Source organism: Salvelinus alpinus, chromosome 9 (assembly GCF_045679555.1).
Source record: "Salvelinus alpinus chromosome 9, SLU_Salpinus.1, whole genome shotgun sequence".
Classification (NCBI taxonomy): Eukaryota; Metazoa; Chordata; class Actinopteri; order Salmoniformes; family Salmonidae; genus Salvelinus; species Salvelinus alpinus.
Genome location: NC_092094.1, coordinates 64641902 through 64713990, shown reverse-complemented (window position 1 = coordinate 64713990; position 72089 = coordinate 64641902). Strand labels below are relative to the sequence as shown.

General features: G+C 41.2%; 1 protein-coding gene across 1 annotated transcript; it reads right to left on the bottom strand.

Moving 5' to 3' along the window:
• Nucleotides 1–30481: 30481 nt before the first annotated feature.
• Nucleotides 30482–54996, bottom strand: LOC139530478 (bromo adjacent homology domain-containing 1 protein-like). Its single transcript, XM_071326948.1, has 7 exons — nt 54677–54996; nt 42754–44406; nt 37292–37734; nt 35007–35166; nt 34500–34579; nt 33629–33720; nt 30482–33023 (listed from the first exon to the last, which is right to left on the bottom strand). Exons 2-7 carry the CDS (start codon nt 44384–44386, stop codon nt 32834–32836), a joined length of 2598 nt encoding a protein of 865 aa, XP_071183049.1. The 5' UTR covers nt 44387–44406; nt 54677–54996; the 3' UTR covers nt 30482–32833.
• Between the last annotated feature and the right edge of the window lie 17093 nt (nt 54997–72089).

Here is a 72089-nt window from a genome sequence, read left to right as displayed (position 1 = left end):
ACGCTCTGTTACACCAGTATAGTGGAAAGGAGGGTAGATACTGATAATCTATTGTTGTGAAAATAATAGTATTGGAGTCACCGTTTTTGTACCATGTCTCCTAGAGGTCTTAACCAAGAGTTTGATATCAGACCATTTCTTACATGAATATGTCACTTATGATTTATCTTGCCTTCCAGGTCACTTACTTGGTCATTTTGTAAGTAAATATTATTTTCTGTCAGTACTAGATGTGCCCATCTCATTGATATCAAATTATTAGAGATACACAAATTGTTTTTGCACCCACCATATGTCATGTATGGTGAAATGTGTATATTTTGGGATGTGATCACTCAGTTTGTTTGTTTGACCTGGCGAAGGTCCGTTTCGGATCGAAACGTCAATAAAGCGGTGAATTGGGAGCTTTAACAGCGTGAGGGCCTTCTGGTTCTTTATTTAATCTTCAGCATAACAATGGTTGCATGGAGTATACTGCATGGTTAAAGGTACACAGTGCAGTGCTGAAATAGACTGTCAACTTTTTAGCTGTGCACCTCTGACTATAATCAATATTATAGAACAATTGGATCTATCACTACTACCATATCATAACAATTATCAGATTGGAGCTTAAGCTTGCCTTATATCTATATATTACTCCTGAGGTGCTGACTTGCTGCACCCTCAACAACTACTGTGATTATTATTATTTGACCATGCTGGTCATTTATGAACATTTGAACATCTTGGCCATGTTCTGTTATAATCTCCACCCGGCACAGCCAGAAGAGGACTGGCCACCCGTCATAGCCTGGTTCCTCTCTAGGTTTCTTCCTAGGTTTTGGCCTTTCTAGGGAGTTTTTCCTAGCCACCGTGCTTCTACACCTGCATTGCTTGCTGTTTGGGGTTTTAGGCTGGGTTTCTGTACAGCACTTTGAGATATCAGCTGATGTAAGAAGGGCTTTATAAATACATTTGATTTGATTTGATGTCTATCAGATTCAGTTACAACACCCCTCAGACCCAACTCATCGGAATGCCTTCACCGCTTGACCCAACTAGCAATTCAGACCAGTCCGAATTCAGGTCCTAACTACACAAGGTCTCCCTGTCTAAATAAAGGTTAAATAACATTTGAATAAATCAGATTCTAGTCTAACCCCTATGTCAAAGAGGACTATGGAGATCTTACAGCAACACACCATACACATGTGCACACGCACTCCCTAATTTTTACATGACCACCTGCCAGGGGAGCTGGACCTGATTTCTCAAAGGGAAATTTCTGCAAACACACACTGCTCTCAATTACGACTTTTGATATGGACGTGAGCAATTTAACAAGTGCCCCATAAACATGTTATTTCTTTGCGAGGTTGTTTCTTATTCCATGTCTTAATTACTTGGATGGTAACGGTTTCCAACACATGCTACCCAGCTGCACCAAATCAGCATTGATTCTCAACAAAGTCTTCTAACCTGGTAGCCTACCTACACACTGTAATACATTGATTACCTTTTTTTTATATAGCTACATGCTAAAAGACATGTTGTAATATAATGAGTTCAAGGTACTCAGTAAATGTCATGAGAATGGATCACATCATTCAAATAAAGTATGGTATGATGATAAACATGATGTGTCTTTTATAGCAAATAAGGATGCATCTTATGTGTATGCTTTGAATGAACATGGTTGCTGATATAGGAAGATGGACTACAGATGGTGGTCTGCAGGTTCAACATCATTGCACAACAAAGTAGGTTGAGGGGGAGAGAAGGTTGACCTTCACCCCTCTTACCAGGGTTGTGTTCGAGAGAAAACATGTTGTGTTCCGTTTTCCTACAGTGACATATTACACACAGATGCTGGCACCAAATCATATGGTTCTAAGCTTTGGAGTATTTAGGAATCAGCCCTAGAGATATTATTGGTCATTTTAATCACAAGCGTTGCACTGCTTTTCAAAAGCATTTGATCAAGCCAACATATGGTATTTCTAGTAGGGATTAGCTGGAAAGAAAATACCCCAGCTCCGTATCAAATAGCTTTGCATATGTTTTCATTATATTCGTTATATTTAACGGCATGATTTTCAAATATCAATTTGATGGTTTCTGGTCCAAATGAGGTCCAAAAATTAGAGGAACAGTCAGCTTTATAAACATCGAGAATCATTTTGAATTTAACCTTGACGTACTCCAGGGAGTATCAATGCTTTGTGCAAAATACTGTTTATTATGATGGGGATGTGCAACTCTAGTGCTAAGGGCCTCTGCTATGGAACGCTCAGAGTGAATGAACAGCCTTGGACACCCAGGTCAGGGTCTGGGTCACACTCTGTCTGCTGTAGTTCTTGAAATAGTCCATGGGTCAGACCCCCACATTTGGGATATCAGGGTGACGATGTCTGAGTGATTTTCTTGAAGGTCTATGTCCCTAGAGATGGAAAATGTGTGATAGCAATGCAGCAATGGCAGCTTTCTCTGTTATCACCCTTTCTTTCATCCCAGTCATTTCCCCATAGGGATTTTACCCTATGACAAACAATGTCAGTATACAACAAGTGTACAACAAGTTGCTCACGTATACCTTTTAATCATATATCATTGGAAAGCTAAGATTCCCAGCTATCCATCAGACACATTTTCAGGAATGTTCAGGTCAACAGAACTTTGACCTCTAGGGTACATATCAGAAATGCCTGTATAAATTGCTTAAGGAAACCCTTATCTTATACATTTTGAACTTTGTTCGAAACGTGGTTCTGAAAGGACATGAAATTACCTTTTCAAATAATATATAATATAACCAACTTTGAAAGCACCACCCACAACTATTGTTTAAAAATAGCCCATATTGTGCAATTGACATTAGAATGTTGGAAGCTAAGCCATAGAAATCCATGTAGTGGGGCAGCTATGTTTTTGAATCAAATTACACAGACACCTAGAAAATAGTTTTAAAAATATTTGTAGATACAGGGCTAAGATGGCAGCATGTCAAGTTGTTTGTGTAAAGATCGCAGGTCTCCCTCAACTCGGAATTTCTTTTAGCGCTATTTTGACTTCCCTACTCGAAGTTTACCAAAGTAACCCGCTCTCTGGCTGGCCTGGGTTCTATCCTCTTTTCCGTCTACGGAGTCTCATCCAAGCTGCTCCTCTTCGCTCTCCACCTGGCTGTCAGTGGCAGCTCATCAATCCCCAAACCGTTCTCTCAATCAACCCCCACCCCCAATCTACTCACACAGACTCATACACACACACAGTCCCTCTCTCCCCTTACCTTTCCTTGGCCTCTATTTATTACATCTCTCAGAGAAAATTAAAATTTTCGTGGTATTGCTTTGCGCACTGACTTTCCTGAGAAAACTAACATTGTCGCTGGGTGAGTATATCTCCCCTTCATTAGACATTGTGTCTGTAGGAACTCGCTCTTTTTGCATTTGGGTCATGATGTGAACAGTACGAACTTGTGTCATTACTAAAGTCTAATGGTTTAAAGTTACTGTTTTGTATTGTCTGGAAACTCACTTGTAGAATTTGCTTGAAGTAGGTCTCTTAAAAAAGAGAAGCCGTCAAAAGTTGTTAAACAGAGGTGCCTAGTTATTCTTCTTTTGTTGATATCAGCCAACGTGCAACCTAACCCTGGCCCTGATATTCAATATCTCCAAACACTGTCTGATTTCAAATCCAGATCTGCTCTTGTTTTTCATTTAAATGTACGCAGCCAGTTGTTTAAAATTGACGGAGTTAGGATTGAACTGATTCCAGAGGCCGACCCAAAACACCGCCAACAGAGGAAAGGTACTCGGCATGGTCTTCTAGTCCGATTTAGGAGGCGCTCACACCACCCACCGCTTCCGAGTATATTACTCGCTAATGTTCAGTCTCTGGATAATGAAGTTGACGAGCTCAGGGAAAGGATTTCTTTCCAGCGAGACATCAGGGATTATAACATACTCTGTTTCACGAAAACATGGTTCTCTCAGGATATACTCTCTGAGTCCGTCCAGCCAGTTGGGTCCTCAGTTCATCGCGCAGGCAGGAATAAATATCTCTCCGGGAAGATGAAGGGCGGGGGTGTATATTTCATGATTAACAACTCATGGTGTGATTGTGATAACATACAGGAACTCAAGTCCTTTTGTTCATCCGACCTAGAATACCTCACAATCAAATGCCGACCGGATTATCTCCCAAGAGAATTCTCTTCTGTTATAGTCACAGCCCTGTATATCCCCCCTCAAGCCGATAACACGACGGACCTCGAAGAACTTCACTGGACTGTATGCAAACTGGAAACCACATATCATGAGGCCGCATTTATTGTAACTGGGGATTTTAACAAAGCAAATTTGAGGAAAAGGGTACCGAAGTAGCCAACATATTGACTGTAGTACTCGTGCTGCTAAAACACTCGACCACTGCTACCCCAACTTCCGGGATCCCTACAAGGCTATCCCCCGCCCCCCTTTAGGCAAATCTGATCACAATTTTGCTCCTCCCTTCCTATAGGCAAGATCTTGATCACGCCGACTGGGATATTATAGCCTCCGAGAATAATATTGACGTATGCACTGATACAGTGACTGAGTTTGTCAGGAAGTGTATAGGAGATGTTTTACCCACTGTAACTATTAAAACCTACCCTAACTAGAAACCGTGGATAGATGGCAGCATTCGCGCAAAACTGAAAGAGCGAACCATCGCATTTAACCATGGAAAGGTGACTGGGAATATGACAGAATACAGTGTAGTTATTCCCTCCGTAAGGCAATCAAAAAGGAAAAACGTCAGTATAGAGACAAAGTGGAGTCGCAATTCAACGGCTCAGACACGAGATGTATGTGGCAGGGTCTACAGACAATCAAAGGGAAAACCAGCCACGTCACAGACACCGACAACTTGCTTCCGGACAAGCTAAACACCTTCTTCATGGATTTGACACAGTGCCACAGTGACGTGAGTAAAACATTTAAGCGTGTTAACATCTCTAGGGTACGTGGGACGGTAGCGTCCCACCTCTTCAACAGCCAGTGAAACTGCAGGGCGCCAAATTCAAAACAACAGAAATCCCATAATTAAAATTCCTCAAACATACATGTATTTTACACCATTTTAAAGATACACTTGTTGTAAATCCAGCCACAGTGTCCGATTTCATAAAGGCTTTACGACGAAAGCAAACCAAACGATTATGTTAGGTGAGTGCCTATTCACAGAATAACACAGCCATTTTTCCAGCCAAAGAAAGGATTCACAAAAAGCAGAATTATAGATAAAATGAATCACTAACCTTTGATGATTTTCATCAGATGACACTCATAGGACTTCATGTTACACAATACATGTATGTTTTGTTCGGTAAAGTTCATATTTATATAAAACAATCTGAGTTTACATTGGCGCGTTACGTTCAGAAGTTCCAAAACATCCGGTGATTTTGCAGAGAGCCACATCAATTTACAGAAATACTCATTATAAATGTTGATGAAAATACAAGTGTTATGCATGGATTTTAGATGCACTTCTCCTTAATGCAACCGCTGTGTCAGATTTCAAAAAAGCTCAAACCATGCAGTAATCTGAGGTCGACGCTCAGAGCCCAATCAAGGCAAAAATATACCGCCATATTGTGCAGTCAACAGAAGTCAGAAATAACATTATAAACATTCACTTACCTTTGATGATCTTCATCAGAATGGACTCCCAGGAATCCCAGTTCCACAATAAATGTTTGTTTTGTTCGATAATGTCCATCATTTATGTCCAAATTCCTCCTTGTTGTTCTAGCGTTCAGTACACTTTCAAAACTCACGACGCGCGGGCAAGTCCAGCGGAAAGTACGGACGAAAAGTTAAAGTTATATTACAGTCCGTAAAAACATGACAAACGAAATATTGAATCAATCTTTGGGATGTTTTTAACATAATTCTTAAATAATGTTCCAACCGGAGAATTCCTTTGTCTTCAGAAGTGCGATGGAACAGAGCTCGCTCTCACATGAATGCGCATGGTCAGCGCATGTTCAGGTCATGGTAGACCTTACTCAATCCCCTCTCATTCGGCTCCACCTCACAGTAGAAGCATCAGACAAGGTTCTAAAGACTGTTGACATCTAGTGGAAGCCTTAGGAATTGCAACATTACCAATATCCCACTGTATCTTCAATAGGAGCTGAGTTGAAAATCGACCAGCCTCAGATTTCCCACTTCCTGGTTGGGTTTTTCTCAGGTTTTTGCCTGCCATATGAGTTCTGTTATACTCACAGACATCATTCAAACAGTTTTAGAAACTTCAGAGTGTTTTCTATCCAAATCTATTAATAATATGCATATTCTAGATATTTTTGGCTGAGTAGCAGGCCGTTTACTCTGGGCACGCTTATCATCCGGACGTGAAAATACTGCCCCCTACCCCAAAGAAGGTAACTTCTCTGGGATATGTGGGACGGTAACCTCCCACTTGGCCAAAAGCCAGTAAAAATGCAGAGCGCCAAATTCAAATAAATTACTATAAAAATCAAACTTTCATGAAATCACACAAGAAAGACACCAAATTAAAGCTACACTTGTTGTGAATCCAGCCAACATGTCTGATTTCAGCACACCTTGCGATTATGTTAGGTCAGTAAATAGCCGCAGAAAACACAGCCATTTTTCCAGCCAAAGAGAGGAGTAACAAAAAGCAGAAATAGAGATAAAATGAATCACTAACCTTGGATGATCCTCATCAGATGACACTCATAGGACTTCATGTTACACAATAGATATATGTTTTGTTCGATAAAGTTCATATTTATATCCAAAAACCTTAGTTTACATTGGCGCCATGTTCAGAAATGCCTCCAAAATATCCGGAGAAATTGCAGAGAGCCACGTCAAATAACATAAATAGTCATCATAAACTTTGATGAAAGATACATGTTTTACATAGAATTAAAGATACATACACTTGTTCTTAATGCAACCGCTGTGTCAGATTTCAAAAGCTTTACGGCAAAAGCACAATATTCAATAATCTGAGAACAGTGTTCAGCCACAAAAGGAAGCCATACTTTATATACCCGCCATCTATTAGCAACTGGGACTGAGGAGCAGGCAGTTTACTATGGGCACCTCTGTGCACTTTTCATCCAAGCTACTCAATACTGCCCCTGCAGCCATAAGAAGTTAATAAATCGATGTCTCTATTGTTCAGTGGCACTCTCGGGTCATTTTTTAAAGATTTGAGAATGGGATTCACTATATAGACTTATACCAAATGGATGGCATTATACTGTACTCAAAACAAATTTGTAGCAAATCATATAGGACCTCAAATTAATTTAGGGGATTTTAAAACCTCATTAGGCAGTTCATCAATGTCAAATGCTTTCCCATTTTTTGCAGTGTCAATCATCTTAACTTCTCATTTAAATATTGGTTACATATATAAGAGGGTTCAAACATTTGTATTTTCCATTTTAGCTCTCAGGGAGCACATGTCTTTATAAAATCCTTCCTCAAAATATGCCACATTTTTGTTACCTGAGAACAAACTACCCCTGTGTAATATCAGAGTTCAACCCCCCCTGCTCTTCCCTGACTTCCATTGGAATTTTCTTATGTCGTTTTGGTCCTAACTTGTTTATTTTGCTCCAAAACTGTAGAGGATGTCTTGTCTGTATCTCCTCAAGGTGTAATAACTGTCCTCTCTGATATCTCCATTTAAATAGGCGTGGGAGGCCCCGGTTCACAACTGAGCAAGAGGACAAGTACATTAGAGTGTCTAGTTTGAGAAACAGATGCCTCACAAGTACTCAACTGGCAGCTTCATTAAATAGTACCCGCAAAACACCAGTCTCAACGTCAACAGTGAAGAGGCGACTCCGGGATGCTGGCCTTCTACGCAGGCTGAAGAAGGCTGAAGAAATTTGGCTTATCACCAAAAACACTCCCAAACTTTTACAGATGCACAATCAAGAGCATCCTGTCGGGCTGTATCATCGCCTGGTACGGCAACTGGTCCGCCCAGAACCGCAAGGCTCTCCAGAGGGTAGTGAGTTCTGCACAACGGTGGCAAATTACCTGCCCTCCAGGACACCTACACCACCCAATGTCACAGGAAGGCCAAAAAGATCATCAAGGACAACAACCACCCGAGCCACTGCCTGCTATCATCCAGAAGTTGAGGTCAGTACAGGTGCATCAAAGCTGGGACCGAGAGACTGAAAAACAGCTTCTATCTCAAGGCCATCAGACTGTTAAACAACCATCACTAACATTGAGTGGCTGCTGCCAACATACTGACTCAAATCTCTAGCCACTTTAATAATAAAAACTTGGATGTAATAAATGTATCACTAGTCACTTTAAACAATGCCACTTTATATAATGTTTACATACCCTGCATTACTCATCTCATATGTATATACTGTACTCTATACCATCTACTGCCTCTTGCCTATGCCGTTCGGCCATCGCTCATCCATATTTATATGTACATATTCTTATTCATTCCTTTACTTGTTAGATATTACTGAATGGTCGGAACTAGAAGCACAAGCATTTCGCTACACTTGCATTAACATCTTCTAACCATGTGACCAATAACATTTGATTTGATTCTATCTAGTGAGAGTGCACAGAACATTTTAGCTTTAATTACCTGGTTGTCCCACTGAAATCAACATAAGTTTTTCATTGCCATGTCTCATTTTCGATTAATTGAAAATTGTACTTTTTTCAAAGTATCTGTCTTTTTCAAACAAGCATTGCAGAGCTGGCTACAATTTCAATTTCATCCCCCTGAAAAGATACAACAAATATTATGATGAACTCAAATGTGCTGGTTGATAAAATACCTGTATTTATGGGAAAGATGTTTGAAACGGGTATTTTGTTCTTAAAGAGTATTGTAAAATGTAATGGTAGAGTTATGTCCTTCATGGAGTTATCAGAATTGGACGGGAAGGTCTGCTCAATCCAAGAGTACAACCAATTGATTACAGCATTGCCCCAAAAATGGAGGAGGCGGGTGGCAGCGGGAGGAGGTAGGGAACTGGTCTGTCTGCCCAATATAAAGGATCAAAACTGGCGGGGGAATAAAAATAGCATAAAACGGAAAGTATACCAGTTTCATTTGAGGACCAGGATGTTGACAACTGTGCCATTCAGATTGCAAAATAGTTCGGAAGAGATTTTTGATGTACCGATTCCATGGTACAGGGTGTATGAGTTGATATATAAAACAACGCAAGATCCAAGACTTCGTGCTTTTCAGCTAAAATTATTACATAGAATTCTTGCCACCAACAAAATGTTGAGTGTTTGGGGGATAAAATCATCGAAGCTCTGCAGATTTTGTTGTGAGGATACAGAATCAATAGACCATTTATTTTGGTATTGCCCTCAGGTAGCCTGTCTCAGGTTCTGGAATTACTGAACATGCCTAGCATTGATCTAAAATTGACCCTAGAAATAGTACTGTTAGGAGATCTGGAGAGACCGGGTCAGTCAATTACTAATACTCTGAGTAAAATGATTTATCTTCAACACACAATCTGTAGATTCTATTCGATTAGATAGATTGAAATTGTACGTTAAACATCATAGCATAGTTGAAAGATATGTGTTGCGTAGAAACATGAAGTGGGTGGCCAGCAGAGATAGATGGGATGGGCTGAGGGAAGCTGAGGGTTGGTATGTGGAATTGGAGACAAGTGGGAGTGGAGTTGCTGTGTGAGAGAGAGAATGATGGTCAAAATAAAACATAATAAAAGTACATTTGAATGACACTAAGTGGCAGTGTTTTTACAACTAATGCCGGTTTGCCTGAGGCTGATGCCGTGCAGGTGTTTGTACACATGCATATACACACACTCTCGTTCAAATAAACACATACAAGAACACACACATACATGTAATAGTGCCAGACATGCACACAAACATATACAGTTGGCATTGCTGTTATGATTTCAGTTGTCTTTGATGTCCTTTGTTATAAATTTATAAAAATATATATTTTTAAATTGCATTTGTTGTTTGCTGTTTTCTTCTGTCTTTTCCTTTTTTCTCTTTAGTTCATTCTCTTGGTTGTTGGTGCATCTGGTGGGGAATGGAATTAATTGTTTTTTTGTTTTTTTTTCTGGAGGGGGCACTGTGGGAGGGGTCTCGAATGGTTGAGGGACAGCTATTGGGGAACTGTGGGGGGATCGGGTTTCACAAGATTGTGATCATGAAAAAGGAAACTATGACATATATTTTATATCACTATCATGCACACGCACCCTCACACATAAGGATGGCTCTGTTGCGGAAAGACTGATACATGTTTGATAGTGTCTTGATGCTGTATTGTTTGTCCTTCATGTTCTAATACTTTGTTACCCCTTCCTTGTGTAAAACCCCCCCCCCAAAAAACTACTTTTTCATGGGAGACCTGCTGGTATGGATAAAGGCTTGAGTTTTTTTCACTCTTTAAAGCAAGTGAATAGCTAAAGAAGTGACACCGCCACAGATGCATGAATTTGTGATATCTCCATTTGTTCATTTATCAATTTCTAAGTCCAACTAGATAGACAGACAGTGTTCCTGCTACATTGTTGTCATTCAGTAAAGGTGTAGCTAGCTACTGTAACTTTTACTGTACTAGCCTACTGTAGCCTACAACCAAGCTAAATAACGGTATAGTTAGTTAACACACTTCTGTACATCGCGCTGTAATGTAGAATTGACCTTATTTTAGCGCCCAAAAAATGTAATACTTCCAGGTCAACTGTAATATGAATACCATTGTAAAGCACAACTTCATGCTGCCCGTCTCTGCATGATTGAAGAAGGCAATGAGCTCTGTTGGGTCTTTTTTTAAATGGTGGGTGGGTGAAACCTGCTGCGTGATAGAGAAAGGGGGAGATAAGCCGTGTGGAGAAACTGCTTTTTTCACCCGATCTGTCCAACTTATCACCTCTGAAATGTAAATAAAACACTATAAAGAGTTTATATAATGTGTCATTACATACCTATTTGATGACTAGAAAGTTCTTAAAGCAAAAGTGACTTACCTGTCTTTTTGGCGAGTGCTGATCTGCTGGCAAACTGGATCTAGAGTCAGCTAAAGTTAGCTAACTAGCTAGTAAGTTAGCCATCTTGGACATAAAACAGAGAAAAGAATTGCAGTTGTGTTGTAAGAAGTCATTTCCAGATGGAGAAATGCCAGACCGGTATGTCATAACTAACTTTAAATAACAAAAATATATTTTTTAAATTGAACCTTTATTTAACTAGGCAAGCCAGTTGAGAACAAATTCTTATTTGCAATGACGGCCTAAGAACAGTGGGTTAACTGACTTTTTCAGGGGCAGAACGACAGATTTTTACCTTGTCAGCTCAGGGATTCGATCTTTCAGTTATTGGCCCAACGCTCTAACCACTAGGCTACCTGCCACGTCCTTCTTCCTCTTCTTTTTCGATTAGGTTTTGGCATCAAATATATGTTGCATTACTGCCACCTACTAGACTGGAGTATAACTCCATTATACTTTGCTTTAAACAATAAATTTAAAAAAAATACAACTAATACCCTACCATCTAACACTACACTCACAAAAATCCCAAAATAAAATTTAAATAAACATACTCCACTATTTGAATCTATTTAGTCCTACTTCAGGCCAACAGCCTGAAAGGATGGGACACCACCACTTATTACACCCTGTAACTCTTCTGATGTCAAGTCTCGCACACCCAAATACCTCTCTGCAGCTGCCACCACAACCTCTATTTTCTGTGACTTACGTTCCAACCCTGCAGTACAGTTGATAACCATTGCTATAAATGCCAAAAATCCAATCTTACTGAAACATATATCACTTGTTGGTTTATCCCTCTGTACTGGTACAGATCTACTACTCACTCCACTCCTCTCAGGATTCCTCCCCCTTGACCCATCTTCCTCTACTTTCTTCACTGCCTCAGCATATGACAACTTCTGCACTACTCTAACCCTGGAAACCTCAACCTGCCTCTCTCACACAGCACATTTCTGATCCCCAGCCCCATGGGCACCCCTACAATTAACACATACCATTACTTTCCCCAATGCTACACATTCCTTTGTCTCATGCCCTTCTGCGCACTTCTCACACCTAGGAACTTCCCTCCTACACACTGCTGGCACATGCCCATAAGCTTGACACCTGTAACGACGTAATGTATTTAGCACAAAAGCTCATACAGGATAGCTTATATATCCTAACATCTCTTTGCCGGTCAAAGACTCAACATCAAAACTCAAAATAACAGACAATGACTCTTCTGTATCTCCACATACGCCACCCTGTCTGTCACCTAAACAACAAGCATCACAAACACTGGAAATCTTCCCCTTCATTTGGTCAGCTTTCACATTTACCGCTACCTCAGTAAACACTCCTTTCAATGGCACCCTTTTCATGACAGCAAAACAAGTCACATCTCTTGACCCCATTCGATTAACACGGAGCGCCTGCTTCTTCTGACCAGCAGAAACACAAACAATTATCGCAAGACCACTTCTGGTTACCCTCACCGATTCCACAGCACCCAGCTATGTTTTCACCCACCCTGAAACCACAAATGGATCAGCCAAAAGGCAAGGGTCTACTTTTGCCAAAAACTTAACTCCTACTGTCACAGACTCCGCTCCTTGCTCCGTGAGTTACCTAATGTTTTAGTATAGACAGACTGAAAGTGTCCTTTCTACAGTGGCCTATGGGGTGTGGAACATTGTCACAAAACCAACCAGTGGCCAGAAATATATTACACCCATGGTGATAAGACACCTTAGAGAATGAATAGGAAAAATTGAGGAAAGTTAAGCTTTACTATATCACACACACAGACCAACCGTTCCAACATTATCCCCTTGCCACCTCTGTATCCCCTGTTACTTATAATCTGATTCAGCAGATTTAGTGCCGAGAAGGCAGTGTTTCCATTTTGAACCATTTCATGTGTCTGAAGGTAGCACTCCACCTACCCGGAAGGCCCAGAGAGCAAATCAAGTGCACCTATTGGCCTACCGCTGGCCAATCAGATAGCTCAGATCACAGTGTCTGCACAGTTTCCTCGAACCATAGACTGTAAAAAGAAACCTTGAACACACAGCAAAACTTTTAAAAATCATGGCTAGAGACTCAACGAATACAGCAAAGAGCTGCTGTTTTTATGAGTAAGTTCATGTTTGTTGTTATTCAGCACTTTCAACACTTTTTTATAAGCCATAAAATGCCCGTTCCTCCTACTTCCACTCACGCTACAACCAGTGAATGAGTATAGCAAAGTGTTCCAATAAGTTTGCGTTGTTTTGATTAGCGGCTTGTGTCTTTTTATATTGAGGAATATTTCACATTCTCTGTTCATAGGAGTAACAACATTCATTGGTGCATGAGGCAGAAAAAATGCAGTTTCGCCATCAGTTGGGAGACTGTGTCCCTTTTTCTTAGCGGAGGGAGGGAGATCAGAGGAACAGTGAGTAGGGTGAGAGACAGCCTCACTGGAGGTCATTTTGCAGGGCTCTGGCAGTGCTCCTCCTTGCACAAAGGCGGAGGTAGCGGTCCTGCTGCTGGGTTGTTGCCCTCTTACGGCCTCTTCCACGTCTCCTGATGTACTGGCCTGTCTCCTGGTAGCGCCTCCATGCTCTGGACACTACGCTGACAGACACAGCAAACCTTCTTGCCACAGCTCGCATTGATGTGCCATCCTGGATGAGCTGCACTACCTGAGCCACTTGTGTGGGTTGTAGACTCCGTCTCATGCTACCACTAGAGTGAAAGCACCGCCAGCATTCAAAAGTGACCAAAACATCAGCCAGGAAGCATAGGAACTGAGAAGTGGTCTGTGGTCACCACCTGCAGAACCACTCCTTTATTGGGGGTGTCTTGCTAATTGCCTATAATTTCCACCTTTTGTCTATTCCATTTGCACAACAGCATGTGAAATGTATTGTCAATCGGTGTTGCTTCCTAAGTGGACAGTTTGATTTCACAGAAGTGTGATTGACTTGGAGTTACATTGTGTTGTTTAAGTATTACCTTTATTTTTTTGAGCAGTGTAGTATGTACAGTGGCTTGCGAAAGTATTCAAACTCGTTTTTCAACCACTCCACACATTTCTTGTTAACAAACTATCGTTTTGGCAAGTCGATTAGGACATCTACTTTGTGCATGACACAAGTAATTTTGCCAACAATTGTTTATAGACAGATTATTTCACTTATAATTCCCTGTATCACAATTCCAGTGCGTCAGAAGTGTACTTACACTAAATTGACTGTGCCTTTAAACAGCTTGGAAAATTCCAGAAAATTATGTCAAGGTTTTAGAAGCTTCTGATAGGCTAATTGACATCATTTGAGTCAATTGGCGGTGTACCTGTGGATGTATGTCAAGGCTTACCTTCAAACTCAGTGCCTCTTTGCTTGATATCATGGGAAAATCAAAAGAAATCAGCCAAGACCTCAGAAAGAAAATTGTAGACCTCTACAAGTCTGGTTCATCCTTGGGAGCAATTTCCAAACGCCTGAAGGTACTACGTTCATCTGTACAAACAATAGTACACAAGTATAAACACCATGGGACCATGCAGCCATCATAACGCTCAGGAAAGAGATGCGTTCTGTCTCCTGGAGATGAATGTACTTTGGTGCGAAAAGTGCAAATCAATCCCAGAACAACAGCAAAGGACCTTTTGGCCTTTCTAGGGAGTTTTTCCTAGCCACCGTGCTTCTACACCTGCATTGCTTGCTGTTTGGGGTTTTAGGCTGGGTTTCTGTACAGCACTTTGAGATATCAGCGGATGTAAGAAGGGCTATATAAATACATTTGATTGAGATCTGAAAATAAATGTAGTCCTGTTTTGTGTAATTTCGCGAAGGCTCTGTGCTATAATGATCTCCCTATACGTTTTTGTGCATGTACATATGGTTATCCTTGTTCGATAAAGCTATTGGGTGGAGTTTTCCATTAAGATCATAGTTAAAACCTTACAATGTATCATAAGTAGTCTAAGTGTTTTCCCAAGCCTTCATTGGTAAAGTGGCTCTTTAAAAACCTTCACACATCTACGAATGATCCAGACCACTTGTAGAGCCGCCAAAGTGCATCGTAAGATGTTTTTTTTGCCCTTCCGTGTCACTTTATTTACAGAAGATCTCCGCTAAACATAGCCTAAACTACTTCATTCTATCTGTCTGACTGTGACTGCTGATAATGAAGTTGACTACAAATACAAAGTTGCCAAAGTATTTGCAAGTGTTACAAACAAGTGAAGGATACAATGATGCTTCAAATGAAAACTGAGATGACTTCATTAAAAAGTACATAGCCAATATAGGCCCATGTAGCCTATTTCAAAATATTGTAATCAAAATCATATTCAATTTAGTTATATTTTGTGACTAGGCTACTGTCTGTAGTTTTTGCCTCAATGTGTTTCATGATGTGTGGCAACGTGCGCAATGATGTGCCCAATGTGATTTAGTGCATTATTATTGGGTAAGCATAATAAGCTGCCTCAATATCCTATTTGCAGCCGTAGGTCGTAATATCTCTCTAGGAGCTGATCCGTCGTCTGTATTGTGGAATAATTATAATGTTAAGGTAAGATTTGAATGTAAAAGCTGATCCGAGAGCAGTGCTGCTTTTCTTTCAATCCTATCAGTATTGACACATGGTCTAACAACGAACTAAGAATTTTTTTTTGAGACAGCCTTTTTTGGGAAACAATTAAAAAGTCGGCCTGTAAATAAGAATGCATCTTGTACGATCATCGGAATGCTTAAGTTTGATCGCAACTGGTAAACGAGGCCCTGACTGGTCCTGTGTCCTACACTGTCCAGACTGCAGAAGATGTCATTTGGAAAAAGCTGGGTGACATCCTAACCCAGCAGTCGTCACCTGAGGCTCACAAGTCACGTTCTCAGGACACTGACTCAGTGTGTGACGAGACTGTGACACAGGCTACTCACATGCCTACTACGCCTGTGTCAACGCCACAGTCTAAAGACGTTGTTGTTGAGAGTCAGGTTGACCGCCGTTACCCTACGAGAGATAGGCAGGCACCAAGATGCTTGGACTTGTAGAACAAGCTCTCCCAACAGTTCATGTAGAAGGGGAAGATTCGTTGTGTATTGGGGTTGTGCTGCAGAGCACAGTCTCCTCCCAGGATTATTTTTGAAAGTTGAAGCTCATTTAAAGCATTTCTATTAATTAAAATAAACTTAAAATGCTATTTGGAGAAGAGAAAAAACTATAAAAATGACCACAGCCATTATTCACCTCAGTCGATCTGCAAACACATAGCCTATTAGCTATACAATTGTAATGTTATACCCCTGAAAGGCGGGAAATATGAAAAATGATTAATACTGACATGTAGCGTCAGCTCATCAACTGCCGTTCACATTTGTATTCCTAGGCATTAGTAATCAAGCTCCGCACAAACAGACATCATTGGAGCACACAGATGATCATATTATCACATTCACATAGGTAGAGGCTGCTGATGGGATGACGGTTCACAATAATGGCTGGAACAGAGCGAATGGAATGGCATCAAACACATGGAAACTATGTGTTTGTTGTTTTTGATACCATTCCACCAATTCCGCTCCAGCCATTGCCACCATCCCGTCCTCCCCAATTATGGTGCCACCAACCTCTTTCACATGAATTTTTAGAATATTACTTATGATTCTTTATTCGTATCAGTGATGTAGTGGTGAAAAGGGTGGGTAATGGCCAAACTATATCTCCAGTAGGCAATCGAGATAAGATCAACAACCACCGATATAGACGAAAACATATGACATTTTTAGAACAGTATTGTTTACATTTTGATTGCATTTTAATGTAGGCCTATAGGGAAGATAGGCCATATGGAGATGTTCATATTGAAACATATTGTCACGCCCTGATCTTAGAGATCCTTTTTATGTCTCTATTTGGTTTGGTCCGGGTGTGATTTGGGGTGGGTATTCTATGTTCTATTATTTGTATTTCTATGTTTTGGCCGGGTAGGGTTCTCAATCAGGGGCAGTTGTCTATCGTTGTCTCTGATTGAGAACCATACTTAGGTAGCCCTTTTTCCCATCTGTCTTTTTGGGAAGTTGTCTTTGTTTGTTGGCACTATAGCGTTTAGCTTCACGGTTGTTTTGGATTGTTTATTGTTGGCGTCATATAAATAAAGTAATATGTAAAGCTCACCACGCTGCACCTTGGTCCTCTTCATTCAACGGCCGTGACACATATCTTCATTTTTGAAAGTTAGATACGATAAGTATAGATTTTCTCAGAGACCCCACATGGGGCGCCCAACCCCAAGTTTGGGAACAACTATATTAACATCTCTCTCTGCTTGCGTCCTCTCTCTCGCTGTCTCCTCTGCTTCCTCCTGCACGCATTGCAACCTGTCTCAGCATCTCCACTGAGCGCCACATCACTGTCTGTCTCAGTAGCCTACTCTCTGTTAAGCAAAGTTATTATGATAACTTAGTATCATATTGTTTGATCCTGCCGGTGTAGGCTCCATTTAACTTCAGCATCTTACTTCATCCTTCTAGCTGGCTAAGTAATGCTAGCCAGAGCCCTTTAATGTTACTGCAGTAGCTGGGATAAATTTTTACTGTAGATTTTGACCGATAATTGATTTTCTGTATACAACATATATAAAAATGTATTATTCAATTTTTCAACAAAAAGAAATTGAGGTCCGGACCTCTGTGTCCTCATATGTAGTTATGGCCCTGCTGGCTGCCAGTGTCTGGGACTCCATTTTAGGGCTTTAGAATTACACATGAGAATGGAAATGCAGCCCTGTCGGTTGCCGTTGAGTGGCCATGACTAATACCTGATCCTTCTCTTTCCATGGAAGCAGGAGTCTGTTATAATGAGAGAACTAGTGAAAGCTGACTGGGGTAGAAGGGACTTGGACACAGAGCACATGGAAAATAAATCCATACCCATTTGTAATAGTCACACAAACACAGGAGGTTGGTGACACCTTCACTTGGGAGGATGGGCTCATGGTAATGGTTCGAGCGGAATGAGTGGAATGGTATCAAATACGTTAAATGCATGGTTTCCATGTGTTTGATGCCATTCCATTTGCACCGTTCCAGCCATTATTATGAGCCGTCCTCCCCTCAGCAGCCTCCTGTGTTACACAAAGAGCTCACAGGGAATACATTTTCAGTCATTCCATTTGAACTGTGTTGGACACACAGAGGCAATATACCTGACAGAATATGATGATATTGAGAGCTTTTGTCTGGCTTTCACAAGGGGGCACAAATCAAATAAAATTGTATTTGTCACACGCTTCGTAAACAACAGGTGTAGACTAACACGGGGGTACCAGAACGGAGTCGATGTGCAGGGGTACGAGGTAATTGAAGTAGATATGTACATATAACTAGGAATAAAGTGACTAGTAAACAGGAAAGAAAAATAAACAGTAGCAGCAGCGTATGTGATGAGTCAAAAAAGTTAGTGAAAAAAGGGGTTAATGCAGAAAGTTCAATAAGCTATTTAGTTAACTATTTAACTAACTATTTAGCAGTCTTGTGGCTCAGGAGGAGAAGCAGTACAGGGTTCTGTTGGTTCCAGACTTGGTGCATCAGGACCGCTTGCAGCGCAGTAGCAGAGAGAACAGTCTATGACTTGGGTGGCTGTAGTCTGACAATTTTTAGGGCATTCCTCTGACACCGCCTGGTATAGAGGTCCTGGATGGCAGGGAGCTCGGCCTCAGTGATATACTGGGCCGTATGCACTACCCTCTGTAACGTCTTGCGATCGGATGTCAAGCACTTTCCATACCAAGAAGCCAGTCAAGATGCTCTCAATGGTATAGCTGTAGAAGTTTTGAGGATCTGAGGGCCCATGCCAAATCTTTTCAGCCTCCTGACAGGATCAGGCGTTCGTTGTTGTGCCCTTTTCATGACTGTGTTGGTGTGTGTGGTCCCTGATAGATCCTTAGGGATGTAGACACCGAGGAACTTAAAGCTCTGGACCCGCTCCACTACAGCCGAATGGGGGTGTGCCCTATAGTCCATGATCAGCTCCTTTGTCTTGCTGATGTTGAGGAATATGTTGTTGTCCTGTCACCACAATGCCAGGTCTCTGACCTCCTCCTTATAGGCCATCTCACCGTCATCGGTGGTCATGCCTACCACAGTCCTGTCGTCAGCAAGCTAAATGATAGTGTTGGAGTCGTGCGCGGCCACGCAGTTGTGGGTGAACAGGGAGTACAGGAGGGGACTAAGTATGCATCCCTGAGGGGCCCCTGTGTTGAAGGTCAGTGTGGCGGATATGTTGTTGCCTGCCCATCAGGAAGTCCAGGATCCAGTTGCAGAGGGAGGTGTTCAGTCCCTTAGCTTAGTAATGAGCTTGGAGGGCACTATGGTGTTGAACGCTGAGCCGTAGTCAATGAACAACATTCTCACATAGGTGTTCCTCTTGTCCAGGTTGGAAAGGGCAATGTGGAGTTTAATAGAGATTGCATCATCTGTGAATCTATTGGGGCGGTATGTGAATTGGAGTGGGTCCATGGTGTCTGGGATGATGGTGTTGATGTGAGCCATGACCAGCCTTTCAAAGCATTTAATGGCAACCAATGTGACTGCTACGGGGCAATAGTCATCTAGACAGGTTACCTTGGCGTTCTTGAACACAGGGACTATGGTGTAGGTATTACAGACTGGCTCAGGAAGAAGTTGAAAATGTCAGTGAAGACACTTGCCAGCAGGTCAGCACATGCTCTGAGTATGGGTCCTGGTATTCCGTCTGTTGTTAACCTGTTTTAAAGGTCTTACTCACATTGGCTACGGAGAGCGTGATCACACAGTCGTCTAGAACAGCTGGTGCTCTCCTGTATGGTTCAGTGTTGCTTGCCTCGAAACGAGCATAGAAAGAATTTAGCTTGTCTGGTAGACTCGGTTCACTGGGCAGTTTGCGGCTGGGTTTCCTTTTGTAATCTGTGATAGTTTGCAAGCCCTGCAATATCCGATAAGCGTCAGAGCCGGTGGAGTAGGATTTGATCTTAATCCTGTATTGACGATTTGCCTATTTGATGGTTTGTCGGAGGTCGTAGCAGGATTTATTTTTTGTGTATTTTACCCCATTTTTTTCTCTCCCCACTTTTGTGATATCCAATTACGATCTTGTCTCATCGCTGCAACTCCCCAACAGGTTCGGGAGAAGCGAAGGTCGAGTCAAGCGTCCTCTGAAACATGACCCATTGCAGGATTTCTTATAAGGGTCCGGATTAATTTCCTGCTCCTTGAAACCAGCAGCTCTAGCCTTTAGCTCAGTGTGGATGTTGCCTGTAATCCATGGCTTCGGGTTGGGATATGTACGTACGGTCACTGTGAGGACGACGTCATCGATACACTTATTAATGAAGCTGGTGACTGTGGTAAACTCTACAATGCCATTGGATGAATCCTGGAACATATTCCAGTCTGTGCTAATGAAACAGTCCTGTACCTTAGCATCAGCTTCATCGAACCCCTTCCGTATTGAGTGCATCACTGGTACTTCCTGTTTGAGTTTTTGCTTATTAGGAGGATAGAGTTATGGTCAGATTTGCCAAATGGAGGGCGAGGGAGAGCTTTGTATGCATTTCTGTGTGTGGAGTAACGCTTCGACCACACCGATAGCGTCATTGCGCAAAATAGTATGCAGCATCATCTGGGATATGTATGCAACAGAAGTTCAACATTCAACTTCTGCTACCATTTCTGTCAAGCCATCTATGCATACAGTTTGACGCATATGTTCGATAAATTCAACGTATGCACCACACCGAACACACTGCAACTGCCTCTGCAACGTAATGCTGCAAGGCAAACGCAGCGTTTCATTGGAAATGAATGTAATTTGGGGGACCAAAATGCAATGACGCTGTCGGTGTGTTCGAAGCGTCAAGGTGATCTAGAGTTTTTTCTCCTCTAGTTGCACAGGTGACATGCTGGTAGAAATGACAAAAAATGGATTTCAGTTTTCATTCAATAAAATCACTGACCACTAGGCGTGCCACCTCTGGATGAGCGTTTTCTTGTTTGCTTATGGCCCTATACAGCTCATTGAGTGCGGTCCTAGTGCCAGTATCAGTTTGTGATGGTAAATAGACAGCTACGAAAAATATAAATGAAAACTCTCTTGATAAATATTATAGTCTACAGCTTATCATGAAGTATTCTAACTCAAGCGAGCAGAACCTCGAGACTTCCTTAATATTACAGATTGCGCACCAGCTGTTAAAACTTGTTAGGGCTAGGGTCCTTTATTTCAGAATTTCCGCCTGACTGTTACTCAGGCCCAGAAGCCAGGATATGCATATAATTGGTACCATTGGATAGAAAACACTTTGACGTTTGTAGAAATGTTAAAATAATGTATGAAACTAAAACACAATTGATATGGTAGGAGAGAATCCAAAGAAAAGCCAACCAGAAGTTTTTTTTGAGATCCCATGCTCTTACAATGGAAAGCTATGGGTCCTATGCAATTCCAGCCCCCAGATTGCAATTCCTATGGCTTCCACTAGATGTCAACAGTCTTTGTTCAAGGTTTCAGGCTTGTTTCAACCAAAATGAGGAAGAATTTTGAGTTTTGGTACAGGGAGTCAGTTGGAAAATTGTCTGTTGTTTAATATTTATTTATTTATTTGAATTGCGTGCCCTCCAATTTCACCGGAAATTGTCGACAGGTGTCCCGCTGACGGGACGCCTAGCCCTAAGACACACACTCCCCCTTTAGTGACAGGACAGTCTCGAACAGAGCTAGTCCAGTTTGTCTCCATTGATTCTATGTTTGCCAATAGTACGGTGGGTAAGGGCGGTTTTGTCAGGGTGCCCACACGTCATCCTCTCTTACTTCGCCTTTTTCTTTTCCGCGTTTTGGCAATTAGGGCATGGTCCAGGGTGAGCAGTATGTCCTGCACCTCCAACTCGTTGAAGTAGAAATCTTCATCCAAATCAAGGTTAGTGATCGCTGTTCTGATGTCCAGAACCTCTTTTTGGTCATAGGATACGATGGGGGAAACGTTATGTGCAAAAAAAGTTACGATCAGCGGAAGAAAAAGAATATGGAGAATTGGTCTTCGAGCCTGTAAAACAGCAGCTATCCATTGCAGCGCCATTCTTTTTTTTACAGTTGGTGGTTAATCTATTATCGGTAGAGGCTGAGAAGACAAATAACAAAGATGGAGCATTCTCAGGACCATATGAGAAAGTTATGGCATTATGGATTAAGGCAGTGTTTCTCAAACTCTGTCCTCGTTTTGAATGTTTGAAGAGAGACTCAATCTGAAATGGTATGTAATCCGTTACATGTAATGGAATTTAAAAAAACTGTAACTGTAATCCGTTACGTTACCAGCAAAAATATTTGTAACCGGATTACCAGAACTTTTGAAAAAGTTGCTAATTCTTCTAGGATTACTTTAAAATTTAGAAGGGATGTTGGCAGAAAAAATATGTCCATAAAACAATTGCCTGTTTTCTTAATTACCTTTCATAATAACATCAGTCATTAACCGAGTGCTACTTTGATCTTCCCGCCTGAGCATCATACATGGTCACAAAAGAAAAAGGTTTGGTGCGCCAACGCAGTGCATACTTTGGATAGCGTTTCAAATAACAAATTGTGTTCAAAGAAGAAAAGGGCAGGAATGCAAACTATGTTTGCACACGGTAAAGCTGCTTTCGACATACAGAGACTCGACTTCGAACCTGAAGAAACACTTGGAGATAAGGATGATGATTGGCAGATGTGGCATGCTAGCTTGCTTAGCTAGCTAGTCTCTAGAGACAGACAGGTTGTCTTTACAATGTTACCAATGTTCCAGCATACAGTACCAGTCAAAGGTTTGGACACACCTACTCATTCAATGGTTTTTCTTTATTTTTACTATTTTCTACATTGTAGAATAATAGTGAAGACATCAAAACTATGACACAACACATTTGGAATCATCTAGTAACCAAAAAAGTGTTCAACAAATCAAAATGTATTTTAGATTGTAGATTCTTCAAAGTAGCCAATTAGGCTCTGCATAAAGACAGTAGCATCCCAAATGGCACAATATTCCCTATGTAGTGCACTTCTTATTTACAGAGCCCATATGGGGAAAGGGTGCTATTTGGGACACACACATCTTTGCACACTCTTGGCATTCTCTTAACCAGCTTCTCCTGGAATGCTTTTCCAACAATCTTGAAGGAGTTCCCACATATGCTGAGCACTTGTTGGCTGCTTTTCCTTGACTCTGTGGTCTAACTCAACCATAACCATCTCAATTGGGTTTAGGTCGGGTGATTGTGGAGGCCAGGTCATCTGATGCAGCACTCCATCACTCTCCTTCTTGGTTAAATAGCCCTTACATAGCCTGGATGTGTGTTTTGGGTCATTGTCTTGTTGAAAAACAAATTATAGTCCCACTAAGAGCAAACCAGATGGGATGGCGAATCGCTGCAGAATGCTTTGGTAGCCATGCTGGTTAGGTGTGCCTTGAATTAAAAATCAATCACCAACAGCATCAACAGCAAAGCACCCTCACACCATCATACCTCCTCCTCCATGCTTCACGGTGGGAACCACACATGCAGAGATCATCCATTCACCTACTTTCACAAAGAAATGGCGGTTGGAACCAACAATCTCAAATTTGGACTCATCAGACCAAAGGACAGATTTCCATCGGTCCAATGTCCATTGCTAGTGTTTCTTGGCCCATGCAAGTCTCTTCTTCTTATTGGTGTCCTTTAGTAGTGGTTTCTTTGCAGCAATTCTACCATGAAGGCCTGACTCACACAGTCTCCTCTGAACAGTTGATGTTGAGATGTGGCTGTTACTTGAACTCTATGAAGCATTTATTTTAGCTACAATTCCTGAGGCTGGTAACTCTAATTAACGTATCCTCTGCGGCAGAGGTAACTCTGGGTCTTCCTTTCCTGTGGCGGTCCTCATGAGAGCCAGTTTCATCATAGAGCTTGATGGTTTTTGTGACTGCACTTGAAGAAACTTTCAAAGTTCTTGAAATATTCCACATTGACTGACCTTCATGTCTTAAAATTCTATACAAGGTGTCACTTCATTCGTGCTATTTGATGGGAACTAGCCCCCGTCCCCCTACAAACCTCAAGTTTGCTCCTTCAGGCCCGCAAATGCAACAAGAAAAATGTTGCTCTATTAATTGCTCCTCTGGGATTTGAACTCTCAAACCCTCCTTTGAAGATCAAACACCATAACCACTACTCTACCGGTCGGACAGAGTCAAAATGTTAAGGGGTACTAAAAATGCACACACCAAAGACACGATTTCAGAGGTTGGAGAAGGGTGTGGGTGCTTGTACTTCTTGGATCCATCAACCATTCCTCAATCTTCTTCTGATGACTACAAGCATAGATTATGAACCTTCAAAACCTACACTATAGGATGGATGTGTTTAGGAATGGGGGACGCAATTCGAAAGTTACATGTTTCCAATTACCAGCAAATAGACGCTAGAAATGTTACACCATCATCATATTATTGTTGTCACGTTCCTGACCTGTTTTCCTTGTTTTTGTATGTGTTTAGTTGGTCAGGGCGTGAGTTGGGGTGGGCATTCTATGTTATGTGTTTCTATGTTTAGGTTATTTGTCTATTGGCCTGATATGGTTCTCAATCAGGGACAGGTGTTTTACGTTTCCTCTGATTGAGAACCATATTTAGGTAGGCTGTTCTCACTGTTTGTTTGTGGGTGATTGTTCCTGTGTCTGTCGCACCACACGGGACTGTTTCGTTTTCGTTCGTTTGGTTAGTCTGTTTCCTGTTTGTGCGTTCTTCGTGTTACATTGTAAGTTCTCATGTTCAGGTCTGTTTACGTCGTTTTGTTGTTTTGTAATCTATTTCAAGTGTTCTTCGTATTTTCGTCTGGTTTAAATAAATTCTTTATGTCTGCATACATGCTGCGTTTTGGTCCGATCCCTACTCCTCCTCTTCAGACGAAGAGGAGGAGAGAAGCCGTTACAATTGTACATTTTTCCCTTCATTTGCCGACTACTGTTTCTAAGCTATCATAGCATGTGGGTTTTTTCAGGGGGACCAGGTATCAGAACACATTTGAATGGTCTACAAAGCATGCCCCCAGGTAAAAGTAGGCTTTTGCAGAGAAGGGTTATATTGTTACTCCACGACATAATATGTTATCACTCCATTAATGTAATGATGGGCTGTCATTTCTCTTTGCTTATTTGAGCTGTTCTTGCCATAATATGGAGCTATCTTCTGTATACCACCTCTACCTTGTCACAACCCAACTGATTGGCTCAAATGCATTAAGAAGAAAATTAATTCCACAAATTCATTTTTAATGAGGCACACTTTTTAATTGAAATGCATCCCAGGAAGCTGGTTGAGAGAATCCCAAGAGTGTGCAAAGCTGTCGTCAGGCAAAGGGTGGTTACTTTGAAGAATCTCAAATATAAAATATATTTTGATTTGTTTAACACTTTATTTGTTATTCAAGAGTTGTGATGTCTTAACTATTCTTCTACAATGTAGAAAATAGAAAAAATTAAGAAAAACCCTTGAATGAGTAGGTGTGTCCAAACCTTTGACTGATTTCAGAGAGTTCTAGCTACCTAGTTAGTCATATTTCTAGCTAGCTAACCTGTTTAGTTTCCTAATTTACTTGCCAACTTGCCTACACTATGTGGTATGCTGCTCACTTAAGGTTGCTCTGTTGGTTGCTAGATACTGTAGTCAGCAAGATATTATTGCAAGTATGCTATTATGCTAATTTGTTCACAATTCCGCTAATTAAATATATTTTAAGTAAGATAAATCAGTTGTAGACAATTAGGTGACATTCACTTGGCTAGATAGTATAGCTAGCTAGCTACATCAAAAGTAAAAATAAAAACATTTTGAAAGCTAGTTGCACTCTGTAACCCAACATAACAATCAGGGTTGCTATGGTTTCAGAGTAACATGCTTCCCAAGTCAATAAAGCCACACTGCAATTTTCCTGCTGTTCAATTGTTTTTCAACCCAAATAAATGCCTCTATTATTCAATGTGTGGCTCAAACATTCTGCAATAATGTTGTTAAATTGGTAATAATATTTGTTTTATTATGTGTATCCAAAAGTAACGGAAAGTTTCCAAAACTGTCAAAATATTGTCTGTGAGTATAACAACTGATTTTGCAGGCAAAAACCTGAGGAAATCCAACCCGGAAGTGCCTCTTATTTTGAAAAATCTCTGTTCCATTGCCTGCCTTTCCTTCATTTAAAGGGATATCAACCAGATTCCTTTTCCTATGGCTTCCTCGGGGTGTGAACAGTCTTGAGACATAGTTTCAAGCTTTTATTCTGAAAAATGAGCGAGATTTATCAAAACGCGTTAGTGGATAGCTGAATGTCCTTGGATTAGTTCATGTGCGCGAAAGTTGTAGCTCGATATTTTCTTTATCTCTTTTATTGAATAGTTTACCGTCCAGTTGAAATATTATCGATTATTTATGTTAAAAACAACCTGAGGATTGATTGTAAAAAACGTTTGACATGTTTCTACGAACTTTACGGATACTATTTGGAATTTTCGTCTGCCCTTCGTCACTGCTCGAGCCTGTTGATTTCTGAACATAACGCACCAACCAAATGGAGGTTTTTGGATTTAAAAATAATATTTATCGAACAAATGGTACATTTATTGTGTAACTGGGAGTCTCGTGAGTGCAAACATCCGAAGATCATCAAAGGTAAGCGATTAATTTTATTGCTTTTCTAACTTTCGTGACCAATCTACATTGCTGCTAGCTGTTCGTAATGTTTTGTCTAGTGATCGATAAACTCACAAACGCTTGGATTGCTTTCACTGTAAAGCATATTTTCAAAATCTGACACGATAGGTGGATTAAATTAAATTGGTATATGTTTTTATTTATCACACTCTTCTTTAACCATGTATGTTCTTTAACACAGAGCCGACATGTTCCTTACTTTTTTCCCCTTCTACTTGCCTCTTCCATTTTTGTGGTAATGCTGCAATTAGTTGGTTGTAATTTTGGGTAGAGCAGACATTTCCATATGTCTGTGTTAGCTGCATGTGTGACATAACTCCACCAGTCCGATTTATGATATCATTCACTAAAATTACACCTTTTCTAAACATTTCTTCGAAAAATATGTTTTTTTTAATCAATTAGTATATTTGTTGTGTTATCTGTTCTGTCTTTTCAGGTGGATTAAACTGAAATTGCAAACAACTTTTTATAAGGCTTGTTTAAAAAATAACGATATTTTGGAGATTATTTCCTTTTCAAACAACCAAAAGTGAGCAGGTGTAATCTGAATAAAAGGATCAGATTACGCTACTGAGTTTAGGTAATCCGAAAGTTACGTTACCGATTACAATTTTAGACAGGTAATTAGTAACGGATTACATTTAAAAAGTAACCTACCCAACCCTCAGTGGGAGCCAACAGAAGTGACAACAAAAAGGATACTAAACAACACTAAATACACTAAAGGACACTAAACAACACAACACTAAATACTTCCTACAATTCATAATAATTCAATCACAATGGATTCGTTTCCATTAAAAAACTGCCTGTGTTAGCTGCTGAGTTAGTGCAATGTCATTGGCTAGCTAGCTATGTTGTGCTAGCTAGCGAATATGCTAATGTTCACTAGCTAGCTAAACATTTGTCTATGGGCTGGCACTGTTAGTAGTGGATTATGCAGAGTGAATTAAACACTGTATTTGTCATCTTGCTAGGTAGTTATCGAGCTGTGGCCATCTCGCTAGTATCAACAAGGGCTTTCTACAAAATAGCAACATTAGCACAGCTACTGTAGCCAGCTTGATAACATTGGCATCTAGACCATGAACTAAGCAACACACATTGCCAAACAATGCTACTGGCACCTTCTGGTTTGGAGTATTTTAACAAGGCCGAGTGGCTGACTACTTCAAGGTTTTGCTGTGCGAACACAATAAATATTAAATGCTGACACTCTGTACGGAGGTCCTAAGTACTGTCAGCAGGCAAACATTTGACAATCCTACCAGTGTGTCTGAGCTATACGGATTTCTAACCTACGCCAACCCTTCCATTATAGTTCAGAAAGCTATCATTATCAGACACATTTAATGTCTGGTAGCATATACCATATGCCCTAGGATGGAGAAATCAATTTCTACAGATCACATAATTTACTTACTTTCCGGTGACTATGACAAATTAATCGGCCACATCGAGAAAGACAATATTTAAATATCTTAAATGCCTAATTATGTCTCTACCCTCCTTCACTCCCCCCAAGTCTGAACCGAGTGCACACTGATTTTACATGTACAATCGCGTGAAAAAATGTGGCAGTCAGACACAAATGCTAGATCCACAATCGGTGCTATGTGTGCAAGCCTTAAGAACTGAGCAATCTGCTCTATGGTACTTTTTTGATGGGGTCAGAAGGAAACCAGGCCACCAGCCTTTGTTTACTGACCAAATTGACATAAGTGAAGTGGTAGCAAATTACATTTCTCGAAATACAGAAAAACAATATTACACCGAGACCTTGAATTAGCCTCAAGAGCATCCGGAAATAAAATGCACTCTAAGTCGCAAATGATTGAATCGATGGACCAATGTTTTTTCTAAAGAAAGCGAAGACAGCCACTCCAAATTGAAGATCTTAGGGACAGCTGAAAATGGGATGAGTGACCTTGCAGGTGTACTCCATTTTCTTGCAGGTGTACTCTATCTCAAGTGTAGATATAGTTCTACTGTCATTGACTTAAACTGTGTACAACATCTGTGCACGGAAACAGACCGACTGGAGTCAATTTTCACTGGGGAACTTGTAAAAGAATTTCACTGCAGTAGATTGTGAGGTATGAGGGGAATGAACACACATGGACACATACACAAGTGAGGGAGCATGCACACAGACACACACACAAACAACCCGAAGGTAATAGATCAATACAGTACAAGGGGATTAAACTGTAAGAAGGTTACTCTTATTAAGCTTTTATCAAACATGGAGGCTGTTAGACATACAAATGGAGTTAGGTTTAATGGTTAAGGTTTGGGGAAGGGTTAGCTAGCATGCTAAGTAGCTGCAAATTTGTTAATAAGCTAAAGTTGTCCGTAATGAGAGAAAAACATTTGTGTTGCTAGACATTCACGTTATAAGCCCAACCAACCTTCCTCCTATTGTTTCTGTCTTAAGTAACCTACTCTCTTTATCTGTGATTGAAATTAACTGTATACAAAATTGTGTAATGCACACACAAAAAATCACATCTTTGTGTGCCTGTCACAAAGTTCCAATAAGCAACTTGTGTCTATTTCACAATAATCTGTGATACTGGGTTGTTAATTACTACATTGGATCTCCAAGAGTCCTTGAACCCCCCATATCCTGATCCACTCAATGAGAATATATGAATGGCCACCATTAATTCACAAGGAAAGGTGGATTACACATTAAAGTGGCATAAGACATCAAAGGACTGTTGTAAGCACGGGGCATTACATTTTTGTGACACTCAAAAAGGTGTCATGAGGAAACTGTGAAAAGTCAACATATGATAAGAGTACCTTTTATCGTTCCAATATTTTTTCTGATTTGAGGATCAATATTAATTAATTTAATGTAAACTTCTGTGTCCGTATATATCAGTTGTCTCAAAGAAGAAGTGCTGATCTTGGATCAGCTTTCCCCGTCCATGTAACCTGATCCTTAAACTACTCCTACTCTGAGACGCTTGATACATACGGCCTATGGAGACATCCTTTATTGTATTTGTCAGAAGCCAAAATTATGTTGAATGAAACACTGAAAGCAGAACTAGCAGGACACCATGTGGTGGGTTGGTCTTAGTACGCTTCTCAGGTTGTTCCTAGCAACAGCTCATCTCACTGAACCAGGAGAAAGTTAAAGAGCAATTCCACCAATTTCCAACCTCATATTCATCATCTCCAGCACCAAACCAGTATCTATGATCTGTGGTTAAAAAGATAATAAGAAAGGTCCTAACAAATGCTTCTCTATAACCACCTTTCATCCAGTTTTTAAATGCGAATGAAGTCATACCGTAAGAGAGGGTATTTTCTTGCTCAACCACATCATTGAATTTCACAGTGTTTGAAAATCACGGTTTTAAAATGTTTTAACTTTTGATGATGCACTTGGGTAGAACTTTGTAACTTTATGTAATTTTTTCTGTAAAACTTTTTTTTTTTTTTTTACATACATTGACACTGGTATGGTGCTGGAGATAATGAAAATGAGGTTGAAAAGTGGTGTAGTTGCCCTTTAAATGCAGAAAGTTTTTTATTAGACAGTCAACTCCGTTCAGGACCTAGATAAGAGTCAGTTACTGATGTTGATTTGTAAGAACTGGACACAATGTCATGCACATGCAAAGATGAGTCAGACTGACTTTGCAATCTCATCAAATTAAACTCTTGGATTCCAAATCATATATTATTTATTCCATTTAAATATTGTTTTATGTTACACAGGTCCATGTTAAATGATACAAACACTCTGTGCTATGAATATCCTTTCCAACAATTCCCAGAAACTCCATGCTAAAACTTGTAACATATGCAAATAAGAAATTTGGAATTCAGAGTTTTCTACACCGGGGAATGAGTTGAATGTGACATTTTACACTCCTTCTATTCCCTTTTTGGTAAATCCATTTGTTATCAATTAACAGAATTTACCAGAAAAAAATGGCATTTAAAAAATACATAAAATAACAATGTTGTTCTACTTTTCTTGGAAAGGGGATACCTAATCAGTTGCACAAGTGAATGCATTCAACCGAAATGTGTCTTCCACAAGGGATGCCTTAATCGACGTCATCGGCGCCCGGGAAGCAGATATTGTTAGGGGTTAACTACCTTGCTCAAGGGCAGAACGGCAGAGTTTTTTCCCAGCTAGGGGATTTGAACCAACAATCTTTCGGTTAGTAGCCCAACGCTCTTCAACTCCTTGCCTACCTGCAGCCCATTGGACACTGAGTCCCCTGAGACAGGCAGGCACAACAGGCCATGTAAGACAAATCTGTCACATCTTGATTGGACATAAAGGAATCGAGAGTGTAAGAGATTTTTCTATGGCCGGTGAACTCTACATCAAGATACATCTCAGAAGCAGGCTTGTGTGTGTGTGTGTGTGTGTGTGTGTGCATATATGTTGATCAGACAGGAAGCTTTCCCAGGAATTGTGATACCAAACTTTGATTCCCTCTGATCTAAGCAAACACACATGTAGATTAATACACAGTGTGACTTCCATGATGACGAATTAGTTGCAGTTTCAGCCTAAAGACACAGTCAATCTCAAAATGGAACATGGATTAGTGCAAAGTAACACAGGAAGGGCCTGAGTGAATTTAGGAGTGGCTTGTACTGAACTGTAGCTCCACTAACTGACAACCTTTGGTTTAGACAGAAAGCAGGGCATTTGGTGCAGTGTGAACTGTGAATGTATTGGGGCTTGCATCCCAAATGTGAACCTGCGGGTTATAAGGCAAGTTCTGGGTAATGGCAGGGTGGATGTTGGGTTCAAACACTTGTTCATTGGTCAATTCAAGGCAGGGTAGTAGGAAAAAAAACATTATCTTGGGGGTGGCCCTTCCAGTTAAGAGTCACAGGTCATTCATATGCTGAATCTAAAAAAACAGTCCCTTCCTTTCTGCCCTCCATTTGCACGTTCATGCACGTCTCCGCCATATGCACAAATGTCCAAAAACTGAGGGAGATAAAATTATCAAAGTGATAGCTACTTTGACTGAGCCAGCAAGGCTGCCGGCTCCAGAGCGAAGTGCTATCCCAACACACAGCGCAAAATGTTTTGAGTTTGCGCAATATGCATTCATTTGTGTCTGATTTTGAGCAAATACCAAATAAATTACCTCACAAATTAAATGTAATCTGTTAACTGTTACTGGGGTTTATATCTTCTGAGACGACGAGGGGAATTTGTTAATTAGAATTTCCTGCTCATATAACTATTTAAATTATTGTTTAAATGTGAAACATGAATTGCACGATTCACGATTCACGACACAAGTGTGTACCAAAGTTGATGGGTTTATTTGATCACCTCTCCACTCTAGAAGTCCCCCTAGGAATTTCTTCAGCAGCACGTGACAACGGAGGACGTGACAACGGAGGGCACCTCTGAGTGAGTTGTTAGGGGCGAGGTGCTGGTTTGGGATTCACAGGTACTTTACCTCTAAGACAGTGCAGAGAGTGAGTCAGTGTTGGCAAACGCCTGGATAATTTCTCGCTTTGAAAAGTCAAAATAATTCACTCTTAAATTACTTTAAAAATAAATTAGATGTTCTCCATATATAAATACATATTTCTCTATGCACTTAAGCCAATTAAACTTTAAATTCAAGACAAAATCATTACAGATAAAAGTGTTAAGCTCACATATATACATATAACCCACATATATATATAGGCCAAGGATATATAGGCCAAGGAATGGGATGATGCAAAAATTAAATCATAATTTGGCAAAGTAGTAAAAACAAAAAAGGGGATTTGTGCTTGGGATGATAAAAAACATTTCCTCCTTGACCAAGTGTGACCAACAGGATTTGCGAGAGAGAGAGAGACATTGAGCAAAAACACTTCCAGACATTGAGACTTACTCATCTCACACCCCTCTCAAAACAGAGTGGCTTGGTCTGTCTCAACTGGCGCTTTTGGTGAGTATTCTGAGGAAAGAACAAAAGTGTCTTTTTAACCTCTTCTTTCACTGTTTAAAATCCTTCCTTCTACCACTGTCCTCACAAGCGCTACTGCCGGTTCCTCAGGATGCGCCCGTAGCGGAAGTCGTAGACGTGGCGACAGACGAACACCAGGTTGGGGTCGATGTCCGTGGGCACACAGCGGTGGGCAGAGGTGCCGTATTCAACACAAGGCGGTACCATTCTGGTGGCACTTTCAGGGAGACCCTCCCCGCGACATTTCACGAAGGCACAAAATCTGAAATACCATGTCAAGAAGACCACCCAAATGCTTAAATGGAAATTCCACCGTTTTTCAACCTCATTTTCATTATCTCCAGCAAAATACCAGTGTCTACAAATGTGAAAACGGCACATTTCTATGTTTTGTAGAAAAATATATAACATTTAAAATGTTCCTCCCGATGGCCTCACTAGAAGTTAAACATTTGTGAAAACAGTGATTTTCAAAAACTGAGTTTCGCAGTGACGTGGAGAGCAAGAAAATACCCTCCCTCTGGCTATGAACTCATTGATGGTTTTGAAAATCACTGTTTTTCGTACTTTTAATACTACCTTGTGATGACACAGAGAAGCATTTTGTTTTGTCTTTTTAACCGCAGATCATAGAAACACATAGTTTTTACATATATAGACACTGGTATGGTCCTGAAGATAATGAATATGAGGTTGAAAAGTGGCGGAATTGCCCTTTAACATCTTAGAATAGCTCACAGAGAAAAATAAGTGAACAAATACAATGCAACAGATATAATGTAATACAATCCACTCAACATCATGTGGCTCCCACATCCTATTGATTCTCACGCCCCAGCTCCCATCAGCGAAAAACAGACACCTTACCTACAGTACTGTGCTAACGTCAAAACGTAGCACTTGTCTTCAATGCAGGCCACACTGTTCTGGTCCTGATGCCGAGATGCAAAAATCTCATTCTGGAAACAAAGTCAGGTGACAAGGCGGAAGAAAATTATGCATGAATCTTCACTTATGAACCAAAACAAATACCTTGCTTAAAGGGATATTTCAGCAATTTTACATATGTACATGTATCAAAATATGTTATCACTGAACTATCCCTTTAATATGAAGAGGAATCTCATAACTATGTGTATCTGACATCATCACCAAGACCCACTTACCATCAGGAAATCACACAGTCATGGGAGATCAAAAAAGTGTGTCTTGTTTTAATCCTAGCTAGTTATCCTTACAGAGGTTTTAGTAGAGCAAAGTAGGGCACACTGCAACAAAATGTTTTACAGCAGGTCATGAAAATCTGTGTTTTCATTGGACAAGTTCAGTTCATGCCTCCCTGTTTCAAAATGTTTTTCTCCCTACTAGCTCTCTCACACAACCTAGCTCTCTCGCAGATCATTTCCACTGGGCACACATTGATTGAATCAACGTTGTTTCCACGTCACTTCAATTAAATTACGTTGAACTAACGTGGAATAAACGTTGAATTGACATCTGTGCCCAGTGGGTTGTGAATAAGGCTGCTGTTTATTATTTCTAGCCTGGGTGAACAAAGTCTGTTTGTTCCTGAGGGATATTGACAACGGGAAGCCTGTCGCCTATTTCTCCAGGAAATACATAATTCAACGGAAGCAATGTGTTTGCCATCTCATTCCCTATGGAGAACCAGGCTGGGGCTGGACAAACATTGTGGATTGCAGCCACACAGTGTGAACTCAGCTTTCTGTGAACCCACCTCACAGTGTGTGCTGGGATTGCGGCCTCCCTGTGTGTGTTCTGGGCGGTAGTACCAAAACAGACTCATCATCATCTCTCCTGAGGATACACACAGACAGTGCAATTTTCAGAGTGATTAGAGGATAACTGAAGTTGTATCGAATTATGATGGGTAGGGATTCCATCCGGTGATGGGTAGGGATCCTATGCATAATATTTCACGTTTTGTCACATTCTCTAAATGATTATGCAGCAAACAATGGTCTGTTTAACAGACCTTGGTTCAAATGGTATTTGTTTTCATTCTAATGTTTTGAGCATTTGATTCCTGCCTGGAACAAAAGATGGGCAGGTTTTGTACTTTTGGGGCTATTCCATTAGTTTCATTGTGCAAGGCAAGCTCAATCTGAAGTATTTCAAACAAAATCAATACTATTTGAACCTGTGTGTCTATGGTTTTAAACATGGCTATAGTTTTCATCCATCTGTGTCAGTTTAAATTTGTGTAAAAAAGGCAGTGCCTCACCGGATTCTGAGTCCTCCCATAGGGCTGAGATTTTGGCTATGTAGGGCAGAGACTTCTTCCTGGGGCCAGAGCGCAGCAGGACTGTGTCTCGAACCCAAATGACCTCCCCATCCCGCTTGACCCCTTCAAAACATTTGCGCAACACTGTTGTCTCTTCCCCCTGGAAACATAGTCAATATATCACCATTGTTGCCACATACTATTAGCAATGGTATTAGTACATGCTAAGCACATGATGTGTAATAATATCATACATGCATACAAAGTTTGTCTTTACAGTACTAAATATAATATTCTGTAGCCTCAGCTAGTTACCTTACAAGGTACAACCAATATCTCGACTTGAGCTGCAGCAGATTTCCACAACAATTTTCAAATTGCAAAAAAAATAAATAGGGGTAGGGATTGCTAACTAGCTAGCTAGCTAGCAAACGTAGCTACGCACAATAATACCAAAGTAAATATCAGCATGTAAAGTAGCTAGCTAGCTGGAAAATGACCTAAACAAACTGCTCTATCCATTTAGAAGTCTATCTCACTGAGTTCAACTTGCAGTTCCTCTCTGCCCAGAGCGAGTGCAGAGTACTTTGCTATGGGAACAACGGCCCTTTCCCACTTTTCCCACAGGCAAACAGGGCGCATTGCAAGATGGTACATAAAGGAGAAACTGAATTGAAAATTGGTGCACTGTTTAGATTGAGCACATCTAATCGAAATATACTTTGTTGTGACGATATAAACGGTTGAATGTGTTCTAGACCAGTGGTTCTCAACTGGTTTTGCCTCGGGACCCACATTGAACCCGGTTGTCTGTCGTGACCCAATATTCGCCAAAAAATAATTGCCAAAACACAATCTGGAAACCTATACTGATCAAAAATATAGACGCAACAATTTCAAAGATTTGACAGTTCATTTAAATTAAAATAAATAAATTAGGCCATAATCTATTGATTTCACAGGACTGGGCAAGGGCGCAGAAATGAGTCAGCCTGGGAGGGCATAGGCCCACCCACTGGGGAGCCAGGTCCAGCCAATCAGAATGAGTTTTTCTCTACAAAAGGGCATTATTATAGACATAAATACTCCTCAGCACCCCCCTTAGACGATCCCGCAGGTGAAGAAAAAGAATGTGGAGGTCCTGGGCTGGCGTGATTACACGTTGTCTACGGTTTTGAGGCTGGTTGGACGTAGTGCCAAATTCTGTAAAACGAAGTTGGAAGCTTATGGTAGAGAAATTAACATTCAATTATCTGTCAACAACTTTGGTGGACATTCCTGCAGTCAGCATGCCAATTGCACACTCCCTCAAAACTGCACATTTTAGAGTGGCCTTTTATTATTCCCAGCACAAGGTGCACCTGTGTAATAATCATACTGTTTAATCAGCTTCTTGATATGCCACACCTGTCAGCTAGATGGATTATCTTGGCAAATTGAGAAATGCTCACTAACAGGAATGTAAACAAATTTGTGCACAACATTTGAGAGAAATAAGCTTTTAGTGAATATGGAATATTTCTGGGATCTTTTATCTCAGCTCATGAAACATGGGAACAAAACTTTACATGTTGCATTTATCAATTATTTCAGAATATTTTAAATGCTATATTGATATTAAATGTAGCAATTACATGACAAGGGAACAACATTCCCACCACTTTTATTGTCAATAATAAAATTTTGCCCATATTATTGATGAAGAATGTTAATAAACTCATAGTTTGAGACCACAAAATCAACCAAAATGGCACTGCTAATAGCTCTACATTAAAAATACTGTTATTAAAGAAAGATTGTTCAGAGATAAAATTATTTAAAAATGTAAATTCATTATTATTTCTTCAAACTTTCTACCTGGTTTAAGTCACTCAAGTTCAGACTGGAGTATGTTTTCATAAAATCATTATTATTATTATTTATTTAAAAAAATGACCACCGCAACCCATTCAAATCCTCCCACCAGTTGAGAATCGCTGTTCTAGACAAGTATGCCCATACCATCTATTGGCTGATTTGGCACTCTGGAGTGCAGGTAATTGTTTTAAAAGCGTTATTGAATGTGATAGTGTAATCCCCTATCTCCACTGACGAGAACCATGTACAGTAGCTATGATGCGTTCCTACACGATTTCCTGATTTCACAGACAGACCACTTAGAAGTTAAATCACAGGAATATTATTACTTTACCTTCTGATTAAACATAGGCTTTCACCAAATTGACAGGAGTTTCATGATTTTTATTTCTGGGGGTGGATTATCCCTTTAACACAGCAACACATACCACAGTGAAAACCTCTCTCTCGAAAGGCACGCCCACGGGCAGCCAACCATTGGTTGCCCGGCGACGGGTGATCCTCTGCTGCTTGGCAGCTCTGCAGGCTGCGAGGCCGGCGGGCCCCAGCTGCTGCTTGGCAGCTCTGCAGGCTGCGAGGCCGGCGGGCCCCAGCTGCTGCTTGTCTTGAATGTGGGGGCAGACGGACCACGACCCGCTGCTCACCCCAGACAGAGAGCCGCTTGGTGGCTTAGCACTCTGAGGGTACTCCCGGACCACCTGCACCGGGACCTGCAGTTGGCTGGGGTCTGATAGAGAGGTCTGAAAGCAGGCCACTAATTGGGCAGCTGGGGGAGTGCTGGGGCTGGCGGGGAAGCTGGAGAGGGGCCGGGGTGCGGGGGAGGCTGGGAAAGAGGAGGAGCTGTGGTCCTCCAGAGACGAGGAGTAGTCTTCTGTGGGGAAAATTGGAGCTGTCAGACACTGGAGTGATCAGTCTCTTAAACACACACACATGCACCCACACACACCCTCACATAGACCCTCACAAAAACTCCAGACTCATCCTCTCCTTTCCTGTCATGGTGAGCCCACTCTGTTTCAGCACCACTGAAATAGAAACAGCGACGCTGCATGCAGTAGAGATTAGAACACTGCCTATCTGTATCCCCTGTATTAATTGTAGCTGTGAGGCACAAGGCTGAAACAGCGGGCCACAAACGCACATCAGAATGACAGAGATGTCCATTTATTGTGGTCTGATGGACCACAGACCGGCAGTGTGGAATCAGAGAACTGGTTAAAGTTGATATGATACTGTAATATACAAAGTGATGCAGTCAGTTGAGGTCAAAGCATTTAATGCACCTTTTTTTTGTGAATAGCGTTTAGTCACCTATTACGCTAAATGTGTTTTTGTTGTTGTATTATAGCATTTATGCTACTTGACTCTCATCTCAATCGGCACTCATTTACCACTTCTGTTAATTCCTGGAAGTATATTATTACATAATCTGATGCATGATTGGATCTGTGCACAAAGGTCGTGGAGATGCTGTATTGTACTCTAATGTAATGTAGAGTCTTTAAAAAAAACATAGGAATCAACCAAGCTGTGGGGCAGCTTCACCTGACTATTAAGGCCAGCTAGGATGAGACAGGATACAATAAATGTCACATTATAATAAATTATCTCAATCTTGTTGTAGCTGATCAAGATGTCTTGATCACTTCTCTGGGGAAAAGGGTCAATTTCTGTGTCACTTCAAAGCAGGCGGTTCAACAGAGGCAACAGGACACGACCAAATACCAATTTACTTCAGCTAATAGCGCCTCTGACTGTGCAATGCCAATTATATACCATCTTGATCTGTAATCAGCCTACTTAATGAGGTTGTGAATGCTGCTGTGGTCCCTGACAATTAAGACCTGAACACAGACCAGCTGAGAACAAATTCCCTCAGTAACAGTGGTTCTGCTGTCCTCCTGACGCAGTGACTAAAGAACAGTAAAGGGGCTATGATACTTTGGGACTCCTGGTTGATAGTAACAACATGTGGAATCACGTCGGCCTGTCTTGTGTGTACAGTAATTCAAAATGCAAAAGGCACTCGCACATCTGAGCAATCTTTTTTGCAGGTGCATGGTAACAGTTGAACAAGATGAAGGAAAAAGGAAACCGCACACTGCTCTTGATAGTATTACTGATCTTTAATAAGCTTTACGTATCGGCCTCACGGCCTTCGTCAGAGCTTTTGTGAGTTTTTTTTAATTAGCACCCTTATGTAGACCTAGCCCCACCCACATCCGTTCCACGCATTGAAAGGGGTTGGAGGCCAAGGAAAAACAAATAAGTGTTACCAAATATAACAATATGCATTTCACAAATATTCGAATAAAGTGTGTAAATAAGACGTATTAAACACGTCTGTAAAACCACAATGAGGACATAGACCTACCGAGCAAGTTTTCATTCATCATTGGGTACATCGTACGAAAAACAGTAATCTTAAATAGGGGAATAATTCATGTTCAAATTCACAACTCTTATATATAAGAGTTGTGAATATTATTAGTATTATGAGTATTATTCATGTCACCTCCGCTGTCTGATATCTTAACTTTCTCTATGCCACAAAATCTAAAGGTAGAAATGTCATGCTTTAGGTCATTAAAATGTACTGCGACTGGATAATCCCTGTCGTTTCTCCTGATTGAACTTTTATGTTCACTGATTCTCTGTTTGAGAGAACAAGAGGTTTTACCTACATAGCACAGCCCACATGGACATTTAATAATGTAAATAACATCGGTGGTGGAACACATAATAATGTAATTTATTGGATGGCAGAAATATTCACACTTCATCATATCGTTGCACTGTGTGCATCCTCTGTGGATGAAGCTCTTAATTTGGCATTTGGAAAAACACGAGATGAACTGCTACAAAAAAGACCAGCTAAAGCTAAAGAACACTCTGTAATGTTCACAACCACATATACTTTGAACTCGCGAAAAGTGGGAGATGCGGTCAAGAAACACTGGAATATTTTATCATCGGACCCAGTTTTGCCGGCTGAATTTAAAAATCCACCATTTATAGGACAGGTCACAAGGGATTATCCAGTCGCAGTACATTTTAATGACCTAAAGCATGCCATTTCTACCTTTAGATTTTGTGGCATAGAGAAAGTTAAGATATCAGACAGCGGAGGTGACATTAATAATACTCTGAGTAAAAGAGTTGTGAATTTGAACATGAATTATTCCCCTATTTAAGATTACTCTGATGTTTTTCGTATGATGTACCTAATGATTAATGAAAACTTGCTCGGTAGGTCTATGTCCTCATTGTGGTTTTACAGACGTGTTTAATACGTCTTATTTACACACTTTATTCGAATATTTGTGAAATTAATATTGTTATGTTTGGTAACACTTATTTGTTTTTCCTTGGCCTCCAACCCCTTTCGATGCGTGGAACGGATGTGGGTGGGGCGAGGTCTACATAAGGGTGCTAATTTAAAAAAAACTCACAAAAGCTCTGACGAAGGCCGTGAGGCCGATACGTAAAGCTTATTAAAGATCAGTGATACTATCAAGAGCAGTGTGCGGTTTCCTTTTTCCTTCATCTTATGTGTACAGTACCAAGCTCTGCTACAAAGATGAACAGAGCCTATATAGAGGACCACTGGGAGCAATTGGGATTTCGGAGTAACTGTACTTCAGTTGATCAAAGACCACAGCTTGGCATCTCCGCATGAATACTACTCAGCTTCAGTAGTAAATACAGTACATTCTATCTAAACCATCTGTGGTGATTACTCATACAACTAGTGGCTAGATACAGTAGTTAAGGCACTCCACTGACCATGTACGTTGAGTGGGGGGCTGGGATAAAGAAGCAAAGTTCAGCTCAGGACTGTGGATGTTAAACCCTACTAGGCTTTTAGACCCCACTGAATGAATCCGGAGAACATGACTGAACAAATGTCTTGTACAATGTTGATTCTTGCCTCCTATTTGACATTTCTGATTCTCTGTAACATTTTCCTATAACTGCCATTTCTGTGAGGAGTATTCTGAGGGGTCAAAACATGAGTATTCTCCACAGATTGTTGCTGGTTTGACTGCTCGACTTAAAGGACACTGAGCCATCTCAAACATGTGGTTAACACCCTGCAACTATCATGGCCCGTTCACATCATTATCACTGTATACAGTCACCTCCAAAATGAGTAGCATCCTTGATAAAGATGAGCAAAAAAGACTGTATAAAATAAATTTGACAAATACTGAGCTATATTGTAAACAAAAAAAATACATTATTTTAGACTAATACAATTGCTCAGAGAAAGAGATTTTGTTTAATAAGTGATAAAAATAAATCAAAAAATTATTGGCACCCCTGTTTTCAATACTCCGGCAGCCTTCCCTTGCCATTTTCTAAAATGTTTTTTGAGATTGGAGATACATTGGGAGGTATCCTCCATACAGAATATTTCCAGATCCTTGATATCCTTTGGTCTGCGCTTATGGACTGCCCTCTTCAATTCATTCAAACCAAAGGTTTTCAATGGGGTTGTAGTCCGAAGACAGAGATGACCATTGCCAAAATGTTGATTTTGTGGTCAATTAATCCTTTCTTTGTAGATATTGATGTGTGCTTGGGGTTGTTGTCGTGCTGCAAGAGCCACTCGTGGCCAAGTTGAACCTCCTGGCAGAGGCAACCAGGTTTTTTGGCTAAAATGTCCTGGTACATAGTAGAGTTCTTGATGTCGTTGACCTTAACAAGGTTCCCAGGACCAGTGGAAGCAAAACAGCCTCATAACATCAAAGATCCACCACCATATTTTAAAGTAGGTACCCAGCTAGCACATTTGGTTCCTTGGAAGCTGTGGGAACATCCGTTTTTGGTTTCTCACTAGTTCTGGGAACGAAGCCATAAGTGTCCTGACTGGTAAAACTGATTTTTCTTTTAAACGTTCTGAGAACTGACGTGAACATTTTGCCTGTTCTGTCAACGTTAATTCTTAGGTTGCAGGTAGATTCTGATAGTGTTTTACTATGGTTCCCTGGGAGGCTTTATTAACGATCTGAGAACAGAAAGTATAGGTTATTTGAAGTTAATTATTAAATTACGTTCTGAGAATATGTTTCAATAAGACTTTTAATAACACAGCTAGCTTAGGCTAACTGTTTTGAACTCCAAACACACATGGAAATTAATTTGCTTAGGCATTAATCATGGAAACACATTCATTTTTTATTGTGGCACTATGTCAGTGTGATTTGAACCTATGTTCTTCTGTTCTCTATCTATGGAATTAGTCCACTGCACCACCAGGATGGAGATAGCATGTCATGTTTTTTTTTTTTACTTATACAAAGCTGTTCATTTTTGTGTATTCAAACAGAACCCATTTCAAAGGAAACAAGCACTCATTAAGATCAGGTGTGGCCAATTAGTAGCTGTGGCCACTAATTGGTATATTCGATATATGTGGTATATTCGATATTTTTGCAAAAACAAATTCTCCCATTGCCTGATTTTTGAAGGTCAACAACCATTCATCTCTTTTCGTTTGTGGATTCTTTGCCTTTTCACATGATGAATGACAAATATGTGTGTATTACCTCATTTTTATACCCCAGTGAAATAGGAAGCCATGGAAGGCCACAATACAGTTCCTTATTTAATTTGTAAAAGTAGAATGTTAATGCAGATTTTATTTTGTTACATCTTATTTATAATATTCTTTAGAGGTGCCAATAACTTATTTGTTTTACTTACTTGTTTAGCAAAATCTCTTTCTCCTAACAATTGTCTTTGTATAAAATACTTTTTTTTAAAGCATATAATATAGCTCAGTATTTGTATCATTTATTTTATACAGTATTTTTGCTCATATTTATCAAGGGTGCTAATAATTTTGGAGGTGACTGTATCTATAGGCATTTCTGCCTCCCCTTACCCATCTTAATCTTGTAGCTGCAGCTGGAGCAGCCTGCGTTATAACAGCACCTCCTGCTGGCTAGGGTCGGTACTGCTCTATATGCGTATCCACTGATTTGGCAGGATTCTCCATAGCAGTAGACCGGGTGGACGATTCCTGAGGGTTGAGAGCCTGTCGGGGACAGCAGCTTGGGGCTCTGAACCTCACCAGAGCACAACATGATGGGGGCCACAGAGGAGGGAGGGTAGGGCATGGGGATGGAGCTCATGGAGGTCATGAGGGTAGAGGAGGTTTCATGGTGAGAAAAGTGGACGTAGTAGCCCGAGAAACACGGGTAAGGGTGGGGGCTTATGGTTAGGGCATGTGGGTGGGACAGGGAATGGGGAGAGGGGAGGTAGCTATTGGAGAGCGAACGCTCCTCAAGTTTGTCTTCACCGAAGCTCTTCTGGTTGAGGAACAGGGCCAGTTGGTGGCAATACTCCACTGACCTTTCTTGGGAGCAGCAGTAGAAAGAAGGAGTCAACTGCGTCTCGACCTGTTCCTTGACCTGTTCCTCCTTCACAGACTTCATCGGGTAGCCCAGCAAGGCTCGACACTGGAAGCCAGATCTGATGGAACCGTTCCCCCCTGTAATACCCTCGCACTGGGGTTCGAGGTGGAATGACTCCCTCTTATAGAGATTACAGCATCTCTGAACCAGCTGTGGATGGGTCTGGGATTTCCCGTGTTGGAGTTTATGATACTGTTGTTTCTTTAGCTTGGGGTGCAGCGACTGTTTGGTCTGCAGTACTGCACTCAGTTGCTTGCAGTTGGTCTTGGCCACCCGGTGTTTGGCTTTGAAGGAGGTGCTGGTGATCTTGAGCAAAGCAGCAGCGTTGAGGCTGGCCTGACGCCGGGGGGTGGGACCGTACAGACTTAGCAGATCCATGGACTCCATGTTCATAGACTTTTTGTTTTGTTTAGAACTTCCAGTTACATAAATGTCTGATTTTGCCACTTTAGGACCCCTTGGGGTGTGTCCCAAAATTACTGCATCTTTTGCCAGATTCCCATTGGACTGTAGCTTCTTTGTGAGTCTGGTCGCTTGAGGATATTCTCTATATAAGAGCAGACTATTCACAGCCTCCGCATTCAGAGAGGCCAGTCTCCGTTTGCGAGGCTCCACGACAGGTAATGTGCATAACACTTTTGATTGTTTGTTTAATTCCGGCAATTTCCGATAAGCTTTGAAGGTCTTTTGTCTAGACTTGCAGGGCTTGGTCCTTCCACACACCAGGTTATGGCTCCCTTCCTCTTTGGTCTCTATTCGACACTTCAAGCAGCTCGCCTTGTCCTCATCACCACTCTCCTCCAGACGGGTGAGAAGGACGCGACAGTCGAGGCTGTCCCCCTCACATTGATCCAGTGTCCTGGCCCTGAGAGGGTACAGCTTCCTGTCCTTCTCCTCCTCCTTCTTCTCCACCACTCGCAGATCCTTGCACTCTTTCGCTCTGCCCCTCTTGATCTTCTTGGGCCTCCCTCTTTTTAGTTTTGGGCGATCAGGCCGGGCTCCCCCCACCATGGCCTCAGCATGTGGCACCCCCCCTACCTGCTCCCAGGAGTTACCGGGATGGTATCTGCTCAGAGAGTCCTTCTGTCGTGCATGGGTCATCACATCCCTTCATACAGACCCTGGGGGAGGAGACATAGAAATATCAATGAATGGGGAGTTTTTTGCAGAAACTTAGCCGACATGACAGTGAATGCACGCCCATTAAGAAAGTAAGGCTCAATACAGTTTGTATTATGGTACATGTTCGTGAGAGTCTCAGCTTTCCATAGTGAGGTCATATTAGTTTCTAGCCCAAACCATTACGACGCTATCAACACAGAGGGGATATGGGTTTTAAATAAGCCACAAGGTCAGAAGGGTATTGCTGCTGACTTCCATAGGATCATCTCAATAGATGAATTTCCCCTCAGGTGGACACACACACTCACAGTAACCGGGGAAACCACACACACACTCACAACACACACAATATTGAGTCATCGAAAGCAAAAACTTGCCCTATGCTATTGTGTAGTTCTAATCATGCTTAAGTGATTCGGCAGGTAGCTTAGCGGTTAAGAGTGTTGGGCCAGGCCTCCTGAGTGGCGCAGTAGTCTAAGGCACTGCATCGCAGTGCTAGCTGTGCCAGTAGACATCCTGGTTTGAGTCCAGTGTCGTGAGGGTTTGGGATGTTCTTTAAAAAAATATATATATATTTTTTAAATTATTTATTATGAACACAACTAATACAAAAAAAACTGAAATATACAAACAAGAGTACATAAACCTAACATACCTAACATGGTATTACATATCAAGATTCATTTTTAATTTGTTAAATACTTTTATGGTGCGTATTGCTTTTTTGTTTTTACATTTACTGATAATTTCAAAACAATATTTCAATTCTATCTTAAATAAAGTGAAGAGGGGTTTGTTCTCCGCCCACTTCATTTTATGGATGAAGAATCTTCCATGAAAAATAAACAAATTAACAATGAAAGTTAAATCAGGGTCCATATTATTTGGATCAAAATAAAACATAATAACAGTCTTTCAAATTAACATTAACAGTTGTTTCTTTTAAAATAAAATCTTCTAACTCACACCAAAATCTTCTGACATAAGAACAGTCCCAAAATAAATGGTCAAGAGTTTCTGGGTCACAGCCACAAAATACATATTTGTTATCAATAGCTATTTTAAATCTGTGTATAATAAAGGTCTTTACAGGGTAGATTCTATGAATGAGTTTGTATGATACTTCTTTCACCTTATTAGATATACAATATTTACCAGATAACAACGAAACTTTGTTCCAGTTCACTTGTCCTAGGGCTGCATTCCAGTACATTTTCGCAGAGGGAATTGTAACATATTGACAAAGTTTCCTTATATACATGTTATTACATTTATAGTTTAAAATGTAAATTCCTTCAAATTGTATTGAGGCTACAAAATCCTCAATAGTTGCACTTGGAATATTGTTATATTTTGGGACCTTTAGGTACAGCTCTAACAACAATTTGATACTCCTCCGGAGTGAATGTAACATTGTGTGTTCTAATAAATTCTAATAAATTCTGGATAAGTTGTCCATCATTCAATAATTGTTTAACCCAAATAATGTTGTTGTCAAACCAGTTCTGGAGAAACAAAGACTTGTTTTTGTATTTTATGTATTTATTATTCCAGATTGTATACCTATGTGGGGAAAAATTATGTTTGTACATGAGGTTCCAAGTTAGAAGTACTTGTTTATGAAAGATTGCAAGCTTAATAGAGATTTTACCCATATCAAAGTTGCATTTGAGTAAGAATTCTAGACCACCAATCTGTTGGAATATTAAATTAGGGATGATATTCCAAATGCAATCCTTATTTCTTAAATCGTTTTTTATCCATTTAATCTTAAATATTATATTAGAGGTTTTAAAATCCAGAGCATTCAACCCTCCCTCACATTGGGTGCTACATATTACCGCTTTTCTTAAATAATGAGGTTTATTCCTCCATATGAAGTTAAATAATTTAGTATCAACCATCCAAGGCAAGGGAGGTATAAACAAATCTTTGGGATGTTCTTGTCCCATCGCGCACTAGTGACTCCTGTGGCAGGCCGGATGCAATGCACGCTGACACGGTCGCCAGGTGTACTGTGTGTTTCCTCCGAAACATTGGTGCGGCTGGTTTCTGGGTTAAGCGGGCATTGTGTCAAGAAGCAGTGCGGCTTGGCTGGGTTGTGTTTCGGAGGACGCACGGCTCTCGACCTTCGCCTCTCCAGAGTCCGTACGGGAGTTGCAGCGATGGGACAAGACTGTAACAACCAATGGCTACCACGAAATTGGGATGGAAAATATATATTTTTTAAAGAGTGTTGGGCCAGTAACTGAAAGATCACTGGTTCGAATCCCCGAGCTGACTAGGTGAATGTGCCCATCAGCAAGGCACTTGAGCAGTTAGGGTTATGTAAGTAGCTCTGGATAAGAGTGTCTGCTAAATGACTAAAATGTAGAATTCATCAATCAAGCTTAACACTGAACAGACTGGGACTGTGTATTCAATGGAAAAAGATTCAAATCATATGCTTATTACAACTTCTTAGAAGGGTTAGGGTTAAGATACTACTTTAACATCTACAGTGCATTCGGAAATTATTCAGACCCTTGACTTTTTCCACATTTTGTTATATTACACCCTTATTCTAAAATTGCTTAAACTATTTTTTCCCCCTCATCAATCTACACACAATACCCCATAATAACAAAGCAATAACAAGTTTAGAAATAATTGCAAATGTATTACAAATAAAAGACTGAAATGTCACTTTTACATACAGTACCAGTCAAAAGTTTGGACACACTTACTCATTCAAGGGTTTTTCTTCATTTGTACAATTTTCTATATTGTAGAATAATAGTGAAGACATAACAACTATGAAATAACACATATGGAATCATGTAGTAACCAAAAAAGTGTTAAACCAATCAAAATATATTTTATTTTTTCAAAGTAGCCACATTTTGCCTTGATGACAGCTTTGCACATTCTTGGCATTCTCTCAACTAGCTTCATGAGGTAGTCACCTGGATTGCATTTCAATTCACAGGTGTGCCTTTAATAAAAGTTAATTTGTAGAATTAATTTCCTTCTTAATTCGTTTGAGCCAATCAGTTGTGTTGTGGCAAGTTAGGGGTAGTATACAGAAGATAGCCCTATTTGGTAAAAGACCAAGTCCATATTATGGCAAGAACAGTTCAAATATGCAAAGAGCAGCGACAGTCCATCATTACTTTAAGACATGAAGGTCAGTCAATGCAGAATATTTCAAGAACTTTTCAAGTGTCTTCAGTCGTAAAAACCATCAATCGCTAACTTGCTCTCATGAGGATCCGCCACAAGCTCATTATTAAGCTAGAGGCCCTGGTTCTCAACCCCGCCCTGTGCAACTGGGTTCTAGACTTCCTGACGGGCCGCCCCAAGGTGGTGAAGGTAGGAAACAACATCTCCACTTCACTGATCCTCAACACTGGGGCCCCACAAGGGTGTGTGCTCAGCTCCCTCCTGTACTCCCTGTTCACCTATGACTGCATGGCCATGCACGCCTCCAACTCAATCATCAAGTTTGCAGACGACACAACAGTAGTAGGATTGATTACCAACAATGACGAGACAGCCTACAGGGAGGAGGTGAGGGCACTCAGAGTGTGGTGCCATCAAAACATCCTCTCACTCAACATCCAAAAAACAAAGAATATGATCTTGGACTTCAAGTAAGAGCAGAGGGAGCACCCCCCTATCCACATCGACGGGACAGTAGTGGAGAAGGTGGAAGGTTTTAAGTTCCTTGGCGTACACATCACGGACAAACTGAAATGGTCCACTGAAGAAGGCGCCTTTTCAACTTTAGGAGGCTGAAGAAATTTGGCTTGTCACCTAAAACCCTGACAAACTTTTACAGATGCACAATTGAGATGATCCTGTCGGGCTGCATCACCGCCTGGTACGGCAACTGCACCGCCCACAACAGCAAGGCTCTCCAGAGGGTTGTGCGGTCAGCACAACGCATTACCGGGGCAAACTACTTGCCCTCCAGGACACCTACAGCACCCGATGCCACAGGAAGGTCAAAAAGATCAACAACCACCCGAGGCACTGACTGTTCACCCCGCTACCATCCAGAAGGTGAGGTCAGTACAGGTGCATCAGAGCTGGGACCGAGAGACTGAAAAACAGCTTCTATCTCAAGGCCATCAGACCATTAAACAGCCATCACTAACACAGAGAGGCTGCTGCCTACATACAGACTTGACATCATTGGCCACTTTTGGATCACTAGTCACTAATAATGCCACTTTAATAATGTTTACATATCTAGCATTACTCATCTCATATGCAGATACGGTCTTATATACCATCTACTGCATCTTGCCTATGCCGCTCTGTCATTGCTCATCCATATATTTATATGTATATATTCTTATTCCACTCCTTTACTTAGATTTGTTTCTATTAGGTAGTTACTTTGGAATTGTTAGATATTGCAGCACTGTCGGAACTAGAGTCACAAGCATTTCACTACACTCGCATAACATCTGCTAACCATGTGTACTGTATGTGACCAATAAAATGTGATTTGATTTGAGGAAAGGAAGACTCAGAGTTACCTCTGCTGCAGAGGATAAGTTAATTAGATATACCAGCCTCAGAAATTGCAGCCCAAATAAATGCTTCACAGAGTTCAAGTAACAGCCACATTTCAATATCAACTGTTCAGAGGAGACTGTGTGAGTCAGGCCTTCATGGTTGAATTGTTGCAAAGAAACCACTACTAAAGGACACCAATAAGAAGAAGAGACTTGCATGGGCCAAGAAACACTAGCAATGGACATTGGACCGGTGGAAATCTGTCATTTGGTCTGATGAGTCCAAATTTGAGATTTTTGGTTCTAACCTACGTTTCTTTGTGAGAGTAGGTGAACAGATGATCTCTACCTGTGTGGTTCCCACCGTGAAGCACGGAGGAGGAGGTGTGATGGTGTGGGGGTGCTTTGCTGGTGACACTGTTGGTGATTGATTTTTAATTCAAGGCACACTTAACCAGCATGGCTACCAAAGTATTCTGCAGCAATATGCCATCCCATCTGATTTGTGCTTAGTGGGACTATCATTTGTTTTTCAACAGGACAATGACCCAAAACAAACATCCAGGCGGTGCAATGGCTATGTAATGGCTATCTTCACAATTATTCTACAACATAGAAAATAGTAAAAATAAAGAAAAACGGTTGAATGTGTCGGTGTGTCCAAACTTTTGACTGGTAGCATTGGTATTCAGACCCTTTACTCAGTACTTTGTTGAAGCACCTTTGGCAGCGATTACCGCCTTGAATATTCTTGGGCACACCTGTATTTGCAACACAGCATGATGTTGCCACCACCATGCTTCACCGTAGGGATGGTGCCAGGTTTCCTCCAGACGTGACGCTTGGCATTCAGGCCAAAGAGTTCAATCTTGGTTACATCAGAATAGAGAATATTGTTTCACATGGTCTTATAGTCCTTTAGGTGCCTTTTGGTAAACTCCAAGCGGGCTGTAATGGGCCTTTTACTGAGGAATGGCTTCTGTCTGGCCAATCTAACATAAAGGCCTTATTGGTGTTGTGCTGCAGAGATGATTGTCCTTCTGGAAGGTTCTCCCACCTCCACAGAGGAACTCTGGCGCTCTGTCAGAGTGGCCATCGGGTTCTTGGTCACCTCCCTGACAAAGGCCCTTCTCCCCCGATTGCTCAGTTTGGCTGGGAAGCCAGCTCTAGAAAGAGCCTTGGTGGTTACAAACGTTCCTTTTTTTAAGAATGATAGGGACCACTGTGTTCTTGGGGACCTTCATTGCTGTAGAAATGTGTTGGTACCCTTCCCCATATCTGTGCCTTGACACAATCCTGTCTTGGAGCTCTACGGACAATTCCTTTGACCTCATGGCTTGGTTTTGCTCTGACATGCACTGTCAAAATAATAATAATCTCCAAATAATCTCCAATCAATTGAATTTACCACAGGTGGACTACAATCAAGTAGAAACATCTCAAGGATGATCAATGCAAACAAGATGCAACTGATGTCAATTTCGAGTCTCATAGCAAATGGTCTGAATGCCTACAGTTGAAGTCTAAAGTTTACATACACCTTAGCCAAATACATTTAAACTCAGTGTTTCACAATTCCTGAGATTTAAAAATTCCCTGTTTTAGGTCAGTTAGGATCCCCACTTTATTTTAAGAATGTGACAAGTCAGAATAATAGTAGAGAGAACTATTTCTTTCAGCTTTTATTTCTTTCATCACAGAAGTTTACATACACTCAATTAGTATTTGGTAGCATTGCCTTTAAAATATGTAACTTGGGTCAAACGTTTCGGGTAGCCTTCCACAACCTTCCCACAATAAGTTGGGTGAATTTTGGCCCATTCTTCCTGACAGAGCTGGTGTAACTGAGTCAGGTTTGTCGGCCTCCTTGCTCGCACACGCTTTTTCAGTTCTGACCACAAATTTTCTACAGGATCTAGGTCAGGGCTTTGTGATGACCACTCCAATACCTTGACTTTGTTGTCCTTAATTAAGCCATTTTGCCACAACTTTGGAAGTATGCTTGGGGTCATTGTCCATTTCGAAGATCCATTTGCGACCAAGCTTGAACTTCCTGACTGATGCCTTGAGATGTTGCTTCAATATATCCACATAATTTTTCTACCTCATGATGCCATCTATTTTGTGAAGTGCACCAGTCCCTCCTGCAGCAAAGCACTCCACAACATGATGCTCCCACCCCAGCGCTTCACGGTTGGGATGGTGTTCTTCAGCTTGCAAGCCTCCCTCTTTTTTCCTCCAAACATAACGATGGTCATTATGGCCAAACAGTTCTATTTTTGTTTCATCAGACCAGAGGACATTTCTCCAAAAAGTACGATCTTTGTCCCCATGTGCAGTTGCAAACTGTAGTCTGGCTTTTTTATGACGGTTTTGGAGCAGTTACGGTTTTGGAGCAGTTAGCAACTTCCTTGCTGAGTTGCCTTTCAGGTTATGTCGATATAAGACTTGTTTAACTGGATATAGATACTTTTGTACCTGTTTCCTCCAGAATCTTCACAAGGTCCTTTGCTGTTGTTCTGGGATTGATTTGCACTTTTCACACCAAAGCACATTCATCTCTAGGAGACAGAACGCGTCTCCTTCCTGAGCAGTATGACGGCTGCGTGGTCCCACGGTGTTTATACTTGCGTACTATTGTTTGTAGAGATGAAAGTGGTACCTTCAGGCATTTAGAAATTTCTCCCAAGGATGAACCAGACTTGTGGAGGTCTTCAATTTTTTTCTGAGGTCTGGCTGATTTCTTTTGATTTTCCCATGATGTCAAGCAAAGAGGCACTGAGTTTGAAGGTAGGCCTTGAAATACATCCACAGGTACACCTCCAATTGACTCAAATGATGTTAATTAGCCAATTAGAAGCTTCTAAAGCCATGACATCCTTTTCTGAAATTTTCCAAGCTGTTTAAAGGCACAGTCAACTTAGTGTATGTAAACTTCTGACCCACTGGAATTGTGATACAGTGAATTATAAGTGAACTAATCTGTCTGTAAACAATTGTTGGAAAAATGACTTGTGTCATGCACTAAGTAGATTTGCCCAAACTATAGTTTGTCAACAATAAATTTGTGGAGTGGTTGAAAAATGAGTTTTAATGACTCCAACCTAAGTGTATGTAAACTTCCAACTTCAACTATATAAATAAGGTTTTTCGTTTTTTAAATTGTTAATAAATTTGCTAAAATTAAAAAAAAACTGTTTTTGCTTTGTCATTATGGGGTATTGTGTGTAGATTGATGAGGGGGGGAAAACTATTTAATCCATTTTAGAATAAGGTTGTAACGTAACAAATTGTGGTAAAAGTCAAGGGGTCTGAATACTTTCCGAATGCACTGTATGTCCTCTCTGGCACAGAACACTTGAGTAAATTTTCCTTCACACTCCAGAGAAGCACAACTTTCCACAGAGGCCATTCATATCTTAGACTCACTGAAGTGATCATCCATGCCATACCATCCGGAATTAAGTATTTTTTCCAATACTGGCTGAATGGAGATAAAAGCTAAAAGCTGATATGATCCATAGTCTGCTTGAAAAACTCATAGTTACTGTCTAAATGGACATTATTTAACTGCTTTCTCTTATGACAAGTCCTGTTTTCTATCATACAGATAGATGACTATCATCAATCAGCAACCATTCATATGTTGGTGTGACTACTAAGCAAACAATTTCCTAACAATTAGCCTAGCCACTGAAATCAATGCAAAATAACACACATAACTCTAAACTAACTAGTCACCCCCAGTACAGGTAGTGGGAAATTCTTATGACATGAATGGAGATGGGGGGTTTTTACGCACAAATGAATAACTGGTCTTAAAAACAATAACAGGACTACAGGAGCTGGATTTTGTATGAAATACCACTTTGTAACAGTAGGCTCTATACACACCAACGGTATGGCACTTTATGGGACCCCAGCCTGCCATTCTATGGATATAGTTTTCTGTTATTCACACAAATTCCTCACACATCAGTTAGAACAGAGGTTTGATGTAGGCTACATTAATTGCCTTTTGGAGTGCAGAATACCCCTTGTCTATATGCATATGCATGATTGCTACCAAATGCAAGACTCTTACAGATGTGGGTTCACTCAAATACATGCCTTTTACTGAGCCTGCCTTGAGTGCCGGATAGGTGGGGTTTGCACATTTGGGACTATTCCATTGAGTCCATTGTGCCAAGCAAGCTTAATCAAGTGCAGTATTAAAAAAAAAAAAAAAAAAACTAACTGAACCCGGGTCTGGTCCTTTTTTTCTTCACAATGTCATTGCACTGGTTTCCTCCAATCTTTTACAACCAAAGAGCAACCTTTGCAAACACCCACTACTGAGTCAAAATATGAATAAGATATGACAAAAAAAAACTATTTGGAACAGATGCCTGTGGTTCTGGTAATCTTGTTTTCATATGTTATAATCATTTCATTTACAAATCAATACTAAGATGTGTATCAAGAATATAATCCCAAAAATGCAATGTAATTTTCCTTCTAAAAACAAGCCAACAAGCCAACAAGCCAAGCACGATATTATTCCTTCTTCAGCATGTTTCTATTCTATAGCAGACGTACATGTTTTAAATGACAACCAGAATAATGCTCAGTTGACTTGATTCTGGACTGCATTTCTAGCCTTCCATTTCCAAACATCCCACAACTTAAAGGGACATTATTTCCAGTGGACTCAGAGGACCATGAAATGCAATACATCAGAAAGACCATTTTTATTTAGAGATAATGAGGGAACAGAAGGGGACACTTTGAGTTTATGTCTATGTATATCAAATCAAGTTGCTTCCTTGGGATAAGAATGCAGGCTATGGAACGAATGAAGTGTAAATGAAGCACGTTGTTTTCTACAGAAATGTTTTATTGAAAAAAGAAAAAGCTATGGATAACTTGGATAAAGAAAACAATCATAATATTAATATTATATGGTCTATGATATGTCATATTCTTTTTAACTTTCAATAACACCTAAAGTTGGACTTGGTACAATATTTAGTGTAACCCACAAAGCCTACGTTAAAATAATAATTGGAGAGATGAGGGTACCAGGTAGGCTAGCAGAGCGTTTGGCCAGCGTTCGGTAACCAAAATGTCACTGGTTCAAATACCTGAGCCCGAGAAGGTGAACAATCTGTCGATGTTCCCTTGAGCAAGGCACTTAACCCTCAGTTGCTCCAGGGGCTCCGTTCTACTATGACTGACCCTGTAAAACAACACATTTCACTGCACCTATCCGGTGTATGTGACAATAAAACATATATATTTTTTAAACCGACCTTCCGTTACAGTGCCGTTCTCATAGGGCGTATCACATAAACCTGAATTACTCTCATATCTATCACGGTTCTGGATTTACCAGATTCATTTACCACCATGAGCAACGAGGCTATGAGTTTAGACCGCCAACTCACACATGACTCAATGCGTGTTCAGTATTTAGATGAGCGATTAGCCTACTAATCTAACATTTAGCCTAACATTATAGTCAGTCTTTATAATCCGGTTAAAACCAAATCATGAAATTGATAATGCACTATTAAAAATCTGTTCTAAATTCTTGAGTTCGACTCCCGACACGGACTATTCTAAGGCTATACTATAATATCAGAAGTAACGGTTCAGGTGGATGCAGGCAAGGAATAACCATGATATCTGACTGCAAGCATAATAAAGCAGTTACATGTTATTACAACGTATCTCACATAGGCTATACATTAAATATGATGCATTATGAGCTATATAATTTTACCTTAGGACACGATAGATGGTCGATTTGAGTCCACTCTTTACTTCAAATTACACCTTTTTATAAATGACGAACAGTGTCGACGTGTAATTGAGAAATATAACGAGCACCCAATAGAGCTGAGACATGGTAAAACGGTGACCTACTTCCGAAGTGGCATGCTAGAGATGATATTCATGCGCTGCATTCGCGAGACTGCTGTTGCGCTGGGACAACGAACAATATCGTTCCAAGAGCCACGATTTTCACAATGATAGCTTATTTTCGAAGTATACGGACGTCAGAATTAACTACCAGTGGCAATATCAATCTGCTCTAACTGCGACGGAGATTATTTTCTGCACAAACTTGCTGCATGAATCAAACATGCTTCACGAGACGCAGCCGCCCCAGACTATGAAGAAATCAATATCAAGGCAAAACTTTTTTGCAAAGTGTATAATTAAGATTCTTCCTAAATCAACCCCGATCGGGAACAACTCCTTACTAAATGTTAACCAATGACACGGACGGTATTTGTGTTACCTTGAAATCTAGATTTTCCAATCAAAGTCCTCCCTGGGATGGAACAAATTCAGTTAATTGTTTTAGGCTATCCAATGTCCACCCATCAACAGCCTACAATGAAAGTATAAGCCTACTTAAACCTAAATTAAATCCACGCAGGGCCGGCTCCAAGCATAAGTGACATAAACTGTCGCTTAGAGCCCTTGTTTAATCAGTCACTGACAGTAACTCAATTAGCCATGTCAGCTAACAGTGTTTTGATTGTTAAGTTAGTCTAGCCAGCTATCTAAATGTATAGTAATCATGGCAGAATATCAACCGGGCACGTAGGGCACGTGCCCAGAGTTAGTTACCTTATGGAGCAGTTCTCTCTCTGTGGGTCTAACCCCAAGAAGTTCTGGAAAACGGTTAAAGACCTGGAGAATAAATGTGGGTGTTACTGACAAGGAGCACATGGCTGAGCTCAGCTTGATCTCCCCATTTATAGGCCAATTTCTATTTTGCCCTATTTATCAAAAGAGTTGGAAAAACGTGACAATAATCAACTGACTGGCTTTCTTGATGTCTATAGTATTCTCTCGGGTATGCAATCTGGTTTCCGCTCTGGTTATGGATGTGTCACTGCAACCTTAAAGGTCCTAAATTATGTCACCATTGCCCTTGATTCTAGGCAATGTTCTGCTGGTATTTTTAATGACTTGGCCAAAGCTTGTGATAGGGTAGACCATTCTGTTCTTGTGGGCCGGCTAAGGAGTATTGGTTTCTCTGAGGGGTCTTTGGCTTGGTTTGCTAACTACCTCTCTCAAAGAGTGCAGTGTATAAAGTCAAAACATCCTGCTGTCTCAGCCACTGCCTGTCACCAAGGGAGTACCCCCCCCCCCCCCCCAATTTACATCAACAACATAGCTCAAGCAGTAGGAAGTTCTCTCAACCATTTATATGCAGATGATACAGTCTTACACTCAGATGGCCCCTCCCCGGATTTTGTGTTAAACACTCCACAACAAAGCTTTCTTAGTGTCCAACAAACTTTCTCTGCCCTTAATTAACCTTGTTCTGAACACCTCCAAAACAAAGGTCATGGGGTTTGGTAAGAAGAATGCCCCTCTCCCCACCGGTGTGATTACTACCTCTGAGGATTTGGAGCTTGAGGTAGTCACCTCATACAAGTACTTGGAAGTATGGCTAGACGGTACACTCTCCGTCTCTCAGCACATATCAAAGCTGCAGGCTAAAGTTAAATCTAGACCTGGTTTCCTCTATCGTAATCGCTCCTCTTTCACCACAGCTGCCAAACTAACCCTGATTCAGATGACCATCCTACCCATGCTAGATTACGGAGACGTCATTTATAGATCGACAGGTAAGGGTGCTCTCGAGCAGCTAGATGTTCTTTACCATTCGACCATCAGATTTGCCACCAATGCTCCTTATAGGATACATCACTGCACTCTATACTCTTCTGTAAACTGGTCAGCCCTGTATACCCATCGCAAGACCCACTGGTTGATGCTTATTTATGAATCCCTCTTAGGCCTCACTCCCCCCTATCTGAGATACCTACTGCAGCTCTCATCCTCCACATACAACACCCGTTCTGCCAGTCACATTCTGGTAAAGGTCCCCAAAGCACACACATCCCTGGGTCGCTCCTCTTTTCAGTTCGCTGCAGCTAGCGACTGGAACGTGCTGCAAAAAACACTCAAGCTGGACAGTTTTATCTCCATCTCTTCATTCAAAGACTCAATGGACACTTACTGACAGTTGTGGCTGCTTCGCGTGATGTATTGTTGTCTCTACCTTCCTGCCTTTTGTGCTGTTGTCTGTGTCCAATAATGTTTGCATCATGTTTTGTGCTTCTACCATGGTGTGCTGCTGCCATGTGTTGCTACCATGTTGTTGTCATGTTGTGTTACTACCATGATGTGTTTTAATGTGTTGCTGCCATGCTATGTTGTTGTCTTAGGTCTCTCTGTGTGTAGTGTTGTGGTGTCTCTCTTGTCGTGTTGTGGTGTCTCTCTTTGTCCTATGTTTAGATTTTATTTTACATTTTTAATCCCAACCCCGTCCCCGCAGGAGGCCTTTTGCCTTCTGATAGACCATCATTGTAAATAAGAATTTGTTCTTAGCTGACTTGCCTAATTAAATAAAGGTAGAATAAAAAAACAAAAATAAAAGAACACAAGGCGGTGCCATTCTGTGAGTTTATGTGGCCTACCACTTCACGGCTGAGCCGTTGTTGCTCCTAGACTTTTCCACCTCACAATAAAGCACTTACAGTTGACTGTGGCACCTATAACAGGGCAGAAATTTGACAAACTGACTTGTTGGAAAGGTGGCATCCTATGACAGTGCCACGGTGAAAGTCACTGAGCTCTTCAGTAAGGCCATTCTACTGCCAATGTTTGTCTCTAGAGATTACATGGCTGTGTGCTCGATTTCACGAGTGTGGCTGAAATAGACGAACCCACTAATTTCAAGGGTTGTCCACATACTTTTGTATATATAATGTAAATCAAGTAAATGGTTTGACGATGGCCTAATAATTAGGCTAACTGAGAGACAATTTTATTGTAATTTTATTATCATGTTGGCATCATGTCAAAATCCCACTTATTGGGGTAAATCATTGGCCTCATCAATATTAACTTTGGAGTATGTAATTAACTGCTGTAAACGGCCTCATGTATGATTTAATGGAGCATGAAAATGGTGGGAAGCTGCTAAGTAGGCAGACTGCAGAGAGCATGACCTCCTACACTATATCAGCACCTAAATTGCATTCCGAGCTGCACTTGCTCCTCATTTAGGAAGTCATTTAACACCGAGCTTATACTTTCTGGAACCAACTTGAAAATGATCTCTTCATGCAATGGTTTTGAGTTGCAGCTGAGATTCATTCCGTCTCCAGTTTTAACAAGACAAAATCATGCAGAAATTCCTCTATTCTGAATGAGTGAATATGAACAAGCAAATAAACAACCTTCACATTTTCAAATTAGTCAAAAACCAACACATGAGGGTGTGTTCATTAAGCACCAAACAAAAGAAAATGGACTGAAACAGCAAGGGACTACCTGGATCTTTCCAATAAGAAACATACATTTTAGTTTTCCATTGAAAAACCTTTTCCATTACGGGCCTTATTGAACCCGACCCAGGTGCCATGAGAAACAAATGGTCCTTTACCATCCCTTCTAAAACAAAGTGACAAGTACATTCATAATCACTGTCAAACAGGATATATAGATAACAATTCAATAAGTTTACAAAAGCTTCAAAATCAGTCACTAAAGTACAGTAGTTACTACATCCACAGTTCTATAACATTAATATTGACAGAGCATGTCATGTGGTGAACGCTTGAATGTACAGTTGAAGTACACAAACTTCAAACCGTTTGATGCTTGCCTTACCTAACAGACAACAAATGCTTGCACTCAAATTCAAATCAAATCAAATGTTATTGGTCACATTTATAGCAGATGTTATTGCGTGTGTAGAGAAATGCTCATTTGTACACCTTCGTGGACACAGATTTTGTAGATGACAGTTCACAACCTCTGATCAGAGGAGATGACACAGGAAGTGTAGTTAGCTGCTGCTACAGCTCATCTTCAAAGAGCAGGGGAATACAGGGCAAGATGCCAAGGAGAGTGACAGAGAAAGCTGAGAGAGAGAGAAAATGAGGGGGTTTAAAACTAACCAATGCGTGTGAGAGAGAGAGAGTAGACAGCGAGAAAGAGAGAGAGACAGGGAGTCTTCCCGCTGTGAGCACTTTAGATCTCATCCAGTTGCACAGTAAATCATAAACTCATATGGCAATTTTTTACTCGCAACCTGGCCCTTCGTTGACAGCTTTTATACGCTAGTAAAAAGGTTGACATGCCTCTCAAAAAACATCAGGAACAATGGCTCTCTGATAAAGTGGAACTAGTAGGTCCTTACTTTCCGAAGCAGGGAGGTGCCCAATTTCAGTGATGCTTTTAAAGCATCTGTCACTTTAAGGACACTTTATGCAATGCGCTCGGCGCTTTTCAGTGGATGTTAAAGGGCAATTCCGCCAGTTTTCAATATCATATTCATTATCTCCAGCACCACAGAAGTGCATGTGCCATGACCAGAGTAGGCACATTTGCTATTTAATGCAACCATTTTTTTGTGACAAAACTATAGGTAGAGTTGAGAATGCGATGGAAACACATTGAACTTTCGGTTTTTATTTGGTATAGTACATGAAAACAAGCAACACTATTTGGCCATCAGTGTATACAACTTTGATGCCCTAGTAGGGAACACTAAAAAATGGTTTTGCTTTCTGGCATCACAGCAATATATCTTCAGCTACATTGAAGTTACTCCCAAGCTGTAGTTCTTGACTCAAGGTGGTTTTCTCATCTTTAGAGAGCAGCTTATTACAAAGATAACCTCCTGGCTGTTCAGCCCACGATTCTCATCTCCCCAAGATGTCAAAATGAGTGTAGGCACTGTGCCTACCTTATTTGTTGTGCCGGCTCCTGTTCCACTGATCTGGCCTCTTTGGTTGGTTTAAGCTGTCATGGTGTCCGTCGAGTTCTTACTCTGATAATTAAAACCTAACAGTTGGCATTGTCGGCAGGATTCACCACGATTTTCTATCAAAGTTTATTCTTCCCAAAGGATCGAACAGCAAGAGACATTCACACAAAAGACATTCACACAAGCACTGATATTTAACCCTTTCTCCTATGCTGAGTCTACTCCTACACATCTGAACAGCCAATGCATCTCTGTTGCTAGACAGAACCGTGTTCTTCCTCACTTCATCTGACCTGACCTCTGCCCCAAAGTGCACACTCCTCCCCAACTCATGGCTATCATGTTGACTCGTACCAGACAGTGTCTCTTCTCCTCCCATAGTATCCCTGATGGCTAACAATAACATGTTTTGACATAATGTACATTTTATAAATTACCCTCTCTCCCTCAGTTGAAAGGAATAAGTATATTTCATGATTTCATAAGTCAAGAAATCAGAACCAAACACAGTATTCAATGTAATTTCTCTAAAACAGGTCACAGGCTACATGTTATGAGGGGGAAAGGGACCAAATTATTAGGGTGAGGCACATGGACTACTAAGAGCTTACTACACAACATACACTTATTACTTTCATAGCTACAGTATACATATCTCCCTGGCATATTACATAATTTATGCAGCAGCATACAAGACATTTGTGACTGACCGGCTCACATCGGTCTTATGTAGCAAAATTTGAAATTGTTTAACATTGGATTAAAGTAGAGATTCAGAGCTACAAAATTGTATATCACACACTGCATTTGAAGAACAATGGGAAAGTAATTCTGCTTTGAAAGTTGACAAACTTGTAAACTCACCGTTGAGGAAATGGCCTTAGAAGGTTTAGGTACCTACTAAAGAGCTCTCCTTTGTTTACACCCATTCAGCACTGTTCACACCCTTTTAACCTCTCTTGGGTAGGGGGCAGTATTTTCACGTTTGGATGAAAAGCGTGCCCAGCGTAAACTGCCTCTTACTCAGTCCCAGATGCTAATATATGCATAATATTATTATTAGTATTGGATAGAAAACACTCTGAAGTTTCTAAAACTGTTTGAATCATGTCTGTGACTATAACAACACTTATTTGGCAGGCAAAACCCCGAGGACAAGCCATTCAGATTTTTTTTTTTTTAGGTCACTCTCTTTTCAATGATTTTCATTGGTAATCCAGATTTCTAAGGGACCTTACTGCAGTTCCTATCGCTTCCACTGGATGTCAACAGTCTTTAGAAATTTGTTGAGGTTTTTCCTTTGAGAAATGAAGTATTAGCCGTTCAGAATGAGGCTCCAGTGAAGTGTACTGTTTGTTAGAGGGGCGTGACCAGAAAGCATGCTACACATTGTTTTCCTCCGGTATTGAACACAGATCATCCGTCTTCAATTTTATCGATTATTTACGTTAAAAACTACCTAAAGTTGTATTACAAAAGTAGTTTGAAATGTTTGGACAAAGCTTACAGGTAACTTTTGAGATATTTTGTAGTCACGTTGTGCAAGTTGGAACCGGTGTTTTTCTGGATCAAACGCACCAAATAAATGGACATTTAGGATATATATCGACGGAATTAATCGAACAAAAGGACCATTTGTGATGTTTATGGGACATATTGGAATATTGGATATTCTGTCTCCTGCCATGATTTCGTCCCACGTCCAGGATGTCCTCCACTCCTGGCTTTCCTCCCAGGCCCAGGATCCCTGCTCCTCCTGGGCGCGCTGCTTGGTCCGTGGGTGGTGGGATCTTCTGTAACGATCGTTGTCGGAACGATGGTCGGACCAAGATGCAGCGTGATGATATGATAACCAGATAACCAGCACAAAACAAGAAAGAGTAACAAACGAAACGTACAGCTTTGTAGGGCTAAAGCTACAATACAAAATCAAGATCCCACACACAACAGGTGGCAAAAGGCTGCCTAAATATGATCCCCAACCAGAGACAACGATAGACAGCTGCCTCTGATTGGGAACCATATCAGGCCAACATAGAAAAGACAAAACTAGACTACCCACCCTAGTCACACTCTGACCTAACCAACATAGAGAATAAAAAGGCTCTCTAAGGTCAGGGCGTGACAGGAATCAATGCTATATATAGGCAGGCAATATGCTTAATAGGCAAACATAGATAACTAGTAATTATTGAATCACAAAGCATTACAGAAAATGCATACAGCATTCCTTACCTCTCAGTGTTAGGGTTTGCACAGCGACAACTTGTACAGCCTCAGGTTTCCTCAAAATCAGTCTCCACCAGTATCTCCCTGAGAAATATGGAAAGTGAAAGGCGATACCTAGTCACTTGCACAACTGAATGCATTCAACCAAAATGATGCACTCAACCAATGTAATTTTAGAGAATTTGGCAGTACGTCAAACCGCCCTCACAACCGCAGACCACGTGTGACCACGCCAGCCCCGAACCTCCACATTCGGCTTCTTCACCAGTGGGATTGTCTGAGTCCAGCCACCCGGACAGCTGATGAAACTGTGGGTTTGCACAACTGACGAATTTCTGCACACTCTCAGAAACCGTCTCAGGGAAGCTCATGTGCGAGCTCGTCCTCCTCAGCAGGGTCTTGACCTGATTAAAGTTTGGCGTCTTAACCGACTTCACTGGGCAAATGCTCACCTTCGATGGCCAGTGGCACGCTGGAGAAGTGTGCTCTTCACGGATGAATCCTGGTTTCAACTGCACCGGGCAGATGGCTGACTGTGGGCAAGCAGTTTGTTGATGTGAATGTTGTGAACAGAGAGCTCCATGGTGGCAGTGGGGTTATTGTATGGGCAGGCATAAGCTATGGACAACGAACACAATTGCATTTTATCAATGGCAATTTGAATGCACAGCGATACCATGACGAGATCCTGAGGTCCATTGTCGTGCCATTCATCCGCTGCCATCACCTCATGTTTCAGCATGATAATGCACAGCCCTATGACGCAAGGATCTGTACACAATTCCTGGAAGCTGAAAATGTCCCAGTGGTTCCATGGCCTGCATACTAACCAGACATGTCACCCATTGAGCATGTTTGGTATCCTCTTGATCGACATGTATGACAGCATGTTCCAGTTCCCGCCAATATCCAGCAACTTTGCACAGGGACAACATTACACAGGCCACAATCAACAGCTTGATCAACTCTGTGTGAAGGAGATGTGTTGCGCTACATGAAGCAAATGATGGTCACACCAGATACTGACTTGTTTCTGACCCACGCCCCTTCCTTTTTTTAAAGGTATCTGTGACCAACAGATGCATACATGTATTTCCAGTCATGTGAAATCCATAGATTAGGGCCTCATGAATGTGTTCCAATTGACTGATTTCCTTCATATGAACTGTAAGTCAGTAAAATCTTTGAAATTGCAGACCAAGTAAATGCTTCAGAGTTCAAGTAACAGACACATCTCGACATCAACTGGTCATAGGAGACTGAGTGAATCAGGCCTTTGTGGTAAAATTGCTGCAAAGAAACCACTACTAGTAGGGCTGCATGTTAGAGCGTTGAGCCAGAAACTGAAAGGTTGCTGGATCGAATCCCGAGCAGACAAGGTCAAAATCTGTTGTTTTTCCCCCAAGTTAACCCACTGTTCCTCAGGTGCTGTGGATGTTGATCATGGCAGCCCCTTGCACCTCTCTGATTCAGAGGCGTTGGGTTACATGCAGAAGACACATTTCAGTTGAATGTGTTCAACTGTACAACTGACTAGGTATCCCCCTTTCACCAATCATATTATTGGTTAGAATGATGGTTCTATACTGAATGTATGTGCTAGTCATTGCTAAACAATATGAGTAGTGTAGGTAGGGAATGAAGTGAACCTATAGGAGGGAGAGTTCTCCACGAGGCGGGTTGGGCATGAACTCACGGCATGCTGTTCAATACTGAGCCATGCTGACTGACAAATGGCGTAGAAGTGATGCTGAGACTCTTTGAAATGTATCTCAAACAAACCAATGATTGCAAATTGTTAAAAGTAGTCCTTGTGCATAGAGTTGTATGGTTTGTTTCACTTTGAAATCATTGTTTTTTGTTTGACATACATTTTAAAGTAAAAAATCTGTGTCAGCATCACTCTGTTATCGAGGAATTGCCCTGCAGTTCGGGCCCACATTTTGTTATCACTTATTTGGCTAAATGATTAACCACAGTTTCCTCTTTTGATGCTGCAATCTTAAAATGGACTGCTACCTTGAATGCAACATTGAGATGTTAAAACATTTAAACTCCAACCTCTTTACCAGTGTCTATGGATTGTACAAGGATTTTAAATCTAATTCCATCTCCTGTAATGTTCTGCCCTCTCTATAGATTATGCTGATGCCCGACAGTAAAAACCTGGAGATCTTTACTGGTTCTGAGGGAGGTGACGTGGCCACAAACGGTGCCTGGGACACCTCCCAGCGCTACCGCTGTCTAGAGAACAACCAGAGGGTGGTCAAGACATCTGCCGCAACTTCTGCTTTAGTGAGTCAGCTCTGCTGCACCTGGGAGCTAATGGTATGGCACGGCACTCCCAACAGTCATGTATACTCATGTATGTGGTTCTTAAAGCGTCAATCAGCAGCTGAAACAATAACAAAGCGTTCTCCTGGCCCCGGTTTCGTAAAAGCTGAGTGGCGGGGCTGGAGAAATGTAACCACTCTCAAATTCATAGAAAGAGCTATGGATGCAAGGACTGAACAATGCGCCTCCTTCTAAAACCCCATTGGAGGAGACGACCCAAGGTTCCTAATCTAAGACCTTTTCCAATGGGTTTTGAGAAGGATGCACAAGGAAGTAAGGAGTTGAGATTAATTGGGACAGGGCTCATGTCATTGTTTTAGGTGGACTCTTATGTTGAATGATACATTTATTCTGTTTGCACTACAGGAGGTTGGTGCCACCTTAATTGGGAGGGACTGGCACGTGGTAAATGCACGTGGCACGTGGTATCAACAACATCAAACCCATGGAATGCATGGTGTTGTTTTGACTTCAGTCCTCCTTTGAATGCTGTGTGTACGGATTCAGTACTAAATGACAATCATCGAGTCCATCCTCACCTCCTCCATCACTGCAACGGATTGTCCGGTCTGCTGATAGCGTTGTTGGCTGCCACCTGCCCTCCATCGAGGTCCTGCATGACTCCAGGGCAAGGAAGCGTGCAGGAAAGATCATCGCCGACCCCTTCCACCCCCAGTTCCAACGATTCCCCTCTGGCAAATGGTGCAGGTCAATTGCGACCAGAACCTCCTGCCACCTGAACCATCCACCTAGTCCATGGACTTTGCACTATTCATCCAGACTATCCACTCTGCACATTCATCCCTAAACTGCACATTGCTCTTTGTGATACACAATTTCACTTATTTGTTTACATTTTAGTCATTTAGCACACTCTCTTATCCAGAACAACTAGATAAAAGTGCCTCATTTTTTCACATAGTTGGCTCGGGATTCAATCCCAGGATTCAATATTGGCTCCTGCCTGCAATTAGTGGACTCTAGTTTAATGGTGTTTGCTTGAGCTGACTGTCTGCATTCGTTTTGCTGGTCAAACAAGTAATAAGCTAGCTAAGTTTAGCAAGTAGATTTCACTCAAGGTATAGTATACCTATTGGAATGTATTTCCCAATACATCTGCTGGGTTTCCCAAGTTTTTTGGCGCTTACTGCTCAACCCAGCTAGCCAGGGTTGCCAGGTGAAGCTAACATTTCTAGCCCAATGACCACTCAAAACCAACACAAAAGGCCTGGAAACCAACCCCAATTTTTTTTCACATCAAGAGAGGAGTTGCCCTTTCTATCAACCCTTCTTCCAAAACGTTATCGAGCCAATTAAGAAGGAATATCTTAGTAACTTGTAATGACGTTAGAAGCTAAATTCGGGTTTCCTCAAAATAATAATTATCGCAAGCTATGACATTGCTTAAACATAGCAATCAAACAAGTTAAATCAACATCCATTGATGGAAAATGATCTGGCGAGTTTAATAGGGGCGAATTATCCTTTCTCTTGCCACATTCAAATTCCTTTATTACGCTATAAGGCACAAGAGGTATGTCATATGGCCAATATACTACGGCTAAGGGCTGTTCTTAAGCACGACGCAAAGCGGAGTGCCTGGATACAGCTGTTAGGCAGGTAGCCTATAGCCCCTGGTAGGCCTAAATCTCATTTCAGATAGTCTACTCCACAATATTTAAACTGAACGATTTAGTAGCTAGCTTAGTTCAAATTTATGAAAGAATAGCGAGGCGATTTCACAATAATAAGTGCTTGCGTTTCCCAATAGCCTGCTGGAATAGGCTACTGAGGATGGTGTCATAATGTTGTTAGTTCGTTCATCACTCCAGTGAAAGTGACCAATCTAAGGTTTCTAGACACGCACCCGCCTGTAAACCCACCCTCCCATCAGCCTGAAATCCAAACCCAAAGGTGCCAAGACTTGAGAGAGAGCAATTTGAGAAATTGAGAGATAATTGAATGCGTTTTTACACATTTGAATCACATTTCTTTGCTTACAGTTCTATATGTACTGTTTTTTTTTTTAATTGGGGGGAATGTGACGATGTTCTTCTGCTCGCTCAAAGTCACAATTGCAAGATCTAAAGTTTAATTTGCGCTCTTGACTGACCTGTGCATTCGGGGGACCGGTCCTCTGCTAGCTCGACCATTTTCTTCTCTCTCGACTCAGTATTTGCAAGCGCAATAATGTTTCATCTTGCTCGCGCCCGCCATCTACTGCTCGTTCGACTTTTGGATTGGATTTGACACCATACATGCCTCCACATGGAAAAACAGGTAATCTGAATATTCGTCACTTTCAGCAGCGGATTGTTATTTTCAGGTCTCTCCAGAGATGTTCGATCGGGTTCAAGTCCGGGCTCTGGCTGGGCCACTCAAGGACATTCAGAGACTTGCTCTGAAGCCACTCCTGCATTGTCTTGGCTGTGTGCTTAGGGTTGTTGTCCTGTTGGAAGGTGAACATTTGCCCCAGTCTGAGGTCCTGAGCGCTCTGGAGCAGGTTTTCATCAATGATCTCTCTGTACCTTGCTCTGTTCATCTTTCCCTCGATCATCCCCACAGTATGATACTGCCACCACCATGCTTCACCGTAGAGATGGTGACAGGTTTCTTCCAGACGTGACGCTTGGCATTAAGGCCATAAGTTCAATCTTGGTTTCATCAGACCAGGGAATATTGTTTCTCTTAGTCTGACAGTCTTTTATGTCCCTTTTGGCAAACTCCAATTGGGCTGTCATATGCCTTTTACTGAGGAGTGACTTCCATCTGGCCATTCTACCAGAAAAGCCTGATTGGTGGAGTGCTGCAGAGATGGTGGTGCTTCTGGAAGTTTCTCCCATCTCCACAGAGGAGCTCTGGAGCTCTGTCAAAGTGACCAACAGGTTTTTGGTCACCTCTCTGACCAAGGCCCTTCTCCTCCGATTGCTCAGTTTGGCCAGGCGGCCAGCTCTAGGAAGAGTCTTGGTGGTTCCAAACTTTTTCCATTTAAGAATTATGGAGGTCACTGTGTTCTTGGGGACCTTCAATGCTGAAGAAATGTTTTGGTACCCTTCCCCAGATCTGTACCTTGACACAATCCTGTCACAGAGCGCTATGGACAATTCTTTCGACCTCATGGCCTGATTTTTGCTATGACATGCACTGTCAGCTGTGGGACCTTATATAGACAGGTGTGTGCCTCTCCAAATCCTGTCCAAACAATTGAATTTACCACAGATGGGCTCCAATCAAGTTGTAAAAACATCTCAAGGTTGATCAATGGAAACATGATGCACCTGAGTGTCACACCCTGATTTGTTTCACCTGTCTTTGTGCTTGTCTCCACCCCCCTCCAGGTGTCGACAATTTTCCACATTATCCCCAGTGTATTTATACTACTGTTTGTGTGTCTGTTGCCAGTTCTTTTTGTGAAACCTACCAGTGGTTTTCCCCTTGCTCCTGTTTGTTCTAGTTCCTGTTTTCTAGTTTTTCCCGGTTTTGACCATTCTGCCTACCCTGACCCTGCCTGCCGTTCTGTACCTTGCCACACCACACTGGATTATAGACCCCTGCCTGCTCTGACACTGAGACTGCCTGCCGTTCTGGATCTTTTGCACCCTATCTGGATTGCTGACCTCTGCCTCCTCTTGACCTGTCGTTTTGCCTGCCCTGTACTAGTAATAAACTTTTGTTCATTCGATACTGTCTGCATCAGGGTCTTACCTGAAACGTGATACTGAGCTCAAAGGGTCTGAATACTTATGAAAATAATACATTTGCTAACATGCCTAAAAAACAGTTTTCACTTTGCCATTGTGGGGTATTGTGTGTAGATTGATGAGGAAAAACATTACTTTAATCAATTTTAGAATAAGGCTGTAACGTAACAAAATGTGGAAAAAGTTAATGGGTCTAAATATTTTCTGAATGCACTGTATGCCCACTAACAACTTCTGAGAGTGGGTGAAAGTTAAAGTGGCTTTTTTATAATCAGACTTTTTACATAAAAACATAAGTATGAGCTTGAAGTCCCATGCTGTTTTGCCAGGTGAAATTTGTTGAAATTATGGTCTTGATCACCTTCGCATGCCAGGGAACATCCCAGCTAGCCCATTTGGTTCCTTTTGTGGGAACGTATGTTTTTGGTTTGAAATTGGCTCTGAGAATGGAATTTATAGGTTATTGAATAACTTCCTTAAAACTCTCACTGAATGTTTCAATAAGACTTTTAATAACACTGCTAGCTTATTTTGGGTAAACTTTTTTGAACTCCAAGCACAGATAGGACACATAGAGAAAAAAATGTGCACCTATGATCTATCCATGGAATTAGTCCACTGCGCCACCAGGATGGAGCTAGTGTACAATGTTTTTACGCATACAAAGCTGTTCAGTTTAGTCTATTCAAACAGACCTAATTCCAAAAGAAACAATAACTCATTAATATCAGGTGTGGCCAATTAGTAGGCGCAGCAAACACACCTGAACATGTTAACAAGACAGAGGATAGAGAGAGTTTTGTTGATGCTGAGAACGGAATGCATATGTTTTAAAATCACTTTAGTAATATTCAGAGAATGTTCTAAGAATGTTTTCTTGTGGTTTTTATGTGAAGATGTCTTCATGTCCTGAGAATGGAATTAAGCTAATTCATGTTAATGTGTACAATAAAACATTTTTGAACCTTCCCAAAATATTGCCATGAACTGACAGAACAGAGAACCATACATTCTCTGAACGTTCTGAGAACATCACTGAAGTCAAACCATTTATAGAGAACCACATGGGAACTTGTGTGGAATGTTCCCACTGGGCACACACTGGTTGAATCATTTCAATGATTGGTCTATAAAAAAGTGGTAAGATGACTCAGATGCTAAGCTACAGGACTGTAGCTCTACGGCCTCCGACCGCAAGGCACTACAGAGGTTAGTACGTACAGTCCAGTACATCACGGAGGCCAAGCTTCCTGCCATCCAGGACCTCTATACCAGGTGGTGTCAGAGGAAGGCCCTAAACATTTTCAAAGTTCCAGCCACCCTAGTCATAGACTGTTCTCTCTGCTACCACACGGCAAGCTGTACAGGAGCGCCGGGTCTAGGTCCAAGAGGCTTCTAAACAGCTTCTACCCCCAAGCCAGAAGACTACTGAACATCTAATCAAATGGCAACCCAGACTATTTGCATTGTCCCCTCCCCCCCCTTTTCTACACTGCTGCTACTCTCTGTTATTATCTATGCATAGTCACTTTAATAACTCTACCTACATGTACATACAGTGAGGGAAAAAAGTATTTGATCCCCTGCTAAATTTTGTACAAAATCAGCAGGGGATCAAATACTTTTTTCCCTCACTGTATTACCTCAATTGACTCTGTACCGGTACCCCCGGTATGTAGCCTCGCTATTGATATTTTACTGCTGCACTTTAATTATTTGTTACTTTTATCTCTTACTTTTTTTGGCATTTTCTTAAAAATGCATTGTTGGTTTTGTAAGTAAGCATTTCACTGTAAGGTACCTGTTGTATTCGGCAAATGTGACAAATACAATTTGATTTGATTTATATCTGGCTGGCACCGTGTTGTCTAGCTCCCCCTTACGTGAGAGATATCAATCACCCCCAGCTCGTGGCTTCAGCCAATCAGACTCTCCCCATGCACCCCACACTATGTTATGTATGTATGCTGTCTCCTTTACTTGTAGCTCTGTTTATGGTAACTTACCGTCATTTAAATGTATTCCTTGTTAGCAAACATGCTAGTCATTAGCCTACTCTACTATTTAATATATGCTAGCCAGTAAGGAGTGCCGTGGAAGTGGTGAGTGCTAGGCTACACAACCAGATGACACCAAACCCCCTGCAGAACTGGCAACCGCCTGTAAATGGGATTTGCTACAACAACATACTGGTCCACCATGATGGCCGTGAGGGACAGGACTTTTCATCGCGAATGCATTAAGGTAACAAAGTGGTACATGAAGCATCCAAAGACACACCCTCGCTTGTCGTAGGCATAGGAGGCCATCAGGGGCACGCAGAAGATGCACATGACCAAATCGACCAGTGCCAAGTTGTCGATCAGGAAGTTGGTGGTGTTGTGTCTCTTTTTGTTGAGGCCAATGAGGAAAAGCAGTAGGAGGTTGCCAGAGCAGGTGACCAGGAACATCATGGAATAGAGAAGGATGAATATACTGTAACCTCACACGAACCATCCTGATCTCACGAGCTTACATTCTGTTTCGCTACACGACCAGATTCAAACCATTTGAGCCCCTCCCTCTCCCTCCACCATATGGATGGACAAATCAGCATCCTCTGATAAATTGTTTGGGTGGATTAGTTGATGACGACAATGAGAAGCAACAATTAGTTGATGACGACAACTGGGCGCTGAAGTTGAAAATCATGACAACAATAGCTGCTCTTGAGGAGGTTGATGTTGATGCTGAATTGTTGTGGATGAGGTTCACATCACATACAAATGGTGAATATAACTACATCATTTGATATGAAACAAGTTTGCGCTATGTTGAACATTAACTGGCCTCCTAGCTAGTTAACTCTCTAAAGTGATAGCTAGTAGTCCATAAGTAACAGACCTTCTCAAAGACAATAATCTAGCTAGCTATATGCCTTGCTCTAACCTAACATTACAACGCTACAGTAATGGACAATATGATGACTTCTGTTTGCAAGTCCATAACAACATATGTTATTATTATACTTTCTGATCTAGACTCTTATGCTGGATCTTATTTTCTTCAACCTGGGGAGACGGCGCAAAAGGGGAACCAGACTTCAGAGAAAACTCTTCCAAATTATATTTACCATTTGTATGTGATGTGAGCCTCATCCACAACCATCCCCATGAGGTTTTCCTGATACACTGTTGATACCAGTATATTTGTCACACATCTGATTCACCTGTCCTTGTTATTGTCTCCGCCCCCTCCAGGTGTTGCTTGTTTTCCACAGTGTATTTATCCCTGTGTTTCCTGTCTCTGTGCCAGTCTTGTATGTCCAAGTCAACCAGCATTTTTTCCCATTCTCCTGCTTTTGCTATTTCTCCTTTTTCTAGTCTTCCCGGTTTTGACCCTTGCCTGTTTCTAGACTCTGTACCTGCCTGCCTGACCATTCTGCCTGCCTTGACCTCAAGCCTGCCTGCCACTCTGTACCTCCTGGACTCTGATCTGGTTTTGAACTTTAGCCTGTCCACGACCATTCTCTTGCCTACTCCTTTTTGGATTATTAAACATCTAAGACTCCAACCATCTGCCTCCTGTGTCTGCATCTGGGTCTCGCCTTGAGTTATGATAATATTCCCCCACCTCAGCAACCAAGACTAGTACAGGCGCTTCTCGTTGTCATCATCAACTAAATCAACCCCACAGATTATCAGAGGATGTTGATTGGTCCGTCCATACGGTGGTAGGGAGAGGGAGGGGCTCAAACGGTTTCAATCTGGATGTGGCCAGACTTTCCGTGTAGCGAAACAGAATGTAAGCTTGCGAGATCAGGATAGTTCGTACAAGGCTAGGATGAATAGGGACTTCAGGTCAAAAAGGAGGTCCAGCCCAGTGAAGGAGGAGGAAGAGAACAAGGAGTAGGCCAGGAGAGATGTGTTCTCCACCCAAGAATAGTTCAGAGAAAACTCCCTGTCAATCATTACTGTAACACAAAAAATAACAGGGAATACATAAGAGAAAACAACATACGAGCTAAATGGGACTACACTAAAGCAATGTAGGTCAGCAAAATGAGAATCAAAAAGGTGATGTTGCATTTTACACTTTAATTAATGTCAAGGGATACTTTGCCTGTCAAACCGCGTATTAACAATATT

Coding starts and splice junctions, on each gene's coding strand:
- LOC139530478 (XM_071326948.1), bottom strand. CDS start 44,386: ATGACCCATGCACGACAGAAGGACTCTCTGAGCAGATACCATCCCGGT. Junction 34,580..35,006: donor ATGGGAGGACTCAGAATCCG/GTGAGGCACTGC, acceptor GTGTATCCTCAG/GAGAGATGATGATGAGTCTG. Junction 33,721..34,499: donor ATCCCAGCACACACTGTGAG/GTGGGTTCACAG, acceptor CTTTGTTTCCAG/AATGAGATTTTTGCATCTCG.